Genomic DNA, 69,619 nt, shown 5'->3' with positions numbered 1-69,619 from the left:
CCAGGCACTGGGGCCCAGCAGAAGACAGTCAACTATCCCTGCCCTCTTGTGATTTTATAAACACCTGGAAGAACCGCGTCAGCAGGTCAGAAACGGGACCTATCAGTGCGTCTCAGCCTCAGCACCACTGGGTGTGGAGCACCCTCCCGTAGCTCGGCCCACCGCGTGCCAGCAGCACCCTCCAGCTGACAACTAAACACGCCTCCAGCTGCTGCCAGGTGTGCCCTGCGTGCTCAAGGGTGAGGCATGGGCAGTCTTGTCTAATCCTGGCATCACATAAAGGAGAGAAACTAACCCATGCAGGGCTTGTGATTGCCTAAACGTGCCAAACCCCAGCCCCCTCTGGGACCCTGCACAAGCCTTTGCCTCTACTCCCGTCTCCCCCCCTGCCCATGCTCCACCCTTCAGGCCACAGACCCAAGGCGCCGTCCGCCTTCTGCCCTGCGGGCAGAGGGACCCCCTGCTCCTGTCTCTCTCCCTGCCGTGCTCCACGTCCGGTTCCCCTCACCCTTCAGGCCACAGACCCGGGCGCCCGCCGCCTCCCCCCGCCCCGCCTCGCCCGGGGCGTGGGGCCCTCACCTTGCGCTGCTCCTTCCTCATGACGTGTTTGTCCTCGTCCCTCCAGTACGCATCTTCCAGCTCCTTCTGCTTCTTGGCATCCGCCGCCGCCTTGGCCTCAGCCCTCCGCGCCCGGGCCGCTGCCGACTTGGTGTTCTCGCCCTGGAACTTCTTGGGCATCCCTCAGCAGGCTGTGAGATGAGGGCAGGGAACAGTGAGTCAAGGGCATCCACCGTCCACAGCCTCACACTCACACCTGTGCAGCCGTGACCCCCTTGGGGCCTCAGTGGCTTCGTCTATAAAACCAGGGCTTCAGACTCACCAATCTCTCTTTCAAAAAAAAACATCTGAGGTGAAGTTCACATAATACACAAGGAACCATCTTAAAGTGCCCAAGTCAGTGGTATTTAGCACGTTCACAGTACTGTGAAACCGGCACCTCCATCTAGTTTCGGAACATTTCCACCATCCCCAGGAGACCTGGCCCCATTACCTATCAGTCCACATCCCCCCTCCCCAGCAACCACTAGTCTGCTCTCTGTGGATCTGCCTCTTCGCACGTCTTTCGCTTAGCACCGTGGTTTCGAGGCTCACCCACGTGTGAGCATATGCCAGTGCATCACTCCCTTCTTATGTCTGAGTAATATTCCACTATATGGAGGGACCACATTATGTTTATCCCTCTGTCCACGATGGTGGACCTGTGAGTGGTTTCTATGTTTCAGCTTTTACAAGTCATGTTGCTATAGATCCCCGTGGGCCAGTGTGAGAGGACCCTCCCATCCTGCCACCTCTGCGGCCGCACTCCTCTGACCCCACAGCTGAATGCCCCTCCCCCTGGGTAAGCAGTTCCCCCCTGGCTAAGCAGAGCCCAGGGACCCGGCCCATGCTCACACAGCCATGAGAAGTTATAACACCCATAAAGCTGCTGTCCAGTGCGGGCGCCTGCTCTGTGTGAGCCCCTCGCTGGGTGCTGGGGTGATCACGATACACTCAAATGGGAGGAGCCACCCTCCCCACACCCGGCCCCCTACTAAGCATTTTATATGGCCCAACTTCATTGAATGCTCCCAAAGCCTTAAACCGGCTTCCTAGGTGGCTCAGTGAATAAAGAATCTGTCTGCAATGCAGGAGATGTGGGTTCGATCCCTGGGTCAGGAAGATTCCCTAGGGGAGGGCATGGCAACCCACTCCAGTATTCTTGCCTGGAGAATCCCATGGACAGAGGAGCCTGGCGGGCTACAGTCCATTGAGTCACAAAGAATCAGACATGACTGAAGCGACTTAGCACACTGGCACACAGCACAAAGTCTTAAACACGGCAACTGTCCTTATTCCCTTTTGAGCATGGGGAAGTCAAGGTACCTAGCCAAGTTGCACAGGACTGAGCCTCAGGTCTCACCTCCAAAGCCTGCCTTTCAGGTGAGGAAGGGAAACCAAGAAATTAAGAGCACCCTCCCTCCAGAGTGCTGACACAAGCACTGTGAGGTCATGGCACGAGCCTTCAGCTCTCCAAGCCTCAATTTTCCTCATCTGGGAAATGGGCTGGTGTCCCTCATTCCTGAGTCATTTTCTCCCCACTGAGACTCTCCAGCTCAGTCCCTTACTGAACCTTGAAGAAGTAGGCCCAGCAACCAAGAAGGAAGGGGAGAGAATGTGGGGTCCATCCTGACTCAGGACCACCAGGCAACCCACCCCCACCAACTTCCTAGCTGTGTGGCTTATGGAGGAGGGGAAATCTACCTCTGAGCCCCTCTGGAAACTCTAACATCAGCTCCCATTTGCAGCAGTTGCAATGCTTTACACACAGTGTCTTAGTGAATTCTCACAACCCTGGCAGGTGATGGCCAAGCTGAGACCTGAAAGATGGACTGGAAGCAGCCCTGTGGAAATGAAGGGCTGAGACCCCTGGACAGAGGACCCAGGATGTGCAAAGACCCGGTGGCAGGAAAGTCATGCACTAGAGAAAGCATGAAGCCACTGAGGCCAGTGTGGGTGAGTGAGGAGTTAGAAGGGAAAGATGGGGAAGGGAGGTGGGGGAGGAGAGAGAAGAAGGGAAGGGGGAGAGAGAGACTGGGAGGGAGGAGGAGGCAGGGAGTGCTGGGGGGAGGGAGGGAGGGGAGGGGACAGGGAAGGTGAGAGGCTGATAGATCAGGATCTTAGGGGTAAGGAAGAAGAAGGATTTTATTCTCTGGGCACCAGAGAACTTTTAGGCAGCTCTGAGCAGGTCATGAACCCGTTCTGATTTATGGTGTCATGTGGGTGGGCGAGGGGCTGAGGGTGGCAGTCAAATGCTGAGCGAATTAGGATGGTGCTGTGGGCGGAGCCAGAAGTTTGGAGTCAGATGGAGCTGGGCAATAACTGGAACGCTGACTGACCAATGTTGCAGTCTAAATTATGTCATCCCCTGACAGCAGCAAGGCCAGGTACTTTTCTTCCATTTTACAGATGAAGAACCTGAGGCTTTGAGAGGGTGACATGCTCAAGGCCACCCCGTGGCTTAGTGGAGGGGCCCAGATTCCAACCCAGACCCAGCCCCAGTCCCAACTTGGTCCTAACCCTTGCCTCACCCTAGGCTGCTAGCTGGCCCTTCAGGGAACATCAAGGCAGATCGGGTCTCTGAGGCCACTTGTGCCCCTGACATAGGGAGGTAGTCCCACCAGGCTGAGATGGGGGACTGAGTTCCACAGGGAAGAGCAGGGCAAAGTTGGGGAGATCAGCAGACCCAGGAGACTCAGGGTTGAGTCCTGGCTCTGCAGTTGTGGCTGACATGCTCCCCTTGAGCCTCAGCTTCCTCATCTGAGAAGTAGGGTTGATTACCGTCCCTCTATGCACAGGGCTGAGCATGCCAGCCTGATCCCCATCCTGCTCCTGAGCCCCCTAACCCATTCATTACTGAGCATCTACAATGTACCCACCAGAAAACCTCTCTGGACTCCCCAGGAGAGCTCTAAGAAGTTGGTGGGGGTCACAGTTTCAGTTGAGGAAACTCCCCCATTTCCCCCTCTCGCTCTCAGCAGCAGCCACACCAGCTGCCTTGCCTTTTTCCAAACCTACCATGCAGGTTCCTACCTCAGGGCCTTTGCACTTGCTGTGCCATCCACATTTGTTTCTCTTTTTACCCAGTTAATTCCAACTGAAACTTAGGGGGCCCAACTCCAAAGTGTTGCCACCTTCAGGAACCCTTTCTGGAAACTCCCCTTGACTCTCAGATGATAAACTTTCTCTGAGGTACTTCTTTGGGTTACTATCTTATGTTCATTTACAGGATTATTGAACAAATGAAATTAAAAGATGCTTGCTCCTTGGAAGAAAAGCTATGACAAACCTAAATAGTGTATTATAAAGCAGAGACATCACTTTGCCAACAAAGGTCCATATAATCAAAGCTAAGGTTTTTCCAGTAGTCATGTATGGATGTGAGAGTTGGACCGTAAAGAAGGCTGAGCACCAAAGAATCGATGCTTTCGAACTGTGGTGTTGGAGAAGACTCTTGAGAGTCCCTTGGACAGGAAGGAAATCAAACCGGTAAATCCTAAAGGAAATCAACCCCGAATATTCGTTGGAAGGACTGATGCTGAAGCTCCAATACTTTGGCCTCCTGATGCGAAGAACTGACTCACTGTAAAAGACCCTAATGCTGGGAGACACTGAAGGCAAGGGGAAAAGAGGGTGGCAGAGGATGAGATGGTTAGATATCATCACTGACTCAATGGCCATGAATTTAAGCAAACTCCAGGGGACAGTGAATAGAGGAGCCTAGCCTGCTGCAGTCCATGGGGACTCAAAAAGAGTCAGACATGACTGAGTGACTGAACAACAACCATCTTCCCCACTAGGCTGAGAGCTCTGCAAGGGCAGGGCTGGGACTGCCTTGATTGTGTCCCGTATAATGGGAGCTCAAAAAATGTTTTGAGCAAATGAATAAACAAGCATTTATTTCCAGGGTGCCCTCAGTATTTACTTCACATGCTGTGTTGTGTCCAAACTCAGCTTCTCATTTCTCTTTCCACTCACTTTCCTCCCAGCCTCTGAGCCTTTTCTCTAGCTGTGCCTTCACCTGATACACCCGTCTCCCTCATCCTGCGAAAACCCTGTCTACTCACAGCAACTCAGATGGGGCATCCCCTCCCCTCCCCCTGTTGCTTAAGACTCTGATTCTATCCCAAAGCCTGAAAAGGGGCTTTTTTGACCCCCTCCTTCAGGCCAAGACTGAAATAGTTATGTCCCTCCAAAATTTACATGTTGATTTTGTGACTAACACTCAATGTGACTGTATTCAGAGACACGACATCTGAGGAGGTGATAACGGGTAAATGAGGTCGTAAGAGTGGGGTCCTAATCTAACAGAGCTGGTGTCCCTTTAAGAAGAAAAAGACCAGAATTTGCTCTCTTCACCATGTGAGAACACAGTGAGGTGGCCATCTGCAATTCAGGAAGAAGCCTGCACTAGGAACCAAACTGGTTGACAACTTGATCTTAGACTTCCTAGCCTCCACAACTGTGAGCAAATACATTTCTGCTGTTTAAGCCACCCAGTCAGTGGTATTTTGTTATAGTAGCCAGAGCTGATTAAAACAGCTTTTCTTTTGTTTAATAAACACACACTTTGTCATTCAGTAAACATGCACTGTTGGATGGACAGGGAGGCCTGACATGCTGCGGTTCACGGGGTTGCAAAGAGTCGGACACGACTGAGCGACTGAACCGAAATGAACTGAAACAATAGCAGCACCTACTATGAGTGGGATGCTGGGGAAAGAGGCAGTGCTGATGGGCTTCCAGACTAAATGGGATTCCCAGGCTGGGTGGGATATAGACAACAGGAGTGTTAATTCCAGATCAGAGCTGTGATGGGGCCATGCAGGTGCCAGGGGAAGTTGGGAGGGAGCTTCTGACCCAGGGGGTGTCAAAGTGCTTCCTGGAGGACACATCAAAGGAAAAACCTAAGGGTGTGGGGAGACCCAAGCCCCCAGTGGTCGGGGGGAGGCAAGCTGGGTAGAGCGGATTTCTATTCCAGGGTAATGGGAAGGTGCGGAGGACCTCAGAGCCCTCTGGGGCTGCTGAGGTGGTGAACGGAGGACTGAGACAGAAGCATGAAGCTCAAGCAGAAGGGGTCTAAGGAGTGGTTTTGGCTAAAGCAGGGAGTACACTTAGGAGGGAATCAAGACCCACGTGGTTGATTAGATGTGAAAGTAAGGTAGAATAAAACAGGAAACTCAACGCCGCCTCCTCCAAGATATCCTCCAGCTACCCCTTCTAGGCTCCTCCAGCCCGTCGTCCCTCTCTCCAGCTCCGATCCTACTGCATGAGGCCAGAGACGTCCGTACCCAGCTCTGTCACCCGCAAGCCTGTAAGCTGCTCAGGAGCACGACCAGAACTAAGTAGCTTCGAACACGACGTTGTCCCGCTGGATCTCAGTCGTTCGCTCCGGGAAATGGGGATAGCCCCCGCGGGAACCCGGGAGACTGGAGGTCGGAAGTGCGTTCGTCTCTGAGAACCCCACCTCCAGCCCTCCCGGGGAGGTGGTCTCAGGTCCTGCTACCCCGCGGGGCTCACCCGCACCCCGCCCCCCGGCTCCGCCCGCGCCGCTGCCGTTCCTACCTCCTTCCCCCGGCGCCGGCCCGGTCGCACCTCCGTGACGTCACCGCGGGGCTTGCGCATGGACACCCCCCACCAGGCGGCGCGTGCTGATTACGTCTGGGCTTCGTCGCCATCTTGGTAGAGGAAATACTGCTTTTGATCTCCAATCCAAATCAAGGGCGTTAGCTATTTGTTTTTGTCTGCAAGAAGCGACTATTTTATAAATCCTCATCTCTTCCGCTCACTTCATATACTAACTAGTCAGGAGAGGGGAGCAGAAACTACAAACTGGACCATTGTCCTTACCGAGATGGCCGTTGCCCAGAAGAAAAACGGCGTCCTTGGTTTCATACGTGGGTCTGGCGGCGTCAGTCCAGGGTTGCTTGGCCGGCAGGGAGCGCCAGAATCCGTGGTCCCCGCGTGGCCGGTATAAGCGTTTCGCTTGTGGAAGCCTCCTAGGCCCTTTGCCATCGTTTTGTGCTTTGAAGCCGCTCTCCTACTCTTGTCTGCCTCCCTACTGCGAAGCGTAAGCGGTAGGGAGCAGAAGAAAGGAACAAAGAAACTAAAACACTGCGCCATCCAGGTCGAGGAAACAGGCTTACAGAGCAGGAATGGAATTCGAGCAAAATGTAATCGAAGGACTCAAAATTTCTAGTGAACCTTCCTCTGGGATTGCTCTCCACCACCCCGCACAATAAAATACTCTTTTATTTTGTTCAGCAATTAGGTTTGGGGCGGGGCGCTGTTTGTCGTAGGCACCTATACTTAAAAGATTTTCTGCAGTGTCATCTATAAAAACGGTAGCACTAGGGGTCTGAAAATGATATACTGGGTCTAGCTATAGGGGGGAAGCAGGGCAGGGATTTAGGGATTTAGGACGATTTAGGCAGGACCACAGAGTTCATTCTTCAAAAAGCAACACCAGTGACATTGCTGGGACCTAAGTGGGATTGTATATCTCCCTTTTCTGTAACCTTAGATGGTTCCCTACCGCACTGCAGGACTCACCGCACCTTCCCATCTCATCTGCCCCCTCTTTATTCTCTCTCAGCTCCAGCCACACCAGGCTCCTTTCTCTAAGGGAATTCTCCAGTGCAGTTCCCTCTGCCTTCAGCTTTCCCCATGGACTACTCCCTCACTTCCTTCAGGCCTTGGCTCAGATATCCCTTTCTGAGAAAGACCTCGGACCTCTCCAAGTAGTTGGTGCCCCACCCCTAGCCCTCTTTTTATTTCCTGCATCGCATCAACTTGTTTTGTTGGTTTAAGTGTTTCTTTTCAGTTTCCCCTTTGGCTATGATGTCTGGAAAATGGAACCTGATATCACCTGATGTGATATTTGTCACCAACAAGAACGGGCTCAGCATAAACTTTTATCGTTGTTCAGTATTGGGTGGGGTGTTGAGGTGCCAAAGGCAATACCTAATTAAGCTTCTGCTGGTAAAGAGCCAGGTTTTAAAAAAAAAAAATAATCCATTTTTTTAATTCCAAAAAAAGAGCCAGACTTGTTACACCTTCCTGAGGACAAGGAGCCTCTTAGGTCTATTGATATAACTGAGGGGGTGCAGGTCAAGTGAATCATTCCAGAACAAGCTAAGTCTTCTGCAAGGTGACTTCTGCCACCTGCCAGGCTAGAGGTCATGTCTCCCAACCCTGAGGGCTCTTGACTTCTATTGTTCTGACATTATATAGCTCTTAGATGCTCACTGCTGCTGCTGCTGCTGCTAAGTCACTTCAGTCGTGTCCAACTCTGTGTGACCCCACAGACAGCAGCGCACCAGGCTCCCCCGTCCCTGGGATTCTCCAGGCAAGAACACAGGAGTGGGTTGCCATTTCCTTCTCCAATGCATGAAAGTGAAAAGTGAAAGTGAAGTAGCTCAGTCGTATCCAACTCTTTGCGACCCCATGGAATGCAGCCTACCAGGCTCCTCCATCCATGGGATTTTCCAAGCAACAGTATTGGAGTGGGTTGCCATTGCCTTCTCCCTTAGATGAACACATTTTCAAGTAAATATTGAGGATCTACTGTGGGCCTGTGTTGGGAACACAGCAGTGAATGAGATAGTCACCTTCCCTAGTCTCCTGGGACTCAGAGTCAGGAAGTCATACAAAAAATGATTCTAACCTTGGCTGGAAGTTGTGCCCCTTGTTGAGTGGGTTACAGAAGTCTGCAGGCAGATTCTTTATGACACACAAGGTTTTATTTGATACAATGATAAATTCTATTTCACTGTTATATATTTGTATTTTCATATATCCGTAGTGCCTACTGACATACAGAGATATATTAGCAAATCCTGCACTACAAATTGATATGTGAATAATGTACACAATGAGGAAAATTCGAATTTGGGTCTTGGTTTTCCTGTAGAATGACTGTTACTTGATGTGAAGATGAGCAGATGGTGTCTTTGGTCCCTCAATTTTTGTTAACTCTCATGCTTTTTGAAATGTTCCCAAATTGTTTTTTGAAAGGATCCTTTACTTTTTAAAAATTTGTTAAACAATTTTATTTAGTTAGCTGCATCAGGTCTTAGTTGGGGCAAGTGAGATCTATTTCCTTGACCGGGGATCAAACCTGAGCCCCCTGCATTCAGAGCTCAGAGTCTTGGCCACTGGACCACCAGAGAAGTCCCAGAAATCCATTACTTAAAAAAAAAAAAAAAAAAAAAAATCCCTAATAAGTGAAAGTGAAGTCGTTCAGTCAGACTGTAGCCTATCAGGCTCCTCCGTCCATGGGATTTTCCAGGCAAGAGTGCTGGAGTGGATTGCATTTCCTTCTCCAGGGGATCTTCCCAACCCAGGAATCGAGCCCAGGTCTCCCGCATCGCAGGCAGACGCTTTACCGTCTGAGCCACCAGAGACTGGGCTTTGTTTATTGCTGTGAAAATAGTTTCTTACCTATATGACTTAAATCTTTTCTCTAGCCAGTCATGGTTTTACCTTTCCCAAACTCAGAGTAACACTGATTTTGGACGTGGGTGCAGCAGTGAGCAGCAGCTGGAAGCAAGGTCTTAGTTTCCCAGGAGTTCTAGCCACTGGACCATTGCTGCTGCTAAGTCGCTTCAGTCGTGTCCGACTCTCTGTGACCCCGTAGATGGCAGCCCACCAGGCTACCCTATCCCTGGGATTCTCCAGGCAAGAATACTGGAGTGGGTTGCCATTTCCTCCTCCAATGCATGAAAGTGGAAAGTGAAAGTGAAGTCGCTCAGTCGTGTCAGACTCTTAGCAACCCCATGGACTGCAGCCCACCAGGCTCCTCAGTCCATGGGATTTTCCAGGCAAGAGTACTGGAGTGGGGTGCCATTGCCTTCTCCGAGCCACTGGACCACAGGAGACAGCAGTTAGAGCTAGAGTCCCTAGTCTTTTCCTGCCTAGCCAAGAATGAATTCAATCGAGGAGGCAGAACGCAAAGAATAATTTAACAAAGTTTATAGAAAAGAAAAGTACACGTGGAAAGGGGCATGGACAAGCTCACAGTGAGAGCTGTGCCTTTGGGAAGTTTAAATCCTTTATAAAGGGGCTGTTTTCTCTATCTGTGTCTTCCCTCAGGCCATCACCTTGTTTGTCCCTGCTGGTTAATTTGTCTCAGGACCCTCCCCTGGAGTGCGCATGTGCACCCTCGCCAAGATGGATCTTGAAATGAAGGCTTCTGGGAAGAGCAAGACTCATTACGGCCTGGAATTACCCTCTGACTTGTGACTCCAAGGAGCCTTTCTGCACAGGTGCAGCGTCTCCCTTATCAGGCAGGGTTTTTTCCTTTGTCCATGCCATGATTATTCCCTTAAGCTAAGAGACAAAGACTGGCTATTACCCTGTTTTTGTTGGCTGTAAATTCTTCAACTGGAGCCCACCCATATCTCATCTCAGGGAATGCCAAGGGGAAGATTGTAGATGGCCAACCTGGAGCCCATCTATGTCCTACCTGAACACAAGATGAAGATGTCTTTTATGCCTCAAATCCCTTTGGGCATCCTGAAATCGCCTTTAGGTAACACAGGTATGTATTCCTTCACCTAAAGAAGCAAGGACAAAAGGAATATCAAACTTGTCTAGAATTCTCCAAATTTTAATTAATTTCAAACTGTTAGGAGAGCTTTTTCATTTACCAAATTTAGGATTAGTTTAAAAAGTGACAAATCAAAAAGAAAGCCATATTCCTCCATTCATTGTATTCAAGTAAAATATGCTAAGATAAAGATCTTTCAATGTATGGTCATTGTATACTTCTCAGGTTAAAAGAAGCACAGCCACTTGGAAGCACAAAGATTACTTTTATTTTTTTATTTTTTTTTTTCTAAGATTAAAAAAAAATTGTTAGGTTTTTCATAGTTTAATTGGCAGCTATGTCTTGTAGTTTTTTCCCACAGATCTAACAGGTAGTTCTATGAGTAAAGGAAACTACATAGTTACTCTATGAGGCGTTTCCAACGACGTAGGTTTATAGAAAAAGCCCCATCGGGATAGACCTCAATCAAAGATTACTTTTAAAAAAGCAGTTTCAAAAGTTTTTGTTTTGGAGCCTGGTGGGCTACAGACGGCAAAAGAATCGACCACGACTCAGCAACTAAACAACAAACACACATTCCTGACAGAAACTCTTAGGAAACTAGAAATAGGTGAGAAAATTCTCAGCCTAAACAAAGCAAAACAAAAAGCCTAGACCCTAGAGCTGAATTATAAAAGGTTTTAGGCAATAAAATGTCCCCAACAGTAGTGTGAACAGTGAACACACAAGAGGAGTAATTTTTAATACTCACTCAATAGAACAACTTTCTGGTTACGTTCATAAATGAAAGGAAATAATAATGTCCAGAAAATAAATATAGTATAAAATCTATTGATCATTGTGTATCTAATTATGACTGTAAAAGTATAAAGGAATTTTTAAGAAACAACATCTGCAAAAGATACAGTTTAAGCAGCCCCAATTAACCTAACTTTTCTTTGTTCCATAGTCTCAAAATAACTGATGATTAATGAATTTCACTTTAAAACATACTTTTCAAATTCAGCAAGATATTTTATGTTCAAATATAAGAAGATTTTGTACTTTTCAAGCTAAAAAAGTTTGTACCTTGCAGTGAATACTTTGTTTCACTGATTTAGACATAAATAAAAACACATTGTGTGTCTTTACCAGATTTTTAAAAAAGTATTTGTTTCTTGCAGTATAGATCCACAAATTCTTTTGTTTTGTTTTTTGTTGTTGTTCAATGAAAGGGCTGGAGAGAACAGTGGGGTTCTTGACTCGGTCACATGGGAGTCGTCCCTCACCGTTGTTTATTTTCAATCGTTCATTGGATTCTGTAGCCCTGTGCAAGAGCCAGAGCAGCAACAGCAGAATTTGTGGGAGCTTCAGCGACTGGGTTCTGGGGTCTCCGCTCAACTTATTGGACCCCATACCTGCCGACTGCACTTCACACAGAAAGCAGCATGTCTCAGCTCTTGAGACATATTGACATATTCCTGCTTTCTCCTTCACGTGTGGCTCTCCATCACCATGACACTATAAACCCGGACCTCCTTCTCTCCTCCCCAGAGGAGGATTCACAATTGCCTCCCTGTATTAAAGACTTATCCCTGGGGGTCCAGTGGTTAAGAATCCACCTGCAAATGCAGGAGCCTTGGTTTCGATCTCTGGTCCAGGAAGATCCCACATGCTATGGAGCAACTAAGCCCAAGTGTCATAACTACTGAGCCTTGTCCGGCTCCACAAGAGAAGCCAGCCACTGCTCTGAGAAACCCGAGCAACCGCAATGAAGAGTGGCCCTCGCTCGCTGCAAGTAGACAAAGCCCTCACATAGCAACGAAGACCCCGTACAGGCAAAAATAAATAAATCTTAAAAAAAAAATATCTCGACTGAGGGACAATCTTATAAAGCTGTGCTGTCCATTAGAAATAAATGGACTTTGATGGTGGTTCAGTAGCGAAGATTCTGCGCTCCCAATGAAGGGGAATCAGTTCAATCCCTGGTCGGGGAACTAGGTCCCACATGCAGCAACTAAGAGGCATGCCACAAGATGCCATGTGCCACAGCTAAGACCCGGCATAGCCAACTACATTTAAAAAGAAAGAAAGAAATGTAAGGTAGGCCACTAATATGGCTTAAAACTTCCTAGGGGCTTCCCAGGTGGCTCAGTGGTAAAGAATCTGCCTGTGAAGCAGGAGATGTGGATTCAGTCCCTGGGTTGGGAAGATCCCCTGGAGAAGGAAATGGCAACCCGATCCAGTATTCTTGCCTGAGAAATCCCATGGACAGAGGAGCCTGATGGGCTACAATCCATGGGGTCACAAAGAGTTGGACACCACCGAGTGACTAAGCAGCAGCAGCAGGCAGGCACCACAAAAAGTAAAAAGGAACAGGTGGAATTCATTTCCTGATAGATTTCACTTAGCCTAAAATAGCCAGGATACTATGACTTCAACAACTAATGGAATTCTAAAAGAAAACACAGCAAAGATCTCAGAAATCTTCCAAATTCCAAGGTTTAAACTTGCCAGTAGCCTTTGTCAGGCATGAAAAATCAAACCCCTCAAGGACCTGAAAGTTATCTCATTGTGAGTAAACAGTAGACTGCCATGCATTTGATGGTTCCACTCCCAGGCCTGAAGTCTACCCTGTCGCAGGCTAATGTGACTAAATACTGCAGGAAGCTCAGAGGACATTCACACAGTATCACAGACACACGCAAGCTGCTCTTCCATAGTGACCATGCAAGTGGTCCAAGCATCACCTGAGACCTCAAGAGATAGTGTTCTGAAAAAGTCATTAGAGGAAATCTGCCCTTGAGCCTCGATGGAAATAGTTTCATCAGACTCTGTAAATAACAAGCACAAAAGTAAGACTCTGGTGCAGACGGGAGGATCTGTGTTTTCCAGTTAAAAAGCCTATGCCATCTTATCCTGACCAGTGGGTGTCCATTCCATTGGGAAACCTTAAATTGAGGATTCTTGAAATTTTCTTGGACTCCAAAATCACTGCAGGTGATGACTGCAGCCATGAAATTAGAAGATGCTTGCTCCTTGGAAGAAAAGCTATGACAAACCTAGACAGCATATTAAAAAGCTGAGACATCACTTTGCCTACAAAGGTCCGTTTAGTCGAAGCTATGGTTTTTCCAGTCGTCATGTATGATGTGAGAGTTGGACCATTAAGAAAGCTGAGCGCTAAAGAATTGGTGCTTTTGAACTGTGGTGTTGAAGAAAACTCTTGAGAGTCCCTTGGACTGCAAAGAGATCAAATCAGTCAATCCTAAAGGAAATGAGTCCTGAATATTTATTGGCAGGACTGGTGCTGAAGCTGAAACTCCAATACTTTGGCCACCTGATGCGAAGAACTGACTCATTGGAAAAGACCCTGATGCTGGGAAAGATTGAGGACAGGAGGAGAAGGGGACAACTGAGGATAAGATGGTTGGATGGCATCACCGACCTGATGGGCATGAGTCTGAGCAAGCTCCAGGAGTTGGTGATGGACAGGAAAGCCTAGCATGCTGCAGTCCATAGGGTCACAAAGAGTTGGAAACGACTGAGCGACTGAAGTCGTGTAACCAACTCTGTAACCATTGGATCAAGCTGATGACTGCGGCTTTGGACAGCTTCCACCCAAAAAGACAAGATTAATTTTCTGATTTCACGGCTTGTTTTTAGTCTTTACCCCATTCATCTTGCCTTTTATCATATTTTGACACCCTGTATTAAATGGCTGAAAGTTTTCTCAGTATGCTCTTCCTCATCATCCTGCACTACAGATCTCCACGGTTTTCTTCTGCCACGTAAGTAAGAAAACAACTCTCTCGTGTGTGTTTCACAGACCACAGCTACTCTTCTGGATAACAGCTGGGATTGTTGCACCTTCATTCCCCACCTGATTCTGCTGACAAAAATGTAATAACTATTCCTTTGAACAATTCAGAAGGTAGATGTTGAGGGTTGCATAGTTTCTCCCCAAAGAATCTGTTCAGATCCTCACCCCTGGCACCTGGAGATGTGACCTTATTTGGAAATAGGCTCTTTGCAGATAGAATCATATTGCATGGAGGTCATAGTTGATTTAGGATGGGCCCTAACGCAGTGATGGTGTGCATATGAGAAGAGGAAAGTATGGTCACAGACGCACAGAAGGAGACGGCCTTGTGAGGATGGAGGCAGAGATTGGAGCGATGCTGTTGGAAGCCAAGGAACTGCAAGGACTGCAAGCAGCCAGCTCAAAAGCTAGGAGAGAGGCCCAGAACAGTTTTCTCTCTCAGTCCCCAGAAGGATCCAGCCTGCTGACACTTTGATTTCAAACTGAGAAAGTCAGAATGTTGGGTTGGCCAGAAGGTTTTCTGGGGCTTTCCCATAGCATCTTAAGGAAAAAACCCAAATGAACTTCTTGCCCAACCCAATAAATAGCTGTAGGTTTAAGCCACCCAACTTGTGGACCTCTGTTACAGCATTCTGAGGAAATGAATCGAGTAGATTTCTTCATTTAGGCCCCTCCTACTAGGTACACTTTCCTCACCTACTTAATACCAAGTGTCATTTGGTTAAAAATTAGAACTTGATCTAAGATCAACAAAAGGCTTCTGCTGAGGTCATTTACCACTGTATCAGCAAACCCAGCCCATCAAGAACGGAGCCAAATATTTGGGTTATCTTCCCTACGATAATCAGTGCGTTCCTCTTAGAGACGCCTCGGCCAGCCAGTTCAGAAAAGCTTTCTCATTAAGAGACAGGTGTGTGACATGTCTGCTGTGGGAAACAGTACTTGTGTTCCCATTCAAGCCCCTCCTTTTCTGGATTACTGTTTCTTTCTTTTAAGAAATAATTCCTTATTTGTGGCTGTGCTAGGGTCTTCGTGGCTGTGCAGGCTTTCCCTAGTTGCGGCGAGCACGGGCTGCTCTCCCGTTGGGTGCCTGGGCTTCTCATTGCGGTGGCTGCTCCTGCTGTGGAGCACGGGCTGCAGGGCACGCGGGCTTCAGTAGTTGTGGCCCCCGGGCTCCAGAGCGCAGACTCACTAGTTATGTAGTTGCACCGCGGCAAGTGGGATCTTCCCGGACCAGGGACCAGACCTATGTCTCTGGTATCGGCAGGCGGATTCTTTACCACTGAGCCAGCAGAGAAACCCTCTCTGTATTACTGCTTCTTCAGAGGTCCAGCTTCTGCTCTGGAGGCCCCACATATACCCGTTTCAATTTAATTCCCCTGTCTTGACTTCCTCGTTGTAGCCGCCCCCGGGGAGTCTATGCTTTTGGCAAACACTTCTGCTGCACAAGATAATACTGCAGGTCAAGCAGAACAGTCTGACCAGAGGAAAGAAAAAAGCGGCTTAGATCTCTAGCACAGACCCCTAGCTGAGGTGGGACATGTTTTCTTTGCCTGGGTTTGGTCAGCTAGGCTCCTGGCTTTGGGGCCCATGAGGGCAAGTTCTCAAGATGGCTCCCATCGATCCCCCACCACTCAGTATTTTCCGCCATGTGCATAAATCCCTCCGTTTGGAGCGGGCTGGACGTATTGCTTTTTGTTGCTGTTTGTTTAGTTTTTCCCTGCTGCACCGTGCAGCTTGCAGGGTCTTAGTTCCCTGACCAAGTGTCAAACCTGAGCCGCCTGCAGGGGAAGCCCAGAGTCCTAATCACTAGACCACCGGGAATTCCCTTGACTTGCTTTTTTTTCCTTTTAATATTTTCATTCATTTATTTATTTGCTGCACCGGGTCTTAGTCGTGTCGTGTGAGATCTTTGGTTGTGGCGCAAGGACCCTCTAGTTATGGCAAGCTGGTTCCAGAGTGTGTAGGCTCAAGGGCCCAACCGCTTCTCCACACTGGGATCTTAGTTCTCCAACCAGGGACTGAACCTGTGTTCCCTGCACTGCAAGGTGGACCCTCAACCACTGGACCACCAAGGAAGTCCCTTGACTTGCTTTTAATAGATATCACACAACAAAAGTGATGAGATACCACCTCCAAAATTGGGTTTCTAAGACTATGAATACCTACACCCCAAATTCCTAGCCTCCTTTGCAGTAAAGGAGGCCATCTATGCTGTGGGGGTCTTGAGGAAAGCTTTTCTTATCCTGATACAAGGGAGATGCAGCTGGCATCTTCCCCATTCTTTTCGTCTTGAATGTAGATGTGATACCTGGACATGCAGCAGTCATTCTGCAATCAGAAGGCAACAAGCCTGGAGATAAAGAGGACCCACAAAAGATGGCAGAGCCAAAAAAGAAAAAGTCTGTGGTATTGTGGGGCAGGCGAAAAGACACCTGTATCTGCCTAGTTCTGGATTCTGGTGTTTTTGTTATGTAAAAAAATACATCCATGTGTTTAAGCGGAAAAAAAAAAAGGACGATGACTTCCATCTTGGGTGTCCTGTCTTGGAACACTTACCCTGGTGGAAGCCAACTGCTGTGTCATGAGGCAGCCTTGTGGAGTGAGTGAGCATGGAAGTAGATCTCTGACCCCAGTGGAGCCTTGAGCTGACCCTAGCCTGGGTTGCAGCCTCACAAGAGATCTTAAGCCCCAAATACCCTGCGTGAAACTAAGTAAAGGAAATTTCATTTAAAATGGACTCAGGAAGCCAGAGCGGGGGCTCTCATGCACTACCGCTTGATGTCAATTACCGATCCCAACAGGAAGAGACCTACCTTGCATTCCCAGCAGGAAATTGTCTCTACTTTACTACCCCAACAGGAGGAAGAAAGTTTTCTTCTTGCGCAGTCACAGCCCAGACCATGAGAATGGTCACAACTCAGCCAACCAGAAACCATCACTCCCCTGAACTCTTGCTGTCTTCCAATGGACTTTCCTTCAAACCCACCCCTCCCAAAGTCCCCCGTTTCTCTAAAAATAACATTCCTGTCCTTTGCTGGACTTGCCTTTAGTTTTTGTTATGGTAAGCTTGTCCAGAATTGCAGTTCTCTGCTATTCCTGAATAAACCCATTTTGTTGCTAAAATAACTGGTATTTTATGTTTAAGGTCAGTGCCAGATAAGCCACTCCCAGATTCCTGACTCACAGAAACTGTGAAATAAGTGTTATTTTCAGCTGCTAAGTTTTGGGGTCATTTGTTACACACCAGTAGATAGCTAATATAGGACTTGCATGCATGAATGCTTAGCTGCTTCAATTGTGTCCAGCTCTTTGAGACCTCATAAACTGCAGCCGACCAGGCTCCTCTGTCCATAGGATTCTCCAAACAAGAATACTGGAGTGGGTTGCCATTCACTTCTCCAGGGAATCTTCCCGACCCAGGGATCTAACCCACATCTCTTATGTCTCCCGCATTGGCAGGCAGGTTCTTTACCACTACCTCCACCTAGGAAGTCCTTTAGCTCCTTGAAGTCAAATATAAAAACAAGCCTGGTTTTGAACTCTGGCTGAGAAGCTCACAGGTCGCCATGGTGTGTGTCTTCCTGGTCATAAGGAGACAATAACCCAACTCACACAGCGTCATCCAACCAGAGCTCGTGGCAGGACCATGAGAGGGTGTCACAGACAACTGGTACTGCCTGCTGTGGTTCAGAGCAAAAGGTTTTTACCTCTAAAACCCCCAAATTCTAGGAATCTGACACTTGAAAACTCTAGATTCTTTTCTTAACTTGGGGTAAAAATATATATAACATGGGCTTCCCAGGTGGCGCTGGTGGTAAAGAACCCCCCTGCCAATGCAGGAGCTGCAGGAGACGTGGGTTCCATCCCTGGGTTGGGAAGATCCCCTGGGGGAGGGCATGGCAACCCACTCCAGTATTCTTGCCTGGAGAATCCCATGGACAGAGGAGCCTGGCGGGCTACAGACCATAGAATATTAAAGAGCTGGATGTGACTGAAGCGACTTCGCACGCATGCATGCATACATAACATGGAATTTATCACTTTAACCATTTTTCAGTGTACAGTTCAGTGACACATTAAGTACATTCATATCATTGTGCAAAACTATCACCGCCATCCATCCATAGATATTTTTAATCATCCCAGACTAAAACTCTGTCCCCATTAAACATGGACTCCCTATTTCTTCCCTCATAGCCCCTGGCAACCCTCATTCTACTTTCTGTCTCTATCAAATTACTTTATTTTTCTTTATTGAGGTGAAACATGACATCAACTTCACCAATTACAGTGTAAAACTCAGTGGCACTTCATACATTCATGATGTTACGTGACCCCCACCCCTATCTGATTCCAGCATATTTTCATCAGCTTGAAGAGACCCAGGCTCTAATAGCAGTCTTTCCCCTCTTTTGCAGTCCCTGGCAACCCCCAACCTACTCTCTGTCTCTATGGATTTGCCTGTTCTGGACATTCCGTATGAATGGGAGGCGAGAATTCTACCATTGAAACCCCAATGCCTTGCAAATGGATGAGCCACACACCCTGTGACTCTCTGTGGTTGGCTTCTTTCACAGAGCATGATGCGTAAAGGTTCATCCACTTCTTGTGTCTCTTACTACTTCATCCTTTTTTATGGTAAGCGCTGGAGTTGCTGAGTCCGTAGCTCCAAGCGATGCATGTTCACTCACCGCAGGAGTCCTGGCCCCAAGTCTCAGGCCTGGAGAGAAGCCTATGGGGCCAGTCACATGCAGTCTTGGGCAGCCCTGGCCGGGTGCTTCACTCCTCCTCCAGTCCAGCTGTGGGATCCAACCCTGGCTAAAGGGCATGCAAGGCCTCTCCAGGCATCTGGTCTTGAAAACAAATGTTTGAACAAGCGCTGAGTTCAGCAAATATGCTGCACCTCTGTGTGGATGTCAGTGACCGAACGGGCTGGGGTGGGGATCAGGCGTTAACCCGTGACCAGCCCCCTCGAGGACACAAAGCCACTGTTTGCTTTCTGGGGTTGACCCTTCTCCCCAGTAGATGCGATCTGTGGGCTCCCCGCTGTCCTTGCACAGCCCGGGTGTGTTTTCACTCGGCCCCGATAGCAGTCAACCTGGTGCCTCTTTCCCTACATCAAACATGGGCGTCTACCAGCAGCCATGGGCTGGGGTCCCCTCAGACCCTGTGGTCTCCCTGGCAATGCCTCCAGTAAAGGGCAGTGCTTTCACACAATCTTTGGAACTCGCACCCACATTTGTGGACTGGAAAGCTGTAGCTTCCAGGAAATGGGAGCTGCCCAGTCACTTTAGCTGGTAAACACCAAAGTCAAGATTTGAACATAGAGTCCTCCTTGTCTCTCTAGGAGCAGAGATGAAGAGGGGAAGAAGGAGGGAGAGCAGGGGGTCAGATGGATTTCGTCACCAGATGGATTTTGTTCCGAGGCAATAGGGAGCTATGGGGGGTGTGTGACCTGGGGAGAGAGGTGGGTGTTAGACTCTTCTGGGGTGGGGGACGCAGGGCAGATGACAGAGCCCTTGAAGGAGAGACAGAGGCACTGGCTGGTTCAGAGTCTGAATGACAGGAAGCAGGGTACCAGTGGATGCTGGGAGTAGGTGAGAGAGAGGTTCGTATTTCTCATTGTGTTCTGTTTTTTGATTTCATCAAGCATGGGAACTGTGTGTGTGTGTGTTGGGGGGGGGGGGGGTGCTTCAGATTGTCATAACAAGACTTCCAGAACAACTTGGCTTTTTATCCTTAATATGATGTGATAAAAAGTAACCAAAAAATTCAAATTTTTTTAAAATCAAAAGATGAATAAGATTTATAATTACTTCCCAGGAAATATTTCTATGCTTTACTTGTGAAGGAAAATAGTAAATTTCATGGTAGTATGAATAACGTGGTCCAGTACTCGGGTTTATTTTAAAGGGAAAGAAAACCTTTCCCTCTTTAAATCTTTTCTCCATCATGTAGGGGTTCTGTGTGGCTGGGGCTACTGTCGGTCAGACTTGTTCTTTGAGTGATTCCGTGTCAGGTCAGAACTTGGAGAAAGTAACGTCTGCGACTCAGAGAGGGGCAGCAGACTGCACAGGCAGATGTCTTCACGACTGTGCCCTGGCGGGTAGTGGGGTGTGAGGTGAGCCGTCTCCTGAGGAGCTGCTGGCTGGGGGTGGCATCCCGGGTCCCACTCGCAGCCCGAGAGCTGGCCCAGGGGAGGACGGGTTTAAGGGTGGATCCCACATCCTTTCACTTTTATGCCCCAGGTGCACCTGGAACCAGCTGAACCTGAAGGTGCAGTGGGCCCGGGGAGAGGCAGGTGGGACCATGCCAGTGGAGACTTACCCACTTCCTGTCCCAGGTCCTGTCTTCTGCGAAGGCTGGCTTCTTGACAGCTCTCCCACTGAACCAAAACAAGAATTTGGGACCTCTGTCTTGGCCTCAGTGGCAGATGCCAAGATCAGCAGGGAAGACTGAGACACACCTTCAGCCCTCTGGGGTGTGTGTGTGTGTGTGTGTGTGTGTGTGTAGGGGACGCAGGGTGCTGTGTGACCTGCCCCTTCCCCCATTTAGGAGAATGAGTCAATAAGACTGGGGGATGGGGTATAGACAGTGAGGAAGAGCAGAAATCTAGGATGCTTCCTAGGGTTGCAGAGTGCATCAGGATCCCTGGGAGGAGGGGTAGTTCTCCAAGGGAGGCTAGGGAGCTGCTGGCTTGAAGTCACCCGGTTGAACTCATGCAGATGTTCTTAGCATGTACCCTGTACCTCCGCCCCTATACCCTGTGGGAATCAGCTCAACTGCAAGCAATGGAGATGCCAGGAAGGGGTCAGGAGCCTGGGTGCATGTAAAAATGCTAAATAAAATATTAGCAAATTGAGTTCAGCTGCTCTTTAAAGGACAACATACCAGGAGTGTGCAGGGTTTTGCTCCAAGGAAGTAAGGAAAGTTCAGCCTCAGGAAGCTTCGTGTGGAGAGATGAAAAGAGAAAAATACCAAATGATCATCTAACCGTGCTGGAAAAACACTGGATAACATTCAGCAACCCCTTCCCATCTTTTAAAAATTTTTTAGTAAATGGGGAATAGGAAGAAATTAGTCTGATCCAAGGTCATTACTAGAAAGAAAACACCTGCATTGTGTTGGGTGGTGAAACAGAAGAGGTAACATATTCTCAAATGAGGCATGGCTGCAGTCATGGCTAATACTTAACACTGATGCAGAGGTGCTGGTCAATGAAAAGAAAGATAAGAAAAAAAACTGAAACCAGATGACACAATCATCTATAGAAAATCAAAAAGAATAAGCAAACGAAAATGGATAGAACCTAATGAAGGTGCTGACAGCAAGTCCAACGTATTAATGGACGGAACGCAGAGGGTTTTTTAGGGCAGTAAAGCTATTCTGTGGGATACTGTGATGAGCGAGACATGACATGATGCATTTATCAAATGCATGAAATAAATGCACAGCATAGAGCGAACCTTAATGTAAACTGTGGACTTCAGAGTTAGTAATAATACATCAATATTCACTCAGCGATTGTAATGTTGGCACAATCATTGTTTTAATGAAAGTTCAATATGGGGGAAACTGTTGGTGGGGGAAGAGGGACATATGGAAGCTCTCTGAACTTTCTGCTCAAATTTTCCCTAAACCTAAAACTTCTCTAAAATATAGTTTATTGATTTATAAAATTTATAAAATGAATCAGTAAAACAATTACAAAAAATGTGCTTACTACTGAGTCACTGTCAAATAAACATAAAATACTTTAAAATTTTATTTATTTATTTGGCTGCATCAGGTCTCAGCTGCTTCTCTCTAGTTGTGGAGCACAGACTTAGTTGCCCTGTGGCATGTGGGAGCTTGATTCCCCTACCAGGGATCAAACCCATGTCTCTCACATTGGAAGGTGGATTCTTAATCACTGGACCACCAGAGAAGTCCCAAACATCAATATTTCTAACATAACTGCTTTGCCCATAGTGTATGCTCAAACATGAAGCGTTTCAAAATATTCTTCTGATTATAAAAATGAATCGCTTTTGGAACTTCCCTGGTGGTACAGTAGATAAGAATCCTCCTGTCAATGCAGGGGACTCAGGTTCGATCCCTGGTCAGGAAGGTTCCACATGTCATGGGCAACTAAAGTCCAGGAGCTGCAACCACTGAAGCGTGTGTGCCTAGAGCCCATGCTCTGCAATAAAAGAAGCCACCACAGTGCGAAGTCTGTGCACTACAAGAAAGAGTAGCCCCTGCTCACCGATGAGAAAAAGAAAAAGCCCTCAGGAAGCAAAGCAGAGTACATCATGAGAAACGCTGGGCTGGAAGAAGCACAAGCTGGATTCAAGATTGCTGGGAGAAATGGCAATAACCTCAGATGTGCAGATGACACCACCCTTATGGCAGAAAGTGAAGAGGAACTAAAGAGCCTCTTGATGAAAGTGAAAGAGGAGAGTGGAAAAGTTGGCTTAAAGCTCAACATTCAGAAAACTAAGATCATGGCATCTAGTCCCATCACTTCATAGCAAATAGATGGGGAAACAGAGGAAACAGTGATAGACTTTATTTTTGGGGGCTCCAAAATCACCGCAGATGGTGACTGCAGCCATGAAATTAAAAGACGCTTACTCCTTGGAAGGAAAGTTATGACCAACATAGATAGCATATTCAAAAGCAGAGATATTACTTTGACAACAAAGGTCCATCTAGTCAAGGCTATGGTTTTTCCAGTGGTCATGTATGGATGTGAGAGTTGGACTGTGAAGAAAGCTGAGTGCCGAAGATGCTTTTGAACTGTGGTGTTGGACTCTTGAGAGTCCCTTGGACTGCAAGGAGATCCAACCAGTCCATCCTAAAGGAGACCAGTCCTGGGTGTTCATTGGAAGGACTGATGTTGAAGCTGAAACTCCAATACTTTGGCCACCTCATGCAAAGAGTTGACTCATTGGAAAAGACCCTGATGCTGGGAGGGATTGGGGGCAGGAGGAGAAGGGGACAACAGAGGATGAAATGGCTGGATGGCATCACTGACTCAATGCACATGAGTTTGAGTGAACTCCAGGAGTTGGTGATGGACAGGAAGGCCTGGCGTGCTGCGATTCATGGGGTAGCAAAGAGTTGGACATGACTGAGTAACTGAGCAAAGAAGACCAAGAGCAACCAAAAAAATAATAATCACTTTAAAAATCAAATATATGATATGGAAAAGGAAATCCTTACATTGCAGGACATAAATCAACACCCCCAAATCAGAAAAAGGAGGTTTTTTAAAAGTTGCATTACTTCCTTTTTTCTTATTGAGGTATGGTTGGTTTATAGTATTATATTGGTTTCAGCTGTACAACACGGTGATTCAAACTTTTTATTGATTATACTCCATTTAGAGTTGCTATAAAATATTGGTTATATGCCTGTGGTATATCCTTGTAGCTTATTTATTTTATACATATTAGTTTGTACCTCTTACTACTCCACTCCTATCTTATCCTTCCTGCCTTCCCTCTCCCCACTGGTAATCACTAGTGTGTTTTCTATATACATGAGTCTCTTTCTGTTTTTTATATTCATTCACTTGCTTTATTTTTTAGATTCCACATATCTAAAGGCCTATTTTTCTTATTAATTTTCTACATGGATGACATGTCAGGTGATGTAAGTGGGGTGTTAAAATTCCTTACTATTATTGTGTTACTGGCATTTTCTCCTTTTATGTCTGTTAATATTTGATAGGAATGTAAACAGTATTTAAAATAGGAATGAAAACTGTATTTAAAAAATTAAACAGAACTACAAAATGATCCAGTTTTCTGGTGGTGGTGGTGGTGGTTTAGTTGCTAAGTCATGTGTGACTCTTCTGACCCCATGGACTGCAGCCCAACAGGCTCCTCCATCCATGGGATTTCCCAGGCAAGAGTATCAGAATGGGCTGCCGTTTCCTTCTCCAGGGGATCTTCCCAACCCGAGGATTGAACTAGGGTTTCCTGCATTGCAAGCAGATTCTTTACCAATGAGCCACCAGGGAAGCCCTAGTTCTCTACTTCTGGGTAAAAAACCCAAAAGAAATGAAAGCAAATATTGACAAGATATTTTGCTATTAACGTCACAGCAGTATTATCCACAATAGCTAAAAGATGGAAACAAGCCAGATGTCTACTGATGGATGAATGGATGAATAAAATATGGTATATGGTGTGTATATATAAAGGAAATGTATATATCTATACCATTGAATATTAATCAGCCTTTAAATGGAAGGAAATTCTGATGCTTGCTACAGAATGAATGAACCTTGAAGACATTATTATAAATAAAATAAGCCAGACACAAAAGGCCAAATAACATATGATTCCACTTAAATGAACTCCTAGAATAGTCAAACTCATAGACAGAGAAAATATACTGGTGGCTACCAGGTGCTGGACAGAGAGGAGAATGGGGAATTGGTATCCATGGCCAGAGAGTTTCACTTTCAGATCAGTAGAGTTCTAGAGATGGATGGTGGTGATCGTACATGATGTGAAGGTACTTAATGCCACTGAACTATACCCTTAAAAATGGTTAAAATCACGACTTTTATGTAAACTTTGCCACAAAGAGAAAAAGGGGGAGAAAAAGATAATTTTTGGTCAAGCAAAGCTACAATTCTTAGCTTTCAAAGGCAATCTTAAGCAACTGAAGAGGCAAGACACAAGTTGGAAGAAAATATAACCAGTGAAGAACTTGTATTCAGAATATAAAAATGATTTTTGCAGCAATAAGAAAATAAAAAATCGAACTGAAAGTTGGGCAAAAGAAAAAAAAATTGGGCAAAAGTTTGAACAACACTTGGCCAAAACTACATGGATGAGTAACAAGCATGTGAAAAGATGTTCAACATCTCCGGTTATCAGGGAATATGAATCAACACCGCCGTGAGATACTACCTCACAGCCACTGGAAAGGGAAACATTAAAAGGGTGGACCAGAGTAAGTTCTGTCAAGTATTTTGAGCAGTTGAAACTCATACATTTGTTTGTGACGTAAATGAATCAGCAACTTTGGAAAACAGTTTGACAGTTTAAAAAATGGATTACTTTGTTGGCTGTGCTGGGTCTTTGTTGCTGCGCTTGGGCTTCCTCTAGTTGTGGCGAGCAGCGGCTACTCTTTGTTGCTTCCCATTGCAGTGGCTTCTCTTGTCGCAGAGCTCCGGCTCTAGGATGGCCGGCTTCACTAGCTGTGGGGCATGGGCTTAGTCACCCCATGGCATGTGGAATCTTCCCGGGCCAGGGATCGAACTCGTGTCTCCTGCTTTGGCAGCTGATTCTTTACCACTGAGCCACCAAGGAAGTCCCAACAGTTTCTTAAATAAACATACACCTACCATTGGACCCCCAGAGAAGGCAATGGCACCCCACTCCAGTACTCTTGCCTGGAACATCCCATGGACGGAGGAGCCTGGTGGGCTGCAGTCCATGGGGTCGCTAAGAGTCGGACACGACTGAGCGACTTCACTTTCACTTTTTACTTTTATGCATTGGAGAAGGAAATGGCAACCCACTCCAGTGTTCTTGCCTGAAGAATCCCAGGGATGGGGGAGCCTGGTGGGCTGCCATCTCTGGGGTCGCACAGAGTCAGACACGACTGAAGCGATTTAGCAGCAGCAGCAGCAACCACTGGACCCAGCCATTTCATTCTTAGGAATTGACCCAAGAGAAATTCAAATGTATGTTAGAAAACTTGTACACTAATGTTCTTAGCAGCAACTTTATTTGCAATAGCTAAAAGCTGGAAATAATATGAATGTGAGTGAATGAATGAACAAACTGTGGTCCATCCATACAGTGAAGTATTATTCGGCAATATTAAGGGATGAACTACCCAGGAAAACATGGCTGGATGTCTAAAACAGCAGCCAGATCAGCTTGTTCTGCCTGCATCAGGCAGCCTTAGCCCCAACCACTGCCCCTCCCCAAATCTAGGCTCTGCTTTGAGGAAGGACCATCAGTGAGCCCAAAGTCTGTCCCACTTTATTCAGTCATGGATTCAAAATTTGTGATGGTCACTTTTAAGTCCAAATCTAAAGGTATCCATAAAACAGCCTGCAGAGAGTTTCAGGCTGCTGAGAGATCAGGAGGGATGTATTCATTTCCTGAGGCTGCCACAACTTAAAACAATAGAAACTAATCTTTTTTTAAGCAGTACTGGAAGCCTGAAGTGTGAAATCACGATGTTGGCAGGGCCATGCTTCTTCTGAAGGCTCTAAGAGAGAATCCCTCCTGTACCCCTCTCCCAGCTTCCGGTGGCTCCAGGAATCCTTGGCATCCTTTGGCTTATAGGTACATTAATCTCTGCCTCTGTGTCCTCATGATTTTCTCCCTGTGTGTCTGTGTCTTTTCTCCTCTTCTAATAAGGACACAGTCATTGGATTTAGGGCCCATCCCAATCCAGTATGACCTTATCTTAATTCGATTAAGGATACCTGCCAAGACCCTATTTTTAATGGAGTTCACATTCTGAATTTCCAGGTAGACATGAATTTTGAGGGTACCATACTGAACCTGGTACAGGGGCCCCAACTTCTAAGTGAGTAGAGCATAGTTCCCTGGAGGCCATGGGAACCATGTCAGCTGCATGGATAGAGGTGTGTACAGACAGCTCTCAGAAACCCTAGCAGCTGATGCGTGGATGGAGTGAAAAGGGCTGATGCATGGATGGGGTGAGGAGGGGAGGCTTCAGGAGTGAGTGAGGAGGGGAGAGGGAGCTATGTGTCTGGAAGGACAGTATAAGGCACCCTGGTACAGGAGTGATCACCTTGCTCTGATGCTTTTAAATACTCAGGATTATTCTTTGCAGGCTCGAGGCAAGAGATACAGAGATTTGCACTCAGATCTGACTGTGGAGATTTAAGGTAACAGCCAGAATGATTTTTCAGAGAGGACAGAACATCAAGAGTCCATTTATTTGATGTGTGTGGATGAAGACTCCAACCACGGGCCAGACAGTCAGACGCGTCTCTGGTATGTGAGCTCACCTGGCCCATCTTACTCTGTACACCAGTGACATGTCATTGATGGAGCCTCAGTATCATGCAGCACCCAGGCCTGTCCCTTCCCTGACTGGACTTGCTGAGCCTCGGTTTCTTCCTCTGTAAAGTTGGTCCATGGTCCTTAATGGATGAGATGGGTAAAAGTGTCCAGGCACAGCAGGAAGGCTGACAACCTTATTTCTCCTTTCTCCTGTCTTTCTGCTCCCAAGATCAGAGGCCAAAGGGAGGAAAACAAGGAGGAGATGAAGGAGGGAGAGTTGACCTCCAGCTCTCAATGAGTCTGTTTTGTTCTGTGACCTTGGCCAAGTCAGTGGCCCTTTGTGGGCCTCAATTGCCCTATCTGTGAAGTGAGTTACAGGAATTTGGGCCTGAGGACCTCCAAAATCATTGTTAAGGTTCAGATATCTCCCAGGAAGACCTGGGGTCTTTCTCAGACTCCAATGTTGGGCCTGGGGGTTTCCTATGTTGTCCAGAGGGGACTCCAACCTCTTTCTCTTATAGGTAGAGAAAACTCTGGCTGTTTGGGGAGAATGGGCAGGGGTATAGCATCTAAGACTTGGGGCTGGTTGGAAGCAGGAGGCAGGATCAGATGATCTTCTGGAAGCAGGGCTTCACCTCTTCCCATAGGGCGGGGTTGTGCAGCCCCAAGTTTATTTGCATATGATGTGACCTAACCAATCAGAGCCCAAGGCCATTGGCCCATGGTCTGGGATGGGCCCCCTGAGGTCCCATCCCAGGTGGTCAGTCCCCAACTAGTTCAGAGGTCTGTCTCCTTCAAGTCAAGACCTTTGTCGTGTTCACTGCCTGGTGGCCTGGAACCAGCTCCATTCACCTCCTTCTGACCCAGGTAAAGCAGATGGTCCTCATCGGTGGGCAGAAAGTCAGAAGGCCTCTTGGTTCCAGCGGGCAACTCCTCAGCACCCTGGGGGAAGGAGAGAAGAAAGTCCCTGTCAGAGCCTCCACTTCTGCCGTGTCAGCTCAGATATTCTCCAGATGGGGACAGAAGCTCTGGGAGGACAGAGCCTGGGAAGAGTGGCACAATATCACCTTGGCAAGTCCTGTCCCTTCTGCCTCCAAAACCTCCACCCACTTCTCTCCCCCATGGCTGTGTCACCTATGGTCCAGCCCGTCCATGCGTCCATGGATGCCTGTACCTCTCCTTTCTCTGACTCCACCTATTCTTCAAGAAAACAAATTATTTCCCCACAGCAGCTGGAGGAAGCTTTAAAACACTTCAAATCCCAAATCCCTGCCCTCACCATTGAGTCTGCTCTGACCTCAGGACCTTTGCACCTGCTGTGCCCTCCTCCTTCACTCAGATTTCCCAGTAGTTGTCTCCTTCTCATTCTGGACATTAATAATGTCACCTCATCCAAGAGGCCACCCCCATCACCATATCCTGTTTTATTTTCTTCCTAATACTCACCACCTGCTTAGACCCTATTCCTTTCTTGCTTTAGCTTCCTTCTGCCCCTGCCAGAGCATGTCTGGGTACACAGCTAGTGCTTAATGAATAAAGGAATGAAATGGGGAATCCAAAGCAGGAGCAGACCTGGGTCAGACCCCCCAGGGACAGTGTTTCCTAAACTCAGGGCATTCCCATAGCAACCACACAGCTCTGGTCAATGTTGGTCTACCCCCTATCATGTTTCTTATGTAAGATTTTTTCTAAGTTGACTCACTTTTGAATTAAGCAATTTTATTTTCAGGAGAGACTTTATGTCAATAACTGAAAGGCAAGCCAGCTTCACTTGTCATAGACTGGAGGCATTTGTAAAAACAGATACAATGAAAATGAAGAGTATGAAAGTCTGCTCAGTCCTTGTTAAAGTGAGTAATAGAAAGCGTTGAAGACGTACTAGCTCCCAGCTGCACCTTTCCACTGGCGGTAAGAAGTTGAGAAAGACGAAGACGGTGACTCACCATGTCACTTCCCTGAGTTAACGTCACAAACAGAGCACCTGAAGCCACTTCACTGCCCCTCCCCCTGCTCTGGGATCCCAGCCCTGAGACTGACCTTCATCAAACCATCATCCAGGGTGGCCACCTCTTCCTTGGGGGCCACTGATGCTGTCTGCCGCATGAGGTCCCACCAGAGCAGACCGGGACCCAGGGCACTGCGCTTGGTGGGGCCTAAGGGGGCAGAGAGAAAATGGAGTTATTTAGGGAGGGTGGCAGGGAAACTGGAGACCAAGCCCTGGGGAGGAAAAGGGGGATCTCTGATGGCTTCCAAACCCAGATCCGACAGTGACTCACTGGGAACACTGGCAAGTCTCTGCCCCTCTCTGGGCCTCACTTTCTCATCTACACAGTGAGAGGTTGTAATAGACAAGAGTGGGTGGCCAGGAGGGTCCGGCACATGGCTCCATTTGCTGCTGTGTCCCCAGTGTCTAGAATATTGCCGAACTTGGAGAAGGACCCAGTAGAGCCCTGGTGAATGGAAAGTCTGAGACTCAGGAAGAGAGAATAGGTATTCTTATCACTATTGATTTCTTTTAATCTCTTTCCACTTCTTGACAGGATTCAGAGTTTCCAGAAGGGCACGGAGTTGCCAAGACTTCGGGGAAAAGATATTTCAGCACCAAGGACAGCGTCTTGTGGACCCACCCACCCCCCTCCCCCACCATCCCACATCCTCCAGCAAAGACATTATCTTTGGAGCTGAAGAGAGAATAGAGGTGGAAAGGGGATGCCTCAGTTTCTGCCTTTGCAAAATAGGACAAATCCCACAAGGTGGAGGGTGTCATGAAGGCGATGCAGCAAAAGGGTGCAGATGCGGCTAGTATACAGTGGCCGCTTGACTGACAGAACGGTCCTCCTCCCCCTCCCTGCGGGTCCTAGAGGCAGAAGGTGGACAGGGTGACCTCTAAGGATGCCATATGCCCTCCTTACCCGTCAGGCAGCTGACAAGGGCTCCACATAGCACAGTGCACAGTGTGCCCAAGGCACCGTAATAGAGATAGGAAATGGCATAGAAGTTGTCAGCTAAGGTTTGCTGATCAGGGTCCATTTCCAAGCTAAGAGAGAGAGAGAGATGAGCATGAATCTAAAATCCATTTCATTTGCTTCCTCCTGTCTACACTCTCACAACCCAGCCCAGTCCTTCATGATTGCTTGTCTGGATGTATGCCAATTCTCCTTCCTTCTTGCTATCCCACCAACACCTTCAGGCAATGTCTACACACAAGCAGAGGAACATTACTAAAACATAACTCAGGGCTTCCTAGGTGGCTCAGTAAAGAATCTGCCTGCCAGTGCAGGAGGTGCAAGAGACGTGGGTTTCATCCCTAGGTCAGGATCCCCTGGAGGAGAAAATGGCAACCCATTCCAGTATTCCTGCCTGGAAAATTCCATGGCACACTACAGTCCACTACAGTTGCAAAGAGTTGGACATGACTGAGCACATACAAATAAAATGTAACTCAGGTTGCCTCCTGCTTCTGCTTATCACCCTCAGAATCAAACCAAATTAAGCTCTAAGAAGAAAACAGGTATGAATCTTTATGACCATGGGTTTGGCAATACTTTCTTAGATATGAAACCAAAAGCTCAAGCAACCAAAGAAAACGGAGGTAATTCCCTGATGGTCTAGTGGTTAGGATTCCATGCTTTAACTACTGAGGGCTTGTGTCTAACCCCTAGTCAGGGAACTAAGATCTCACAAGCAGCACAACACGGCCAAACAAAACAAACACAGAGGGACTTCTCAGGTGGCTCAGTGGTAAAGAACCCGCCTGCCAATGCAGGAGGCGCAGGTTTGATCCCTGGGTCAGGAAGATCCCCTGGAGCAGGAAATGGAAACCGACTCCAGTAAAAAAAAAAAAAAAAGGATAAATTGGACTTTATCCAAATGGAAAACTTTTGTGTATCAAAGGATACTGTCAACAGAATGAAAAGATAACCCAGAGAATGGGAGAAGACATTTGCAAATCATACATCTGATAAAGATCTAATATCAAGAATAAAGATATAAAGAACATATAAATTAGAACTCAATATGAAAAGACAAATAACCCAATTTAAAAATGAGCAAGGGATTTGAGAAGACATTTGTCCGAAGAAGATATAAGTATGGCCAATAAGCACATGAAAAGACTGTCAACATCATTAGTCATTGCTGCGGCTGCTAAGTCACTTCAGTCGTGTCCGACTCTGTGCGACCCCATAGACAGCAGCCCACTAGGTTCCTCTGTCCCTGGGATTCTCCAGGCAAGAACACTGTAGTGGGTTGCCATTTCCTTCTCCAATGCATGAAAGTGAAATCGCTCAATCATGCCCGACTCTTAGCGACCCCCATGGACTGCAGCCCACCAGGCTCCTCCATCCATGGGATTTTCCAGGCAAGAGTACTGGAGTGGGTCACCGTTGGGAAATGCAAATCAAAACTACAATGAGTATTATTTCATACCCAGTAGGATGGTTAGAATTCAGAAAAAAAGAAGGGGATAATAATAAGTATTGGCAGGATGTGGAGAAGTTGGAATCTTTATATATTTCTGGTAGGGATGTAAAATGATGCAGTGGCTATGCAAAATAATCTGGTGGTTTCTTAAATGCTAAATATAGAATTACCATATGACCCAGCAATTCTACTCCTAGGTATATACCAAGAAAAAAGAAAATATATGTCCACACCAGCATCTGTACACAAACATTCATAACAGCACTAGTCACACTCACCAAAAAGTAGAAACTACCCAAATGTCCATCGACTGATGAAGGATAAACCAAACTGGTCCATCCCTACAGTGAAATACTCTGAGGTCATAAAAGAATGAAGCAGTGGGACACACTCCAGTGTGGACAACCCTTAAAAACATCATTCTGAGTGAAGGAAGCTGGGCACAACTGGCCAAATGGTGCACAATTCCATTTATACCAAACGTGCTCAGCAGGCAAGGCCATAGCGACAAAAAGTAGATTAGTGGTTGCCTGGGACTAGAAGTGAAAGTCGCTCAGTCCTTTCCCACCATTTGTGACCCCATGGATTTTACAGTCCATAGAATTCTCCAGGCCAGAATACTGGACTAGGTATCCATTCGCTTCTCCAGGGGATCTTCCCGACCCAGGGACTGAACCCATGTCTTCCGCATTGCAGGTGGATTCTTTACCGTCTGAGCCTCCAGGGAAGTCAGGTGCTAGAGGGAGGTGGAAATGGGCAGTGACTGCTAAATTGTACAGGGTTTGGGGCTTTTGTCTTTTTTGTTTTTGAGGTAATGGAAATGTTCTTGAGATAGTGGTGATGATTGGATAACCTGGTGAATATACCAGAAACCGCTGTTAAATGGCTACTTTGGTCTGTAAATGATATCACAGTTTAAAAAGAATCCAATTTCTCTGGTTGAACCTCATCTCCTATCCTTTCTTCTGCCATTAAATCCACTCTAACCTCACCATAGTTGGAAAGCATACACTGAACCCTGACCTCAGAGACTTCGCACTTTCTCTTCCTTCTGCGGGGAATGCCCTACTCCCCGATTCCCAAGCCCCGCCCCGCACCTTCTCCTTCCCAATAGGGACTCCTCTTCAGGATCCCTCCGCAACCACACTCTCTCTGGCCACGCTTCCCCGCTCAGAGTTTACCTGGAGACCCTGCTGGAGGCGTTGGCAGTGAGAAGAGGGTCCAGGAGACCAGAGGCGTTGGCTGAGGGCACAGCACAGCCGGACGCTGACGATGGAAGGACCCCCATGGACTGCGCGCTAGGCGGGTAGAGAGTGGCGCCCACGGCCACCCACAGCGACAGCGCCAAGCCCACTGCCAGCCCGGACAGGACGCCCTGGTGAGGGACCCAGTGTCAGCGGGGGTCGATGTTGACCCACTGGCACTCCTTGTCCGTCACCCGCCTATTAATACTCACCGGTGTGTTGCAGGTGGGGACGAACATCCCCAGGATGAAGGCTCCGAGGAGAGGGCCGCTGATGACTCCCATGACGGTGAAGGAGCCCTGGGAGAGTGGGTGGGAGGGCGACTGAAGGCAGAGTCGTCCCACCTTTCCTAGCCTCAGTTTACCCGCTGGGAAAGGAAGACCTGGGGAACTCTACTGGCGGTCTTGAGACTCCTCTATGCCTCCGTTTCTCTAAAGGGGAAGGGATCCCCTATTCTTATCTCTCTCCCAAAGATGCAGATTCGCTCTCTTGACAAATCTGGTTCCATGACCATGCCAGGAGAAGGCTCTTCTTGCTCCCAGGTCACTACTCCCATCTCCCAGCATCCCTGTTTCAGGCCAGGCGGTGGCCATCCTGCTGGTGGCGTGTCAGAACTCAGTTCTGCCATCGACATGTATAACCTTCTCTGAGTCTCAAAGAGATGATGCCTCACCTCTTGGGAAGATTGGACGGGGTGGGGTACTTACCTGGAGGACACCGCCCCCCAGCAGGGACGACAGAGCCGCCACGGTGAGACAAGCTGAGCCGTAGATGAGCGCTGTAGCGGATGCGGATGGCTCTGTCAGTGGGGAGAGGCTGCCCCGGCCCCCCACCCAGGTCCCCCCAACTCACAGAGCCCCTTGGAGATGATGACCAGTCTCCGAGGGGCCAGGCTCGGCAGCCGAGGTTTGATGAGATCTTCCACAGTGACGGCAGCCATGGCATTGATGCTGGTGGACGCAGTGCTGGAAGAGGGGAGTAGGAAGGAGGGGGTGTCCTCAGGGACTGGCCGCCTCTTGCCCCCAGGGCTTACCTGCTGGAGGAGGCCCCCAGCTACCCACACCAACTGGCCTGCCAGGACCCAGCCCAGCCCAAGGGCAGAGGCCTGGGCAACAGAATCCTTCAAGAGCAGAGGAGAGGTCCGCCTCCCCACTCTCCCTGCAGACCTGAGATACCCTCACGGGAGCAAGGACACCCATGACCGAGGACATGAATGACACGTCTCATTACAAAGCAGTGATGGGGTGCAGAGAAGAGCCACATAGACTGTGGTCACAGCAGGAGCAGCGATGCGACCAGAAGTCAGGGGAGATCTGAAACTGCCAGAGCGTGAGGCCTAAGGGCAGGAGTGGGGGACCTCTCCGTCACAGCTGTGCCCCAGTATTCAGAACAGCAGTACCTGCCCCGTAGGTGCTCGACAAACATTTGTTTGAGGGAGGGAGGACAGAAAGAAGGAAAGGAAAGGAATTGAGTGTAACCCTGCTGCGCAATAGGGGTAAAGATCCCGGATCTGGGCTCCTTGTGCCCAGGGTATGCCTTCTACTGGACCCCACTTACTGGGGACTGAGCAGTAAACTCTGGACGTGCTCAGAACATTACAACGAGGCCCCAGGGGCTCAGATGTGGCCAAGTGAGAGGGCAGGGTCACTCACCTGAGGGTGCCGCTGTAGGCACAGGCCAGAAAGAGCCCAGGGACTCCAGGCAGGTCCTCAAAGATGTCCAGCACCAGCAGGGGCATGTACTGAAGGGAGTCAGGGGTCAACCTCCAGGACAGCAATGCCCCAAGGGTGAGGGCATCTATCTGTCCTCACACTGCACATTCCCAACACCCAGTGCAGACCAGACTCACAGTGGGCACTCAGCGCATGTTTGTTGACTGACTCTGCGATCCTGAGTCATTCCCACTTTACTGATGAAGCCAGTGAGGCCAAAGGGGGTCACTCCTTGCTTGAGGTTACACAGGCAGTCTGGGATCCAACCCCATGGACTCTGAACCCCATGGTCAGAGCTCCTCCCAGAGTGAGCACGTCTGGGTCCTGGCCTTGGTGCTACCCCGACTTGCCTGTGGACCTCAGGCAATTGCTTTACTTCTGATCTCCCGCCTCAGTTTCCTCATCTGTAAATCAAGGGCCATGGCAGTCTTGGCCTCATCACATGTTGAAAGATTTTGATGGGAAACTAACTGCTCGTGACGGGGCGTGAGGCACAGTGTAGGTACTTGGGACGTGAGAGCTGGTCGTTATGGGTAGTGTCATCATTTCATGCTGAACTGTGGTCCCATGGCCTCCTTGATATCCCTCAGGGAGTCTGAAATGCCCCTCCCCTCCGCCATAACATTGCCTTACCTCCCAGATCCTCCTCTGTGTTGAGTTCTTTCCTGCCTCTGGACATTTGCACAGACTATCTCTCCACTAGGAATACTTTTCCAGCTTCACCCCCAGAGACTCACCCAGAGGCTCACAGTGAGGGTGGGTGGATAGGAGTGGCCTAGGAGCCTGGACCAGACTCACCTGGTCTGGGGCAGAGATGCGCCCCGCCAGGAGAGGGTCACAGTCGAGGTAGAACGTGAACATGACAACACCACAGGCGGCAGCGCTGGACACGATCAGGAACAGGCCCAGCTGGTTGATGAGCACGGCCCTGGAGGGGCGAGGTGGTCTCAGGGTTGCAGGCAGGGGCCGGCACAGCCCAGAGGCACCCTGCCAAATACTCACAGCTTGGCTTGCTTCTCCGTGCGACAGGCCACGTAGCGCTGCACCTGTGCTTGGTTCACCCCGTACATGGAGAGCCACACCAACGTGCCACCCACAACAAAAGTCCAGAATGTGTAGCGGCTCCTCGGGTCCAGGTCAAAGCTGGATGAGGACGGGGCAAGTCAGCCATGTGGGAATGCTACGCTGACTTCTCCCTCCCAAGTTGCCCCAGATGCCTATTCTGGACCTGATGGGTCTTAAAGGGACATTTGGGGCTAGGTTTTGAAGTGTGAACAGGAGTTTGCCAGACTAAAAGTTCATGGGTTTATTGAGTCATCCACATGTATCCAAAAAACATTTTTTTTCTGTGCTTAACTGGGATCTCAGAGAGCCTTCAATTCCCAGAGAGCAGGAGCCAGGGTGTTGTCTAGGTTTTCTGTTTGGGGAGGGGAGCAAGAAGGGCTTCCTGGGGGAGGCGCCATTGGCTGGCTTCTCCCAGGGCAGAGATGCCAGCTCCATCACTCTGCCATATCTTCCTCTACATTTTCACGTACTCCATCAGGTTGATCCGGGAGTGGTTCTTGGCAAGCTCGAGTACTTGCCCAGGTCCACCCACGAGCGCAGTTCCACGAGCCAGGACAACCCAGAAACCACTCAGCATCACTAAGACCTGAAATACGTCGGTCCAGATCACAGCCTTCATGCCGCCCTGCAAGGTGTGACAGAGAGGGAGATAGGGGGTCAGATGGGGATCTGTCTGCGGCCTGTAGGGCAGAGCAGAGGTGGGAGGGAGGAGGAGTCAGGCGGGGGACCTGGCGGGGATTTGGCCTGGCCTCCAGTAGTGGCTGGGACCAATGGTCTTTCTCTGCCTCAGTTTTCTCATCTGTAAAATGGGGTTAATAATAGTACCTTCTTCAGGGTATCATTGCAAGGAATAAATTAATTAATACAAGAAAAATATTTGGAAGAGCATCTGGCACATACAAGTGTTCAGTGAGTGATGGCTGCCACTATTATTATAATTATTGCTACTACTGTTATTATTAGCTGCTGTTTTTACCCATCCAGCCTTCACATCTTTGCCTTCCCTTGGCAGCTCCTTGGTTTCCTTTGGAGAAGCCCCTTCCGCACTTCCAGGTCATTCAGGTGAGGCTAATCTTGCTCCCAACTCCAGGAATAGCCAACAGAACATCCTAGCTCCCCAAACCTCTGCGAATGGCTCATCCTTAACTGAATACCAGTGCCAGACAGACAGAACCCTCCTGGGACTTCAGTCAGTCCATCCTGAAACAGGAACTCACTTTCTGCTAGAATAAAGCCCAAAGGGATGGAAGCCCAGAGCTAATGAGGTTCTTAACAGATGGGAGAGAACACAGAGGGCTCTGTTGTAGCCCCTGGATCCAGCCAAGCCTTATCCTTGGACTTTCAGCAATAAGCCTTTCAAATCACCTTTCATAATAAAGATGAGGAAGTAGGCCCAGTTGGGACACAGTCTTCCTCTGGAGAAAGGGAAGGGAGGGAAGTGAATGGGCCTGCCCAGGGGCTCTCCCACTCAGTGGGCATGCAGCCCCACGTGGGGTGGGGGTAGAGGGACATTCACCACAGTAGTGTAGAAGGTGCAGATGACTCCGGTAGACAGGAGCGATGCCCAGATGTCCAGCCCTGTCACTGCAAGGAAACCCTCCTGTTAGGTCAATTTGCAGGCCAAAAGCTTGGCTTTCACTGTCCTGGGGCCTTTTGGGGAGTCAGGTAGGATTCTTCTCTCCTAGAGCTGTCCCTCACCCCGGCAAGTCTCTAAGCCTTTGTTCCTTCCCGCCACCACCCCTCCCCACCCCCGCCCATTCAAACCTTGGTTCAGGATGAGCGCGGGGGCGTAGATCACTATGCCGGTGTACAGCATCTGCAGATAGAGGGCAAGGGCAGGGAGGTTGGGGGGCACCTGTGCGAAGAGGGTATTAGGAAGGAGCTAGGGGGAGGAGGCCGGTTGGGGTACTTGACTGAGGGCAGATGGGCCGGGCCACGCGGGATCGGGGTGGGGTCAGGTAGGAGGTCTGCGAGAGGCCGGTGGGCCAGACTTGCAAATAGAGCCTCCTGGGGCGGGGCCAGAAGGATTGTGGGCGGGGCCTGGACAAGGCTTTGCAGAGTGGGAGTGGGGTCGTGAGGGGTGGGAGCGGGGTTGTGGGCGGGACCATCAGATATTTGACCCGAGCTGGACCCTGGGGGCGAGCGCGGGGCCGAGGCCACTCACTGTAGCCACCAGGTACTGCAGAGTCCCGCAGAGCCGCACAGCCCGGCTGAAGCGCATCTCCAGGTACTACAAGGAGAAGCCGAGGGTTCGTGGTCACCTGGAGAGTCCCCATTCAGGGACCCGAGGCTTCTGGGTCGGTCCTTCACCCGCCCTCTTGGCTTCTGCCCGCCCCCCGGAGGACAACTCCACACTCTTGCCCACGGGGGAGAGGGGGGCGGAGGGCTCCCGCCAAGCATCCTTTCCAATCTATCTGCACACACTTGTGCACACTCGCCATCCCCGCGCCTGTGCATAAGGCGTGTGCCCGTAGGACTGCACCATCAAGCGTGCACACATTGGTCCCACACGCTCCCACTCATGTCTGATCGTTCCCCTGGGGCTGCCGCCGCTCTGAGTCAACTTTCGCAAGATACAGACAGTGCCTGTGACTGGCTGTCTACTGTACGACCGGTCAAGATTGTAATCTTCGTGCTCACTGCCCCGGAGCGAAGTCTTGGGCAAGCCGAGCGGAGAGGCAACCCCTCGAGGAAGGTAGGAAGCAAGCTGCGGGGAAGCGGGATTGCGAATCCGGAGCCTGCCTCCAGGCAGTCACTCGGGTGGACGCAAGCCCAGGCTTGCGGGGCGAGGGGGCAGGGGTGTGCCTGTTCACGTGTGAGCGCGCCCCTGGCCGAGCCTGGCTCCGCCCTGAGCGAGTTTCCACCAAAGAGAACCCGGACGCCGGTTCCTCTTCCTCCTTCCTGCCCCGGCCTCACTGCCTGAGGCTTCTTCCCAGAACCCTCCCCACCTGTCCATCTTGGAGGCGCCCCAGTTACAGCACCCGGGGCGGGCAGGTGCGGCCCCCTGCACCACGGTTCAGAGCCTTAGGGCCTCCCCTGCCGCGTCCCCGCGTTCACAGTCAGGCAGGTCCTCAGGCCCTCCGGGTCCCTGCCCAGTACCTCGTAGGTGCTGGTGAGGCCCAGGCGGTAGAAGACCGGCAGGAAGAGCAGGGCAGTGAGCAGAGAGTTGAGCAGCTGTCCCAGGCACATCCAGAGGAACTTGAGGCCATAGCGGTAGGCCTCGGCTGGCACCCCCAGCACCTGGACCGCCGACATGAAGCTGGCGGCCAGAGAGAGGCCCACCGGCAGGGCGGACAGGCGCCGACCCCCGGTGAAGAAGTCCTCGGCGCTGCGCTGCCCGCCTCGCGCTACCCCGACCCACAGCCCGATGCCGGTAGACACCAGTAGCATAAGGGCGAAGACCCCGTAGTCCCAGGCTCCGAACGTGGCCCTCTCCTTTGCCTCGACGGTGGCCATGAGGTGCGCGGGAGGGGACAGGCGCGTCCTTGGCCTCTTCCAGCCACCCCGCGTGTCTCGGCTGAGGGAAGTTGGCAGCGGCCGAGGAGGCAAGACAGCGCTCAGGTAGCAGGATGCTCAGCGGCGGCAGCGACACCGCGCGCCTGTCCCCTTTGGGCCCCCGCGGCCCGGGGCTCCCTGGGCGAGAAAACTGGCTCCTCGCCGCAGCTCCTCTGCCTCCCTGTCACCCCTCTTCGTCTTCGCGTCTGTCTGTCCGTCCACCTGGTCTCTCGCTCCGTCCAGGCGCCCGGTGCAAGCGGTACGTCCCCCCGCCCGGACGTCTGTCCCCGTCCTTGGGAGCTGTGCTCAGGGCTGACAGCAGGAGGTCTCGGTGGGGCTTAAAGGGGCAGCTCCCGCCGGCGGCGGGCGGCGGATTTATTGGGCTCCGGGTCGGCGAGACTCCGCCCCCAGACCTGGGGAGGGCAGGACCCGCACCCTTTCCGCCCTGTGGACAGGACACTTAGGTGGCTGCTGGGGGCTGGGGGGAGGCTCCCAAATGCCCCCTTTCCCCCTGCTTTGTGGGGCACTTTCCGCTGACCATAAACTGTTAATGTCTCCCTTGGACAGGTGGGGAAACTGAGGCCATACAGCTGGGAGCAGTGGCCCAGCTTTCAGATCCCTGTTGTGCTTTTGTACCCTGAGCTAAGGGGAGCTCACTCACCCACAGAACTGGGGTTACTTTCAAGGTTGCAGGGTCCCATAGGGAAAATTTGCTCTGCTTGAACCCCTCCCTCAATTGGTACTTTGACCCTCTCCATTTCTCTAGAGCCTAGCAGGAGGGCATCACCGAACCCGGCCCTCAGGCTAAGTTGAGTGGAAGGCAACAGGTTCCTTCAAGTCCTGAATGCCATCCATATTTGAGAGAGACTTTGCGTCTCTCTGGGCCTCAGTTTCCCCATCTGTAAATGGGCATAAAATAGCCCTTGCCTCAGAGGAACAAACTGAACCTGTGTAACACAAGCCTGGCACAGAACAAGTACCTCATTCATTCATTTCTTCATGTATTCATTGGTTCCTTCACCAAACATGTATTGAGAGTCTACTCTGTGCCAGACATTAAGTGTAAAATGGCGGTCATGGCAGAGGGGCTGTCTATGACCATGTTCCCAAAAAATGGAAGGACATGACTACCTGGGGAAGTAGTGTCTGGCATGTCTCACAAATGAGACCAGAGGTACAGAGGAAGGGGGAGTCCCTTGTCTTGGGTCATGCCCTCAAGAAACCCACACTTTGTCATCTGGAGGTTCTGGCCCCTGGGTTTGAGTCCTAGCTGGACCTCCAAAAGCTGGATTCTCTCCTCCATAAGCGGGAGGGATCTGAGAATCTGTCCTCCTAGGGCACTGGGACCCTCCTCGGCCTCTGCCGCCCCCTGGTGGCCTCCTCTGGCCTACACACATCACCCAAGCTGGGTCCAGTGACCGCCAGGCAGCCTCTCCTTTGACCCAGGACTGTCTTATTCTGTCTCCGTGCAGGGCTGCAGAGCCGACCTACTCCTCCCTGGAGATGTGATGCCACGGCTCCACACGGGCATCTATTGTCTGCTGGGATGCACCCTTCGCTTTATGGCAGAAAGCGAAGAAGAACTAAAGAGCCTCTTGATGAAAGTGAAAGAGAAGAGTGAAAAAGTTGGCTTAAAGCTCAACATTCAGAAAACTAAGATCATGGTATCTGGTCCCATCACTTCATAGCAAATAGATGGGGACACAGTGGAAACAGTGATAGACTTTATTTTGGGGGCTCCAAAATCACTGCAGATGGTGACTGCAGCCATGAAATTAAAAGACGTTTACTCCTTGGAAGGAAAGTTATGACCAACATAGATAGCATATTCAAAAGCAGAGACATTACTTTGCCAACAAAGGTCCGTCTAGTCAAGGCTATGGTTTTTCCAGTAGTCATGTATGGATGTGAGAGTTGGACTATAAAGAAAGCTGAGCACCAAATTGATGCTTTTGAACTGTGGTGTTGGAGAAGACTCTTGAGAGTCCCTTGGACTGCAAGGAGATCCAACCAGTCCATCCTAAAGGAAATCAGTCCTGAATATTCATTGGAAGGACTGATGTTGAAGCTGAAACTCCAATACTTTGGCCACCTGATGCAGAGCTGACTCATTGGAAAAGACCCTGATGCTGGGAAAGATTGAAGGCGGGAGAAGAAGGGGATGACAGATGATGAGATGGTTGGATGGCATCACCAACTTAATGGACATGGGTTTGAGTAAACTCCAGCAGTTGATGATGGACAGGGAGGCCTGGCGTGCTGTGGTTCATGGGGTCACAAAGAGTCGGACAGGACTAAGCAACTGAACTGAACTGAACACCATTTGCCTTTGCCAGAAGGGTGCGGAGGATACCGCGTTCCTCCTCCCTTCCCTTCTCTGCTGCATCCTCCTCAAAAACCTGTTGGGAAAGGGAAATGCTGGAAGATTCCCCACAAAGCCAAGCAATAACATGCAAATATATGCAGATTGATGCAAGTTCGGGCAAAAGCTGTCCTGTCTTCCCAAGGGGTTTGGGGTAGGGAATTGTCCCTTGCCAGCTCCTCTCTTCTCCTACCCTGGTGGAAGGAGGGTCCAGGCTGCAGACAACACTTGGGCTGAGTCCCTTTCATTAAGCACCTACTGTGTGCAGGGCCCTGCACCAGCCACTGGGCACACAACAGGATCCAGGTGGACATGCCCTGCTCATGGCCGCAGGGCTCTGATCAAGCCAGCAGACGAATACCCATTTCAGAAGCTAACAGATGACAAGAGTGAAGCAAGGTCAGAGATGGAGACAGCCTGGGGGAGGGAGGTGGGGGACACTTAATATGAGGTCTCAGAGAGGGACCCTGCAGGCAGAGAATGAGCCAGGTTTGAAGAGAGCTGGGGATAGGGCTCTGAGGTTGGAAAGAGCAGGACAGGGAGGATCACTGTAGACCTTGAGCCTTGGAAAGAGTCTGGATTTTATTCTGAGGGAACTGGGTGGGAGCAATTGGAGAGTCTGGAGCAAATGAGGGACCTAGTTTCCCTGATGGGTCAGTTGATGAAGAGTCCAGCTGCAAAGGAGACCCGGGTTCGATCCCTGGGTCGGGAAGACCCCTGGAGAAGGAACTGGCAACCCACCCCGGCATGCTTGCTTGCTTGGGAAATCCCATGGACAGAAGAGCCTGGCAGGCCATTGGGTCATAAGATTTGGGCACGACTTAGCGACTAAATCACCACAGGTTCTGAAAAACCCACCAGGTCCATGGCAGGGGTTGAGGGTGGGGAAAAATGGGTAGATTCAGAACATGTTGTGGATTTCCTGGAGGATAGGCTCAGAATTAGAAGCCCTGCTGGGTGGTTGGTGGCGGGTGGGGGGAAGTGTGGAGGAGGGCAGGGAGGGAGGGGAAGCAGTTATGCCTTCCCTGACTGTGATTCCAATTATGGGATGGGAGGAGGGCAGGTAGGACCCGAGGACTCCCCCTGGATAGGGGAGAGGAGCAGGGCAGTCCCCAAGAGCCCAGCAGCAGTGGTCTAAGCAAAAGGGGCAAGGATGTCGGGGTGCTGAGATTTCTGCTGCCACCACTCCTGGCTGCTGACTGGGCATCCCCAGTGTTCTCATGTCTCCTTGGAGACAGGGCAGGGGTCAGAGATGAGAGGTTGTGAGCTGTTCCAGCATGGCCTGCTGGGTATGTCCTTGAACATCCCATCCTGCATTCAGTAAAAGCAAACAATTATTACCACCAGTGGCTGTCATTTCCTGTACGATTCCCTGATTCCAAGCCCTGAGGATTCTGATCCTGTGGTTCCCAGAGTCTCTCTGGGTTTCAGGATCTACCACGGGTCACCCGGGGCCCCCAGTTGCCTTGCCTGACTCAGAAGTGAGGTGCGGGGTGGGTCAGGGAGGTGTGGCTCTCCTCCAGGGCTCCCAGCCCTGTCCAGTCTGGGACACCCGGCACCTGGAGAAGCCCGGGGGCGGGACCTGGAAGTGCCTCAGCACCTAAGGGCCTGTGGGGTGCAGATTCCTGCCCACCTTTGGGTTGGCCGCGTGAGCCGGAGAAAAGTCTTGTCCCTAGGCCCAAGCTGACCGCTGAGGGGAGCCAGCAATCCAAGTGGCCTGTCTTGCTCCACAGGCCCACACAGAAGGGCCCATTTCTCCCTGGCTCCGGGCCTTTGTGCTTGGTTGGTCCTGGCACTACTACTGGAGACTTGAGGGTTCGCCTCAGTGGTCCTCACCTCTAGCCAGCTTCTGGACGACTGCGCTATGCACGCTTTGTGGGGTAGTTGCCAGGGGTGGTTACGTGGTAGGGGTGTGAATGGACAAGGTTATGTGACGATGAGTAGACTGCAGGATGGGGGTATGAATAGGTGTGTTAGCAAGCTGAGGGCCTCCTATGAGATTGACCCCATTCCCCAGCTGTAATGTGGATCAAATTTTGGCAGAGCTTTAAGGCGGGGATGGGTGTGCATGAGGGGCCTTTGTGGGGCCCTCCCTGGCCTTCCACTTTCCTGGTGGTATATTCTCCCACCTGACATTTCTGGCCTCTCAACCTCTAGCTCATCTGAAGCCCCCCACCTGAGACCTAAGGGATCACCATTTCCAGTTTATACAAGAAAAAACTAAGGCTGAGTGGGCTGTGACCTGCCCCAGGAACAGAGATCAGGAGTTTCATGGCCAAACAACTGCTGGAGAACCAGCCAGATTATTTCCTGGAAATGCATGCATCGCTACTGCCAGTTCACATGCCCATCCTTTAATGGAAAGGAAGCTGCCAAACTTTTCCTGGGTGGCATCTAGATATGGAGACACCTATTAATGAGAAAGGAGAGAAGAAATCTTTAGGGTAACCAGGAATTTCTGCCAGAAATCACAGGGTTAATGAAATCATCTAGACAAATATTCAAGAAAAATTTGGCCGGACAAATATATCTTAAACATCAGGAGGAACTGCCCTGAGGAAAAAGCATTTATAATGTATATGGGGAAATTTCTTCAGCCTTTTGCTCCACATACCTGAGCTTTTTTTTTTTGGCCACATCACAAGGCTTGCAGGATCTTTAGTTCCCGACCGGGGACCGAACCCAGGCCCCAGCAGTTAGTCATGGAGTCCCAACCACTGCGCCACTAAGGAATGCCCGTATCATACCAACCCAGCAGCCCCTGAGAGGAACGATTCAAGTTCCTGAGATTTTTTTCTATGAGCGATTTGTCTCAGGGCAGAATGCTTTCCAGGTAAGGGAAAGCAAATCCTAAGGTTTCTTTTCAGCCACCAGCTTGTTCACCCGTGGTGTTGGCAAGGTTGAAGGAAAATAGTCCTCTTATTCAGAGTTAATTAGTATGTTAGTGGTAGGCATTTTGGCATTAATACACAAAATCTGGCCCAGCACTGCCAGATCAGGGCTTACCCACGTGGTGCAGATGGGGGTAGAAGAGTGTTCATTGGCCACCACGACCCTCAGATTATTTTTAACTCCTCCTGGGGTCACAGTGACACATGTGGTCTGTGCCCTCAGTCTGGTGTGGGACAGTCCTGTGCCTCAATCACGGTATGGTCTACAATCTCCAGTGAGGCAGTGTCTGTGGAGTCTAGGCAGAGGGCTCAGCAATGGAGGGAGGTAGGAAGAGCCGCTGGTGCTGCCTGTGTGAGCTCGGTCACCTCAGTTGTGACTCTTAGTGACCATGGACTGTAGCCCAGCAGGCTCCTCTGTCCATGGATCCTCCAGGCAAGAATACTCAAGTGGGCTGCCACGCCCTCCTCCAGGGGGCCGACCGACCCAGGGATTGAACACGTGTCTCTTACGTTCCCGCGTGTGCAGGCAGGTTCTTCACCACTGGCAAGCCCCAGGGGCTGGAACGGGCAAAGCAGTCACCGAGGACCCAGGGCCTGTCTTTCCCGTGAGAATGGCTAGCCATGCCTGAGACCTGCCCTGGGAACCTCTCCAAGAACAGGTGGGATTTGAAGTGAGCTGATTTTCTGGAAACCACCCAAGATCATCATGCCAACTAAACCCCTCCTTGGACAGGTGGGGGAGGGGAGGCTGTGCCCTTGTCCAGGACCATGCTTCTCCCCGCCCCCACTCCACACTACCTCTTTGTGCCACAGCTTCTTCCCCATCCATGGTTCTCTGGAAGACAAGGCAGGCCCTCACTGACCTGTGTATCCACTGCCTGCAGAACAGTGACTCCTCAAGGCAGCTGAGCAAATCTAGTCAGTGCCCTGATCTTCTGAAGATGACACCAAGGACAAAGTGCCTGGACTGTCCAAGGTGACACCACCAAGAACTGAATTCTTAGCTGTGCCTCAGCCTCCTGGTTGAGGAGCTCAGGGTGGGATTAGCTTCATGCCTGGAATTCCCCAGGCCTCAAGTAGACAGATGCCCACTGAGAGACCGTGGCCTCCTAGGTGGGATTAGGACAGCTTCATTCAAGGGGCCCCCAGCTGGCGGAGGAGACAAGCTAGCACAGCAGGCGCACAGCGCTCTTGGGCGCCCCCTTGTGCCTGCTCTGAGGCTCTACAACAGGACTGGAGGCCAGGTAGGGAAGATCACACCTGGAACAGAACCAAACCCACAGGCGCAGCTGTCCTTTTACCACCAAGAAATGATGGCGGGTGGCACAGAGCTGAGAAATATGTATAACATGGCAGGCAAACCAGATCTGCGGCCAAAGCTGGGGCCTGCAGCACACCCCGAAGCTCACAGCAGAGCTGCCTGACGGCACTGAATGAAGAGAGCTGAGTGGGGAGGAGCTCGCTCTTCCTAGACCACCTCCCCTTCGGGAGAATCCAGTGCCGGTGCCCTACTCAAGGAGAGGAGGACTCCTCCCAGAGCACTCACAGCTTGGCTGCACCCTTTTGAGTTCTGCAGGGTGTGTAAAGAAAACAAGACGTGTATCTGGGCACTCAGTTTTCCCACTAAGTTTTATTTGTGCAGCCCCAGGGACAGAGGGCCTGAACCTAAAAGAAGGTGTTGGGCCTCTTGGTGGTGAAGCGTGGCTTGTGCTGGCGACGGAGGACCCTGTGGGGCAGTGGGAACTTGATCTTGGAGTCCTGAGACAAGAAGAGGCAGGTAAGGAAGGGTGGCGGTGGTGGAAGGCTCTTAACCTTGTCTCCCAGGGACCACTGAGGTGTGGCCACCCCCCACTGGGCTCCTGCGTCAAACCCGCTGCCTTATTGCATCTCCCAAGGCTGGGGGAGCTGCCAGACCACTCTGGTGTTCCAAGAGAGCCCCCTCAGCCCAGCCCGCCCTGCAGGACCTGGAGGGCACTCACGTGGAACTGCTTGACTGCAGGTCGGCGGCACTTGCTGGCTGCGATCTCCTCCACCTTCATGATCTGGATTGAGTGGGCCCGGGCTCGGTGCCGGGCGCCCATGTCTCGATCTGCAGAGACCAGAAGGGGGCAGGGTGAATGTGCACACTTTCCCATCATGGGTGGGGAAGGAGGGCACTCGGGGACCAAATAGCCACAGCATCTGGCCCCAGCAGGCTCCGGCTACCAAGTGTGTAGAACCTCCAAATTCACTTTGAGGGGCACAGCTGCAGCCCCACAAAGGCGACGAGGTAACATTTGCTGTTAGCACCTCTGTTTAAACCACTGCTACAAGAAACAGCAGTTCTTGGGTTTAGGTGCTTGGATTCTGGTCCCAGCAGGTGACACATGCTGGGAGCACCCAGGGTTGCTAATGCCAGGTCCCATTCCCAGACAGGGGCTGGACTAGGTTTCTGGGAGGCAGCTGCATCTATACAGGGCTGACCTTAAACCTCAAGAGGAGGTTCCAGATGCAGTTGGTGCTGGTGAACCAGACCCCCTCCTCTCCACCCACCCCCGGCCCGAGTCCACTTACTGCCAGGTTCCAGAAAAAGGCACACTTGGGGCATCCTCTCCACTGCTAACCCCAAAGCGAATACGTCCCCTGCCTCCATCCCTGAGGACTGCCCCCTAGCCCAGGAAGCCTCTTGCATTTCCTGTGCATCTGTCTGACAGGGAAGTGTCAGACTGAGCTGCAGGTGTCTGCCCTGTTGAGTCTAAAGCAGAGGCCTGGCAGCTTACAGCACTGGGTGACGGCGCCGGCGGTGGTCAGATCCCGGTACTCCCGGTACATGTTGTGGGTGCCGCTGCGGGAGTCATAGCGCAGCCAGATGCCAAAGTTCTTCACTCGCAGGGGGGATTTCTCGAACACCTGTCAAGGAGAGGAGACCGGCTGAAGCTAGAGCAAGTGGGCCTCGACCAGGGCCCCCCACCATTCCTGAACCTCTGCCTCCAAAGCTACGAAGGATGGTCCAGCCCCTGGACCTCTCTTGCCCGTCTCCCAGTCCCTGCACCTTCAGGCACCTAAGGGGAAATCTGCTGTCGGAGGGAAATCTCCATGGTAACCGCAGGGATGCAGGGCAGTCCAGGCTGGGATGCTCCCCCTACAGGGACCAACACAGCTTCCGAATCCCCCTAACCAACCAACAGTTCTCTTGGGACCATCTGGGCCATAAAACCATCAGTTACCCAATGCAGCCTCACTGTGCAGAGTCCAGCACCCACCCCCCTACTTTACAGATGAGGCCCAGGTTTTCTCATTAGGAAAAGGGCACCAAGCCACCTATCCCATCCTAATGTAGGGCATGAAGACCACAAAGGAACAGGATCAGAGGCTGTAAAGTCTGCTAACTCTGAAGGGTGACAGATGCCCCATGGCAAAGTGTAAATTCACCCCGATCCCACCCAGCTTCAGACACCCCATACCTGTCCACAGTAGACGATTTCCCCCGAGGATTTCTTCATCTTCTTCAACTGAGACACAAAGTACCAGAAGCGGGACTTGGCAACAACATGATTAGGCGCAAAAATTCTCATGCGATAGAGGGGTGGCGTGTGGCATTTGGGGGTTGGCAGGCAGCGCCCCACCACCTTATACTCTCGAAGCTAAAAAAGAAACAGTGGTTGAGGTGGGGACCAGCACCCAAAGTCTAGAGGCGACTGCAGAGACTCACTCTGCTCCCTTTCCCAAGCCTGTTGACAACCGGATCAGGGGATGGAGAAGGTCAAGTCCCACCACAGCACCTTCCTGGGATATCTGGGTGACTGTGGGTCATTCCACTGTCCGAGCCTTCCACATAAAAAGGAGTGAGAGTGGGGAGGATTAACCCAGGTGCCTGAATGCCCTTTGTCCTGGCTCAGGAAAGCTGGGTGAGGCTCTCAGCCCCTCTCTCCCTTCACGTTAGCTAGGCACAGACCAGGGGGGCTGCCTCCTTCCTCCAGCACCTCATCTATCCAGCTCACAACAACTTGTCAAAATGAAAATTCGGGACTCCAGAGACAGTGACCAGCCGGGAATCTCACAGCCAACTCCAGGCAGAATCAGGACAAGAATCCAGTTCCCTGCCCAGCTCTGCGTTTCCCGGACTTAGGTCATGACTTGCAGCTGCCTCAGTTTCCCAGCTGCAGTCCAAGAGGTTTGGACTCCCAAGCAGAAGCTCCCTGTTTGTACAGATGCAACAGGGATGATATCTGTCACGTTCAAACCCTGGGATACAGTAGAAAGGAGCCACCTCCACAAAATGGCTCATCACCATTTTACTAATTAATGCCAGTAGAAAATAACCCCAAACATCACAAACTCCATTCTTACTTTAACCTCTCAATCTGACTCATCGGCCTCCCAGACCACCCATTCAGGAAGGGACCGATGCGGTCGGACCCCTTTCCAGTGTGCAAACTGGAGCTGGAAAGCTGAGAATGACCCACCCAAAATGCTTCTCCGCAGGGTCTACTCTTCCATCTCTGAGCCCTAACGTTGATTTTGCCCAGCACCTGCCGCAGCGATTAAAACTCCCACTCCCCATGTCAGCCCCGAGTTATAATAATTTTCTTCTACTTCTCTTACAGCCATACCAAGAAAACCCAACACTACTGCCCGCCAACTCCCACCCTTGGCACCATATTCGCTTCGCAAACGGAGAAACTGAGGCTCGGAAGGTCGATGAGGTCCCGTGGCACGTGTTTCCACGCCGCTCAATTTGTTTCTTCCTGTGTAAAGGAGACTCGGACTCCCCGGCCCCCGCGGTTCCCGAGCCGGCCCGGGCCACGCTCTGGCCTCCCCACGCGGCTCCGCAGTGGCCGCCATGTTGGCCGCAACTGGGGACCTCGGCGCACTGGTCCTAACCGGAACGCGCACTCCCCACGTGTCCCATGCCTCCTCCCGCAGCCCCCGATTCAGTCCGCGTCGCGTTCTCTGACTCCTTGCCCCACCGCGCCAGGCTTACCGTCCCTGAGGCCTTCATAGCGATCTACCCACGACCGCCGCCACCCTCGGAAAGGAAGTGGCCGCCCTCGCGCAGCCGCTCTCCTTGATTTCGCGGCCGGAAGTCCCTCCCTTTCGATGTCGCAAGCCCATTGGCTCCTCAGCCCCGAGCTCAATAAGATTTGCTTGTTCGTTAACTCCAGATCCACCAACCTCTCACAGCCCGGCCTCTCTTTGCGGCGAGACTACAACTCCCGAGACGCAGCGCGACTAGACCTCCTGTTCTAGCGAGGCGTAAGGGAGCGTCGGTGCGCGCGGCACGCCGGGAGTTGTAGGTACAATGGGCGGTCTCGGAGGCCGGTTCCAGGTTCCTGCCTTTACGTCTATACTGTGTGCATCATCGTCCCGGTGATGAGGCTCCAGGACCTGAGCCTTCTCTTCTGTAAAATGGTAATGTGTGCTTAGTCGCTCAGTCGTGTTGACTCTTTGCGACCCCATGGAAGAATACTTGCCTGGAGAATCCCATGGACGGAGGAGCCTGGTACCCATGGTAGGACCCCATGGGTAGCCTGAAGCCCATGGGGTCTCCAAGAGTCGGACACAACTGAGCGACTTCCCTTTCACTTTTCACTTTCATGCATTGGAGAAGGAAATGGCAACCCACTCCAATGTTCTTGCCTGGAGAATCCCAGGGACGGGGAAGCCTGGTGGGCTGCCGTCTATGGGGTCACACAGAGTCGGACACGACTGAAGCGACTTAGCAGCAGCAGGAAGAATACTGGAGTGGATTTGCCATGCCCTCCTCCGGGGGGTCTTCCCAGTTCAGGGATCGAACCCAGGTGTCCCGCATTGCAGGCGGATTCTTTACCGTTTGAGCCACCAGGGAAGCCCAAAATGGAAATAGTACTGGTGTGTTTTTTTTTTTTTTTCCTAGTAATGTTACCATACTGGCTTCCCAGGTGGCGCAGTGGTCGAGTATCCACCCGCCAAGAGACACAGGTTAGATCCCTGGGTCGGAAAGATCCCTTGGAGCAGGAAATGGCAACCCACTGCAGTGTCCTTGCCTGGAAAATTCCGTAAACAGTGGAGCCTGACTGGCTACGGTCCATGAAGTCGCAAAGAGTTGGATGGGACTGAGCACGTAACACTCATTCACACTCAACTTGTGTGAAAGGCCAGGTACAGAGCAGTTAACAAGTGCTAATGTTCATTAAAGATTTTCCTGGTGGCTCAGTGGTAAAGAATCTGTGCCTGCCAAGAGATGCAGATTCCATCCCTGGGCCAGGAAGATCCCCTGGAGAAGGAAATGGCAACCCACTCTAGTATTCTTGCCTGGTAAGTCCCATGGACAGAGGAGCCTGATGGGCTACAGTCCATGGAATCGCAGAGTCAAACACACTTAGCAAACACACTAAACATTCATTAAGCAATGGAATAGTAATTGTTATTATGGGAGGTTCTGATCTGTGTTTCATAGTAGCAAATATTCAAACCCCATCTGCTTGTTTCCAGTACAGATCCTGAGGCGGAGTAGGGCTTGAGGCTTGGGGGGTGGGGGTTTATGGGGCTGCTAAAAATGATCAAGGGGCAGCCCCACCTTTGGAAGCTCTGGGCTTAGCAATTTGTTTAGGCAAAAAAGTGGCTCCTCTGGAGGGGAGACCCAGGATGGAAAAGGAAAGAACTCACGAAGTCAGGCTGTAAAGATATAGATATCCTGAAAGAGGATAAACTGGAGGGTTTATATTAGGAGAGAGAGCTCTTGGAGGAGGTGACAGTTGAGCGCAATTAGAATTTTTATTTTGCTAATTAAAATTAATAAGTTTAATTAAAATATGGTTCACTTCCCTGGTGGTCCAGTGGTTGAGAATCTGCCTTCCAATGCAAGGGAGGTGGGTTTGATCTCTGGTCAAAGAACTGAGATCCCACATGGGGTGGGACACATAAACCCACATCCCCACTTGCTCTGGAGCCCTGTGCTCTGCAACAGGAAGAAACCCTGAGGGCCACAACAAAGACCAAGCACAGCCACAGTTTTTTTTATAAAGGGGAATGTCAGTTAAAAAAACAAAACAAAACGATATAGCTCACATGCCATACAATTCACACATGTAAGTTGTACAGTTCAATGTTTATTTTAAACTACATTTACATACATACATATATATATACAATAGAGAAGGAAATGGCAACCCACTCCAGTATTCTTGCCTAGAGAATCCTGTGGATGGAGGAGCCTGGTGGGCTGCTGTCCATAGGGTCACACAGAGTTGGACACGACTGAAGCGACTTAGCATGCATGCATGCATTGGAGAAGGAAATGTCAACCCACTCCAGTGTTCTTGCCTGGAGAATCCCAGGGACAGAGAAGCCTGGTGGGCTGCCATCTATGGGGTCACACAGAGTCGGACACAACTGAAGTGACTTAGCAGCAGGAGCAGCATATATACACAGTTGTGCAACATCACCATAAAATTGAGAACTTTCCCATCTTCCCCGCTGAAAGAAGCCCCTTACTCTTAGGAGTCACTTGCCATTCCCTCCCCATCCCCCAGCCCTAGGCTACAGGAATCTACTTTATACCACTATGGATTTCCCTATTCTAGACATTTTACATAATTGCATGCGTGTTCAGTCTCTCAGTCATGTCCAACTCTTTAGGGCCCCATGGACTGTAGTCCACCAGGCTCCTCTGTCCCTAAAATTTCCCAGTCCAGAATATTGTGGTGGGTTGCCATTTCCTCCTCCAGGGGATCTTCCTGACCCAGGGACTGAACCTGTGTATCTCCGTCTCCAGTATGTCCTGCATTGGCAGGCGAATTCTTTTCCACTGCACCACCTGGGGAATTGGACTCACACGAAATAAGATCTTTTGCGTTTGGCTTTTTTCAGTTAGCATAATGTTTTCAAGGTTCATTGACATTATATCATGGATCAATACTTCGTTTCTTTTTACAGCCAAGTAATATTCTATCACGTAGATACATTTTGTTCATCCATTCTTCAGCTGATGAACACTTGTGTGGTTTCTACTTTTTGGCTATTGTAGATAAGGAAGTAATGACATTTCCATGCAAATCTTTGTGTCAATGTATGTTTTCATTTCTCTTGGATATTTCCAGGGGGTGGAATTGCCAAGTCCCTTGGTAATTCTCTGTTTAACTGCCAGAGTGGTTTATAAAATGCCTGTATCATTTTACATTCCCATCAGCAATGTGTGAGAGTTTCAAATTCTCCACCTCCTCACTGACGCTTTTTATTATTTTTCTGTTATTATAACCATCCTAGTGGTGTGAAGTGGTATTTCATTGTAGTTTTGATTTGCTTTTCACTGAAAAGCAATTTTCATTGCTTTCGGGCGTCTTTTCCTGTGCTTATTGACCCTACCTGTATCTTCTTTGGAGAAATGTCTATTCAGTTTCATTGCCCATTTTTAAAGCATTTATTTTATTTATATATTTTTGACTGTGCTGGGTCTTCCTTGCTGTGTGTGGGCTTTCTCTGGTTGCAGCGAGTGGGGGGCTAGTCTCTAGGTGTGGTGCACAGGCTTCTCAGTGTGGTGGCTTCTCTTTTTTTCGAAGCCTGGGCTCTGGGGCACTCGGGCTTCACTAGTTACAGCGTGTGGGCTTAGTATTGCGTGGGTTTACCTGCTCTACAGCATATGGAATCTTCCAGGAGCAGGTATCGAACCTGTGTTCCCTGCACTGGCAGGTGGACTGTTAATCACTGGACTACCAGGGAACTCCTGCCCATTTTTTCCCCCAGAAAAGGCCTCACATATTTATTACTAAGGCAAAGCATTAGCTTACAACAGAGAACCAACCATTCCATCCGTCCTATAGAACACATGTGGGCTGTTCCAATGGTAGTTTAGCGGTTAAGTGATATGGCAGGATGCCAGCGACCTTGATACAGCATGCTGCTGCTGCTGCTGCTGCTGCTAAGTCGCTTCAGTCGTGTCCGACTCTGTGCGATCCCATAGATGGAAGCCAACCAGGCTCCCCCATCCCTGGGATTCTCCAGGCAATAGTACTGGAGTGGGCTGCCATTTCCTTCTCCAATGCGTGAAAGTGAAGTCTCTCAGCCGTGTCCGACTCTCAGCAACCCCATAGACGGCAGCCCACCAGGCTCCCCCGTTCCCAGGATTCTCAAGGCAAGAACACTGGAGTGGGTTGCCATTTCCCTCTCTAATGCATGAAAGTGAAAAGTGAAAGTGAAGTCGCTCAGTCCTGTCAGACTCTTAGCGACCCCATGGACTGCAGCCCACCAGGCTCCTCCATCCATGGGATTTTCCAGGCAAGAGTACTGGAGTGGGGTGCCATTGCCTTCTCCCTTGATACAGCATAGATGTCTGCTACTTCGTATGTAGTGAATATGAGAGTGAGTGTTATTGTTTCCTTCAGATAAATATACAGAGGTGGAATTGCTGGATCATGTGGGGCTTCCCAGGCGGTGCTAGTGGTAAAGTACCCGCCTGCCAATGCAGAAGCTGGTAAGACACATGGGTTGGTTGGATTCCTGGGTCGGGAAGATCCCTGGAGGAGGGCATGGCAGCCCATTCCAGTTTTCTTGCCTGAAGAATCCCATGGACAGAGGAGCCTGGTGGGCTATGGTCCACAGGGTTGCAGACTCGAACATGACTGAAGCGACTTAGCACACATAGTAGTTCTAATTTTAATTTTTTAAGGGAACCTCCAAACTGTTCTTCATAGGTGGCTTCATCAATTTACATTTCTGCCAACAGTGTGACAGGGTTCTTTTTTCCTCCATTTTCGGAACAGCAACTGTTCTCTCTTTTTCTTTCTTTACTCAATGCAGGGCATGAGGGAGGCTTCCCTCATAGCTCAGTCAGTGAAGAATCTGCCTGCAATGCAGGAGACCTGGGTTCAATTCCTGGGTCAGGAAGATCCCCTGGAGAAGGAAACGGCAATCCACTCCAATCTTCTTGCCTGGAGAATCCCAGGGACAGAGGAGCCTGGCCGGCTCCATAGACTGCAGTCTATGGGGTTGCAAGAGTCGGACAAGACTGAGTGACTAAGCACACACACAGGGCGTAAGGGATCTTAGTTCCTGTACCAGGGATGAAAGCTTCAGCCCCCGCAGTAGAAGCTCAGAATCAACTGCTGGACCACTAGGGAAGTCCCACTCTTGTCTTTTTGATGGCATTTTAACAGGTGTGAAGTGATATTTCATTGTGGTTTTGATTTGCATTTGTCTGATGACTAGTGACTTTAAACATCTTTTCATGCTCTGTACTTGATGGCCATTTGGATGTCGTCTTTGAAAAACATTTCAATTTGGTTCTTCTGCCCATTTAAAAAAATCGCATTGTTTGGGTTTTGAGTTCTTTATGTATTTTGGATATTAACCCCTTATCAGATATAGAGTTTGCAAATATTTTCTCCCATTCTGGACTTTGTCTTTTCATTTTGTTGATGGTTTCTTTTGCTATGCAGAAGCTTTTCAGTTTGATGTAGTCCCACTTGTTTATTTCTTTACTCCTTACTGTTGCATGAAGCGACTATTTTCTAACATAACATTTTACTTCCTTTAATGATTTTTTTCAGTATATATTTTGAGTTATTTCCTCAGTGACTGTTCTAGGGCTTACCATATGCATTTCAATTTAGAATCTCCTTGGATTTTTGTTGTCTTAAATTAAAAATATATATATTGATTTATTTTGGCTGCACTGGGTCTTAGTTGCATTATGCTAACTCCTAGTTGCATCATGCATGTAGGATATAGTTCCTCATCTGGGGATCAAAGCTGGGCCCCTGCATTTGGAGCACGAAGCCTTACCCACTAGACCATCTGGGAAGTCTCTATGCTGCCTAAATTTTAAGGACATATATGGAAATGTTGATCTTACATATCTCATTTCTTCTTCCCCATTTTGTCCTATTATTATGTGTGAAAGTCGCTCAGGTCTGACACTTTGCGACCCCCTAGACTGTGTAGCCCACCAGGCCCTTCTGTCCATAAAATTCTCTAGGCAAGAATACTGGAGTTTGTATTCCCTTCTCCAGGGGATCTTCCTGACCCAGGGATGGAACCTGGCCAGGTCTCCTGCATTGCAGGCAGATTCTTTACCATCTGAGCCACCAGGGAAGCCCATGCTATTATTGTTATTATTATGCTATAATTGTTCTACATATTGCATCCACCTGTGTTGCAGAACAAGTAATACGTTGTTATAATGATTACTCCATGCAGTTATGTGTTTGATAAAGAATCCAAGAAAATAAAGGAGGGCAAATATCTAGAGTTGTTACATTGGTTTTCTCTTTTTGAATTTCTGGTTCGATTCCTCTGTTTTTGTCACTTAGAATTACCAGAATGGAGCAGGACCCTATGCTCTTCTGCCTGCCTTTTGTCTGTGACAAAAAAACTTTAGCCAAAGAATAAGTTTAATCAGAGAAGTGAGAAAATGCAGAAACAAAGGGAAACAGTTCAACAAGACTAAACAGTAACAGTTTAGTCATTAAACACAGTCAAGGACTTTTAGTTCCTCTTCATAGGTTGTAAATAATATTCTGAGCAGTATGCTGTGTGCTGTCTTTAAGATACTGAAATCCCTACCAGGTGGAAGACGTGAACTACGTGATAACCAGACCGTAGCCATGACATAAGCTAAGCTGTTACGATTTCGAGAACTGGCCTCAAGGACTTGGGAACAAACTGACCCTGGAACTGAAGATTAACTGTACAGAAACAGTCAGGGTGACGCTGCAGACCACTGAGCGACCAATTTGAAGATGACTGTCGGAGCTGGCTGTGCTCTTTCTGCATGCAGCCCCCTCCCTCTGTCTATAAAGCCTCTCGCCCACTGATTGTCATTGGGTGGGGGGTGTCAGCCTTTGGAAGGAATCCACCTCTCCTTCACCCCAGTTGCCAGCATCCAAAATAAAGCAAACTTGCTTTTCCACCAACTTGCCTTTTTATTGGCTTTTGAGCAGCCAACAGCCAGACCCCACTTTGGGTCTACCTGGTGTTATTTCCTGATTTCAATACAGCTTTGTTCCTCTCATCTCCTTTGTGCTAGTATTGACAAATATATTACTTTTCTACATGTTATAAGCCCCCAAATAAAACTAATAATTTTTATACAACTGCTTTTTAAAATCAGTTGAGACAAAAGGAGAACCATGCATGCATGCTGTTTTTTTATAATTGCAGAATTACCTTTATTTGTGGTCTTTAATTTTTTGTATGCATCGAATTAATGTCATCCCCCTCCCCTGCCCACCTTTTGGGGTCTTTCTCTGCTGAAGGGCCCAGGAGGGAGACTAGTCAGTTGATGCCTTTCAGGCGGACACTTAGGGTGTGAAAATTTGAACGCTTGGAGGGAGAAGAACATGACAGAGAAAGGGTGGTCAGGGCCTTAGGCTTGCACCTTCCTGACTCTGGCCCCTCGCCAACACCCCCCCCCCCCCGCCCCGCCCCCGCCCATGGCCCACTGGCCCACTGGCCCGTGAGAGGTGACTGCATTCGAACGGTGCTGCCGTGAGTGTCCACTAGATGGCAGAAGAACCTTTGCCTGTCTTTGCCAGGCTGAGGCCAAGTAGCCTAGGGCATTGATGTGGTGGGGTAAGCAAGTTTCCTGGGCATTACTACTCTGGCCTCAGTTTCCCCATCTGCAAGATGAGGCTAATTATAGTCCCCAGCTTGTAGGGTTGTTGGGAAGTCTGGTGCGTGCGTCCTCAGTCGTATCCAACTCTTTTGTGACCCCATGGACTGTAGCCCGCCAGGCTCTTCTGCCCATGGGATTTTCCAGGCAAGAACTCTGGAGTGGGTTGCCATTTTCTCCTCCAGGGGGTCTTTCTGACTCAGGGATCAAACCCACATCTCCTGCATCTCCGGCATTGGCAGGTGTATTCTTTGTAACTGGGCCATCAGGGAAACCATTGGGCAGTTTAAAAGGTGTATAATTGTCTGTACTGGGGTGGTAGGGGCTGTCTGTCTTTGCTGGTTGTACCCCTCCTGTTGTGTGTGAACTCAATGCTCTGGGTCTCAGTTTCTCCAGGCTTCGGGGAGGGAACAGGCAGTGGAAAGAAGTCTTAGAGCCTGGTGCACAAAATGAATCCTTCGAGGGCAGGAGAGGATCCAGAGGAGGGGCAGTAGGAAGGACGGGGAACAGAAGGGAGAGGAGAGGAGGGCGAAGTGGAGAGGGAGAGTGATAGGAAGCGCCCTGGCCTTGGGGCCTGGTGCTAGTGTCGCCAAAGCCTGGGTCAGGATGACCCTTGCAGCTAAGAAGAGGGACGGACACTTGGGGGGGGGGGGGTGTGTGTGTGTTCTGTCTAAAAATGTTTTTTTGTTTGTGTTTTTGTGTTTTGGTCCTACCTGGCTTCTCTGCTAGCTCAGCTGGCAAAGAATCCGCCTGCAAAGCAGGAGACTCTGGTTCGACTACTGGGTCTGAAAGATCCCCTGGAGAAGGGATAGGCTACCCACTCCAGTATTCTTGGGCTTCCCTGGTGACTCAGATGGTAAAGAATCTACCTGCAATGCAGGAAACCTAGGTTTGATCCCTGGGATGGGAAGAGGCCCTGCAGGAGGGCATGGCAACCCACTCCACTATTCTTGCCTGGAGAAACCCCATGGACAGAGGAGCCTGGCGGGCTGCAGTCCATGGGGTTGCAAAGAGTTGGACACAACTGAGCGACTAAGCACAGCACAGCACAGCACGTGCCTGGCAAGTGCTGTCATGGTTCCCGCTGCGCCCTTGACCCACCCTCTTGCCCCTGCTCACCCCTCCTGGCTGCCCACCCCCCCGGGGCCAAGCAGGAATCTGACCCGATAAGCTGGTTCTGGACCAGAGATCTCAAGCCAGGTGGCGCTCCTTTTCTGTTACATCATTCAATTAGGTGCAGCCAAGTTCCTGATTCAAGAGGCCGCCCCTGAGTGCCCTGGACCAGTTTGTTAATCCAGGCTTCTCATGCAATCCTCTGCTTGCATATCAGGTTGCCCCTCCTGGGCTGTCCTGGCTGTCACATTTGGAGCTCCGCCATCCTGACCACTCCCTTCTCCATCTTGGCACCTCCATGCCTCCAGGGCTCTGCTGGCAAGAGTTCTGCCCCTGTCCTTTTGTCCCCCAGATGTCTACAAGCCACCTGCTCCCCCGTACCCCAGGTGCCACCCCATCCTTGCGCTAGCCTCGTTCCCCCCTCCTCTCCTGTCCCCAATTGTCCCTGCTCTCAACCTTCCTAAGGTTCCTCCTCTGAATTCATTCATTCATCAGTACCTACTGTGTGTCGGGAACCGGGGACACAGCTGTGACCACGACAACCAAAAGCTCCAGCTAGGAGGGAGCTGACATAGCAATGGCGGAAATGGCCAAAAACAAGATAAAGAAGAAAAATATGTGCCACAGCCAAGTGTGGCGTGCAGATTAGGGAGAAAAATTAAGAAAGGAAGGTTGGTCTCTGTGGGCTCTGTGCCGCTATCTGCCCTCCCCCCGACACACACCCAGGGGCCAGACCCCTATTTTCATTTCTCAGTCTATCTGGGGGGCATCCTAGGGCATTGTGAGAAGGAGAAGCAAAGCAAGCTAGAGGCTCTTTCTTCCTGTCACTCAACCGCCCCCAGCCTCAATTTTCCCTTCTGTAGATGGGTATCGCAGTTCACACCTCTGAGTTTGTTTCAAGGATTAACTGAATTACCCCCAGTGGGCACCTGATGTACTGGTGATCGCTTGATTAGTGTTGTTCTTATCACCAATGATTGGTTTGGTTCACGGTCAAGTTCTGAACAGCAGCTACAGGAATTCCCGTTCCCCTCCCCCCACAATCTATGTAATTAAATATACTTCCTTTTTTGATCAACACTTGAATTTTTAATCATTTTATTTACTTTTGGCTGTGCTGGGTCTTCATTGCTCTGCGGGCTTTTCTTTAGCAGTGGCGAGCGGGAGCCACTCTAGCTGCCGTGCTCCCGCTTCTCATTGTGGTGGCTTCTCTTGTGCGGCACAGGCTCTAGGGCGAGTGCGGCCCATGGGCTCAGTAGTTATGGCTCCCGGGCTCTAGAGCACAGGCTTAACAGTTGTGGCGCATGGGCTTAGTCGCTCTGTGGCATGTGGGATCTTCGCAAATCAGGGATTGAACCCCTGTCTCCTTACCATTGAGCCATCGGAGAAGCCCTTAACTTTTAAACACTATTAACAAATACGAGCTTCCCAGGTGGCACTAGTGGTAAAGAATCTGCCTGCCAATGCAAGTAACACAAGAGATGAGGGTTGATCCCTGGGTCAGGAAGACACCCTGGAGGAGGAAATGGCAACCCACTCTGGTAATTTTGCTGGGAGAATTTCATGGACAGAGGAGCCTAGGGGACTACAGTCTATGGGATTGCAAAGAGTTGAACACGACTGAGCGTCTGAGCACAACAGATACAAAATCCAACAGGTACAAAAAGATAAACAGCATAAACTGTCTCCCTCTTTCACTTATCATGGCTCTCCAGTTCCCCTCCTCAGCAGACACCACGTGAAAAAGTTTTTTTTGTCTCTCTGCAGAGAGTCTTTGCCAGTATGAGGAAATCCTCAGTCTCTTCTCTTTCTATACAAACAGAAGCCTCCTGCCCAGACCTTCTGCACCTTGCTTTTTCCTCCACAGAGTACCGGAGTGCAGGGGTTAATAATGAGCCTTCTGTTGCTCTGGCTAAGCCATGAGAAAATCACCATAATTTTTACGGAAATTGGAATAGAATTCCAAGCAAAGTATAGCAATACAGTAGAATCTAAACAAAAGTACATCGGGTTGATTAGTTGGGGTCATCATGCCCTGCTAAGCCAAGGATAAGCATAGTGTGGACCTTGGAACACTGGGTCAGCGCAAATTCAGAACGCTGCTTGTGCACACACCAAGATGTTTTCCCAAAGCATATGTGGGTCTATGACCTCCAGCTGGGTGATACCCCTTGTACAAGAAATTAGCAAAGATAGTTCAAAGTAATCAATAAAATGGGAGACGTGACTGGGGACACAGGAGGCTGATTTTATTGTAACACAACAGATACTTTCTGCTTGCCAAGACACTAAATAAATAAAAGTGATTTCGCTCCAAGGAGCAGGGCTCTTGATCCTAGAGGTCTTGAGTCTCCCGGTCCCATCTTTAAGACTTTAATTCTGTCTCTAGTTTCTTTTTCCAAACTGTGCGTGGATTACTTTCGATCCCTACCTGTTGCGCCGGCTGCAGCAAGTGACACCCAAGGTGGGGCTCAAAAGCGAAGGATCGCTGAGAGCGAAGCTAAAGTTGAAATATCAGCACAGGGTCCTGAGGAAGAATGGGGTGAGGCCTCTGAAAATCTCCTTTTGGGTAAGTAACACTCTCTCAGGCATTGAAACCAGTGTTAAGCATGGGAAATTCAGGAAGTCAGAACAATACCAGCCATATATATGCCTCTTAAGGCAGCTTTTCAAAGCAGAGGGAACAAAATTAAGTGAGGGCAGGCTATTGGAGCTTTTACAAACCATTGAGAAACACTGCTCAAGGTTCCCTTCTTTTGGTACTTTAGATTTAGGAACAGGGGAGAAGATAGGTAGTGAACTAGAGAAACTTCTTTGCAGGGGAGTGAGTGCCCTTGCCTGTATCCATCTGGTCAACCTGGGCACTGACAAAACCCATTTTAGAACCTTTTCAGACCCCAGAGAACTCAGAAGGGAGTGAGGATGAATGTGAAACCCCATCAAAGAGACGATCTGAATATGCTAGAGCCCGAGAGGGTAGAGCAAAAAACTCAGGAGGCTCTTAAAGCTGCAGTTCCTTCTTCGCCTTTGTTTAGAGAAGTTCTCGGCCTCCTCTTCCTTCCTCTCCTGTCTTAACTGCTGAAGTGTCTCAAGCTTTTCCTTTCTTACCACAGACGGCAGTTCTGTCACCCTCCAGAAAGGTATTTGGTGGGCTTGACAGGAGAGTGACTTGAAGGCTATGGTGACTTGAAGCTGACTATGGCATTTCCAGTGACCATACATGAACGGATAGCTCCTGGGGCAGATCTTAATAATCCTAATGGGGTGTATGAGGCTGTACATAGATTCCCTTCAAAAGACTAAAGGAACTTAAGCAAGCTGTTCAGAACTATGAAGTTCTCCTTTTACCTTGTGAATAGTGCAGGGACTAGCTGAGGGTTCCTGTTTGATTATGGTGGCTCATAACCAAGCCAGGCAGATCCCCGTCTCTTTAGACAATGGAAATTGGGGGAGAAGTCAAGATCAAGAATTTATGGAAGATCAGGTTATAGAACAGGTGAGGTGATACTGCTTAAGAGCCTGGGAGAAAATAGAAGTTAAAGGACAGGCTTTCTTTACTTTAAGAGAAGACCTCACTTCCCCAGAGAGACAGTCCCTGCTGGAACATCTTATCAGTCAGGCTATCCCGTCATCAGAGCCAATTTGAACATTCTCTGATTTAATTTTTAGCTATGAAACTATGATTAACAAAAAAGAGATGACATTTTTGACACTGAATAGCCGTGATATTCTTTAGACTCCGGAGAAAACTGGTTAAAATAAAATCTTTTTTGAAATTACAAAACCAGTTCTTTTTGCACATGCAATTAGGAAAAAGTTGGCTTATTAAAATACTTTTTTGGAGCTCCAATTCTGCCTGAGAAACAAAAATAGGCCTGGGTAAAAACCTGACGTTAACTCTTATGTCCTTGGGATACACAGCCCACTCTATCTGGGACTCCAGCCATAAACAAATTGGTAGAACTAAAACCAAGAAAAAAAGAAGAGGCAAAGAGACATTTTAAATTTCAAGTGGAAAACTATGAGATCTCTGTCTGTCTGTTTGTCTCTCTAAATTTATCTGTGTCTCAGTGTGTGTCTTCATTTTTGGATAATATGAGGTTAATTTATAAATGAACTCTATTTAAATTCAGGTTCATGTGAACTGAAAAATATTCAATATTAAATATCTAACATTAATGTTTTGTCTGCTAATCTAATTAAGACATGTCTCGAGTCATCAACATTATGTAATACTTTTAGTGTCCCTAGGTTTAACATAAGCTAAATTTGTCAGCAGTTCATGGTTGCTTGAAGAAAATGATTTATGTTTTTAATAAAAAAGGTATTAAAAATGAAATTACAGTCTATTAAAAAAAAAGTAAGTCTTAAAAAAAAAAGTAAGTCTAAATTTACAGGTGGCTAAGAAGGTAATGGCACCCCACTCCAGTACTCTTGCCTGGAAAATCCCGTGGACGGAGGAGCCTGGTGGGCTGCAGTCCATGGGGTAGCTAAGAGTCGGACACGACTGAGCAACTTCACTTTCACTTTTCACTTTCATGCATTGGAGAAGGAAATGGCAACCCACTCCAGTGTTCTTGCCTGGAGAATCCCAGGGACGGGGGAGCCTGGTGGGCTGCCGTCTATGGGGTCGCATAGAGTCGGACATGACTGAAGCGACTTAGCAGCAGCAGCATTCGCTAAAGAAATAAATGAAGCAATGAATACAAAAAGTGTAAAAAAAGGTTTGTGGCAAATGAAAGAAGAGTTTTGTGCATGGTACAAGTTTCTTAAGACATTAAACTGCTTTTGAAGTCTTATCGTTGCTTTGACTAAGTAAATAATTATTTTTTCACAGTGAATATAAGCTGGGACCAATGTGGAATTTGGTTTTCTCTTCCTGTTAAAAGAACAAAGTTTTTTTGGAATACGGCTTTTGATAACAGACTATATAAAATTCTTTGTCTTTAAGTGATTCATACTTGCGTTTAAAATCTTTTGTTACTTTGATAAAATGAATGAGTGTTATTTCACAATGATCTATGGAGACTATGGCACACATAGACAAAGCTCGTTCTGCTTCTACAAAATTAACCCCTCGTCAGGAGATTTAAAGTGGATAAACAACGGCTGTAAACCAGTCAGGGCTATGGGAGGCCCAAGACTGCTGGGCTTTCCCCGGCTCCCTGACAAACCTCGATTTTATTTGATAGGATAAAGCCTTTCCTGACTTCAGGGTTAATATCTCACAATAGAGGCAAAATGGTTAAAATGTGTTTTCTACAATCTCCAGTTGATTGGGGCACCCACTTTGCTGGACAGGTCTTACAGACATTGACAAAAAGCTTCACAAACTTCTCAGAGCCTATCGTTTTTACCGACTTCCTCCATTGTCGGGCAAGGACCACAAAACAAAGGGACTGGTTACGTGAGATTGAACAGACTGCTAAATATGACTACAATTTTCATGACTTTTTGTCTGACATATTACTGGCTTCTAATCTTTGTTTTCAAATATAAAAAAGCTCTTCTTCTCAAGTCACTGATGGTTTAAAACAATTTAGTGATTTATACCTGTGGGTAAAAGTAAAACATTTTTCTTTTCTCTCTGCCTCATCCCTCCAGAAATTGGAGACATTTGGGTTCTGACCAGCCTCATCCGGGTAAAAAAGACTATTTCCAGACATATACAAAAATCTCAAGAGTATACTGGGGAGCTCTAAAAGAAAAATCCACCCAACTGTTGTCAGGCCTATGGTATCTATTATGTTTCACTGAATATTAAGTTCTAACTTTGTTAATTAAGGTCTGTATTTATAGACTCACTTCTAATATAGTTCCTTGTGGTTATGTAACATTGCTAGGAGGTTTAATTAAGTTATTAAAAAGGACACTCTTAAGTTTGTTTCTAAAGCTTATCTCAGTAAGCAGTCTTTAAATAAAGATCAGATGCTCCAGGATCTACAACCAGGAAATTAACAACAAGCTATAGTCCTTTAACAAACTAAGTCAGATGACGTAAAGATGTCACTGGACTATATCTAATGAAAGTTCTTGACTTAAGTTCTTATGATTTTACTATTACTGCTAACTATATTGTATTCTATATTGCCTGTTTCAAAAGGTGTTGTCCCCTACATTATGTGTGTGTAGTCACAAATGTGTGACTGAGACACTGATATAATGATGGTATCAGTTCAGTTCAGTTCAGTCGCTCAGTCGTGTCCAACTCTTTGCGACCCCATGAACTGCAGCATGCCAGGCTTCCCTGTCCATCACCAACTCCAGGAGTTCACCCAGACTCACGTCCATCGAGTCAGTGATGCCATCCAGCCATCTCATCCTCTGTCGTCCCCTTCTCATCCTGCCCCCAATCCCTCCCAGCGTCAGAATCTTTTCCAATGAGTCAACTCTTCGCATGAGGTGGCCAAAGTACTGGAGTTGCAGCTTTAGCATCATTCCTTCCAAAGAAATCCCAGGGCTGATCTCCTTCAGAATGGACTGGTTGGATCATACCGTTCCATATAAAATCCATAGTTATAATGGATAAAGCTCATATATCTTCCTTTGGTAAGCTCTCTTCTGTACATGTGGCTATTAATATACGGACTACTACTCAATCCGGTGAGACTACGAAACATGTACAAAGACATTAATATGCTTGTTTTGCTGTTATAAAACTACCAAAAACTATAAAAACTGATAATGGCCCTGCTTATACCAGTAGAGAACTCCAACAATTTCTTAAAATTTGGTCTATAAAACAGTCTACAGGCATTCCCTATAATCCACAAGGGCAGGCTATAGTGGAGAGGGCTAATCAATCACTTAAACATATGATACAAAAAAAAGGGGGAGATGCCAAAGGACAACAAACAATATTGAATAAAGCTTTATTTACCCTCGATTTTTTTGAATATTTCGGCACAAACTATGGAAACTGCAGCTGAGTGACATTTTCAGGCTACATCCACACATACAACTAAGCCTGTGATTTGGTAGCAAGATCCACTAGCAAATGCTTGGTCACCGGGGAAGTTAATTAATTCCATGGGGAAGAAGGCTTGCCTGTATTTCCCCAGGAGAAGGTCTAGAACCTGTGTGGATTCCAGCTCATGGAGTAAAACTGAGCAGAAACAGCCAGTGACTCCAGGCAACCTGACCATGGCTACGCTTGCCCTGATATCACAGTGAGTATAGCCCTGGCTTTGGCAGAAGCAAAGAATTACACCTATTGGGCCTATCTATGTACCAAACCCCCCATTGCTAACGCCTGTTAATTGGGGTGAAGGATCTATCCCTGTTTTTGTTAATGACTCTTCCTGGATCCCTGGTCCAGAAGACAAGCATTTGTCCATTCGTAAAAGGGAAGAGGAGACCCCCTTTAATAGTACTTTGGGTTTTGACACTTGGCCTGTTTGCTTGGGTGTTGGCCAGGGCTGTTTTAATCTACCAACACAGGCTTGGCTTTCTGTAAATTCTTTAAACAGAAATCACACTAAGGTTCAACTGCATTTACTTTCTGGGTTGAGCTTTGGCTATCAAGAGACTAATAAGATAATCTAACCAAGCCAGATAGACCCCTGTGTGAGAACAGCGCATATGGGCCAACAGACAAGGTCAAATACGCAGGGATAATTGTCGCGGGACTGAGGGGGTGATCTTACTTAATGGCTCCTATGGAATTGTCTGGGATTGGTCCCCTAAGGGGTATGCAGTCTTTAACTGCTCACACCAAAACTCACCCTGCAATCCTTACAAGAAGTTGCGTTGGCCTGTATCTGAATACAATCACACTAATATTACTGCACATTCAGAATATCCCATTATCTGGCATGTCTCCTCCATAGCCACAGCTCAAATTAGGTAGGGCTCAAGCAGAAATATGGAAGTTGGCCATATGCCTGAAAAATATCGAATTTGGGATGGAAATTATTCTCATTCCATGAATTATACTCTGTCATTCAATACATCAACAAATTGGACATTTTATACTCAAGCTGGTGTTAGGAACCCATATGTAATTATGATTGGCACTATAACTATTAATCAGAAAGGAATCTGACCTGCCAGGATCGTAAGCCATATACCTGCTTGAACAGTTCATTATTTAACTCTAATCATTCTATGTGATTTTACACAGACGTTTAGGAGTTTGGCTGCCAGTAACTCAAAGTAGGCCTTGGGAACTCTCCCCTGCCATGCAGTACTAAATACCATCCTGAAAAGATCTAAGCATTTCATTGGGTTCCTTGTTGCTGCCATAATGGGCATTATTGCTATATCACCGCCACAGCGGCAGTGGGAGGAGTAGCTCTCCATCAGACGGTACAAACAACCACTTTTGCACAGGAGCGGCATAAAAATGCCAGTTCCACTTGGGGAGCCCAAATTCGTGTAGACGAGGAGATTAACAACAAGTTGGTGGATTTAGAAAACGCAGTACTACTCTTAGGAAAAGTACAAAATCTTAAATTGAAAATACATTTAAAGGGTCACTGGAACATTACTACTTTCTGCGTAACCCCTCAGGAATATAAACGATCTGAACACACCTGGGAAAATGTTAGACGGCACTTGCAGGGCCATACAGCCGACAACCTTACTCTAGATGTTAAAAAGCTACAAGCAAGAATTACTGGCATACAGCATGCTTCTCTTAGACTATTACCAGGTACAGATACACTTCAAGGGGTAGCAGAAGGCCTTAACTCATTAAATCCTCTTGGGTGGATCAAAGGTATTGGAGGTGTTCTCATTGGAACACTAGCTATGTTTTGCTGTTTCACTATAATCTTCTGTTTAGTCCTCAGATGCACACAAAAAGCCCTCCAAAAACTAATGAAGAAAGAAGTTGCGAGATCGACGTATTTTCTGCCACAAAAACAAAAAGAGGGAAATGCAGGGGTTAACAGTCAGCCTGTTGCTCTGGCTAAGCCATGAGAAAATCACCATGGGAAAAGAATAAAAGCAAAATATAGCAATACAGTACAATCTAAACAAAGTACATCAGGTTGATTAGTTGGGGTTGTCATGCCCTGCTGCTGCTGCTGCTGCTAAGTCGCTTCAGTCGTGTCCGACTCTGTGACCCCATAGATGGCAGCCTACCAGGCTCCCCCGTCCCTGGGATTCTCCAGGCAAGAACACTGGAGTGGGTTGCCATTTCCTTCTCCAATGCATGAAAGTGAAAAGTGAAAGTGAAGTCGCTCAGTCGTGTCCAACTCTTAGCGACCCCATGGACTGCATCCCACCAGGCTCCTCCATCTATGGGATTTTCCAGGCAAGAGTACTGGAGTGGGGTGCCACTGCCTTCTCCGCATGCCCTGCTAAGTTAAGGATAAACATAGTGTGGACCTTGGAACACCGGGTCAGCACAAATTCAGAACGCTGCTTGTGCACACACTAAGATGTTTTCCCAAGCCATATATGGGTCTATGACCTCCAGCTGGGTGATACCCCTTGTACAAGAAAATAACAAAGATTGTTCAAAGTAATCAATAAAATGGGAGACGTGACCGGGGACACAGGAGGCTGATTTTATCGTAGCACAACAGATACTTTCTGCTTGCCAAGACACTAAATAAAAGTGTTGTCACTCCGAGGAACAGGGCTTTTGATCCTAGAGGTCTTGAGTCTCCTGGTCCCATCTTTAAAACTTTAATTCTGTCTCTAGTTTCTTTTTTCCAAACTGTGTGTCGACCAGTTTAGATCCCTACCTGCTGCACTGGGTGCAGAATCTGGGAGGTCTTTCCACACAGTCAGCATTAAGCTACCTTATTCTTTTGCATAGCTGCATAATATTCAGTGCTGAGAATGGCAAATAGGTTATTCAATGAATGCCCTGTGGCTGGACATCTAGGCTGTTTCCAACGGATTGCTGTTACAAGAGTGCTTTCATGACTAAATAATACTGTAAAGGTATCATTCTCGGAAGTCTCATTTGCTAGAAGGAGACTTGCTGGGTTTCAGGGCAATTTCTTCACCTTTGTCTGCTCCCTTCCATAGGGCTGGGTCATTTCCACTTTTTCTTTTTTGGCCACACCACGTGGCTTGTGGGATCTTAGTTCCCAACAAAGGAAATGAGGGAGGTTCAGTGGTTAGGATGCCACAATTTCATTGCCAAGAGCGTGAGTTTGATCCCTGAATATATAACCTAAAACTATAGAACATCTAGAAAAAAAAGAAGAAAAATTTTTGCAAAGTTGTCTTAGCTAGAAAACATCGATAAATTAGACTTCTTCATTTTGCTCTTCAGAAGACACCACTGAGAAAACAGAAAGGCAAGACATAGATTGAGAGAAAATACTTGCAACGCCAGGCTTTCATTCCCAGGTAACCCTGATCTGCTTTCCGTCATAAGATGAGTTTGCAAGGTTCAGAATTTTATATGGAAGCTTCGTGCTCGACTTCTTTCACTCAGCATGATAATTCAGTGACTGTTCCATGATGTGGTGTTTATCAACAGTTTATTCCCTTTTATTGCTGAGTCGTATTGCCCTGGATGGCTGGACCAGCTTGTTCACTCATTCACCTGCTGATGAAGTTTTCGGTTGTTTTCAGTTTAGGACTATGACAAATAAAGTTGCAATGAATGCTGGTATACAAGGCCTTGCAGGGACATCCATTCTATTTTGCTAAATACCTAGGCGTGGAGTGACTGGGTCAGATTGTAATTCTATGTTTAGCTTTAAGGAACTGCCAAACGGTTTTCCAGGGCGGCTGCATCACTTCCCGTTTTCACCAGAAGTGCACTGCCAGCACTTGTTATTGTCTTTTTAATTTTTCCCATTTTGTGGGTGTGAGATGGTATCTTCATGTGGTTTGGATTTGCACTTCCCAGGCTAGCGACGTTGAGCATCTTTTCACGTGTTCGTTGGTCACTCATATATCCTCTTTGGTGAAGTGTCTACTCAAATCTGTTGCCCAATTTCTTATTGTTTATTACTGAGTTGTAAAAATTATTTCTATATTCTGTATGCAGGTATTTTGTTTACTTAATACATACATTGCAAATATTTTCTCCTGATCTATGCATTGCCTTTCTGTTTTCTTGATGGTGTCTTTTGAAGAGCAAAATGATGAACTCTAACTTAGAAATTTTCTAGCTAAAACAACTTTGCTTACCAGTTTGCAAAATTTTTTTCTTCTGTTTTTTTTTTCTGGATGTCTTAGAGTTTTAGGTTACGCATTCAAGTCTCTGCGATCCATACTGAGTTAATTTTGTGTATGATATAAGAGTTAATGTTATTTTTCATATGATGTCTAGTTGTCCTGATACTATTTGTTGAAAAGAATTTCCCTTTCTCCTTTAATTGCCTTAGTATCTGTTTCAACAGTCAACTGGCTATATTCATATGGGTCTGTTGCTCTGGTATGTTCTGTTTTATTGACCTACCTGTCTATCTTTTCACCAATACCAAACTGTCTTATTATTCTAGCTCTATAATAAGCCTAGAAATTATATAGAATAATTACTCTGATTTTATCTTCTTTTAAAAAATCAGCTTGGCCCTTTGTAATTCTATATGAATTTTAAAGTCAGTGCCAGTTTCTAAAAAAAAAAAAAAAAAATTCTACTGAATTTAGATTGGAATTACATTGACTCTATAGACCAGTTTCCCCGATAGCTCAGTTGGTAAAGAATCTGCCTGCAATGCAGGAGTCCCTGGTTTGATTCCTGGGTCGGGAAGACCCCCTGGAGAAGGCATAGGCTACCCACTCCAGTATTCTTGGGCTTGCCTTGTGGCTCAGCTGGTAAAGAATCCACCTGCAATGAGGGAGACCTGGGTTCAATCCCTGGGTTGGGAAGATACCCTGGAGAAGG

The 69,619-nt window shown here is 48.7% G+C and overlaps 3 protein-coding genes, 2 long non-coding RNA genes and 2 other non-coding genes across 8 annotated transcripts in view; 2 read left to right on the top strand and 5 right to left on the bottom strand.

The window, feature by feature from the left end:
• CCDC124 (coiled-coil domain containing 124) overlaps positions 1–6,304 on the bottom strand; it is a 10,779-nt gene extending 4,475 nt beyond the window's left edge. The window contains exons 1-2 of one of the 2 annotated variants that reach the window (XM_006057921.4): positions 6,163–6,304; positions 580–749 (exon numbers count right to left, since the gene is read on the bottom strand). In XM_006057921.4, coding sequence (XP_006057983.1) covers positions 580–738 — 159 coding nt within the window. In that variant the 5' untranslated portion in view covers positions 739–749; positions 6,163–6,304. Of the gene's footprint in view, positions 1–579; positions 750–5,888; positions 6,040–6,162 lie in introns of those variants that run through there. The other variant, XM_025293833.3, reaches the window with a different exon arrangement.
• Positions 6,305–10,482: 4,178 nt separating this feature from the next.
• LOC123335302 lies at positions 10,483–10,613 on the bottom strand. Its single transcript, XR_006553669.1, has one exon. It is a non-coding gene; the product is annotated as a small nucleolar RNA SNORA18 (small nucleolar RNA).
• Positions 10,614–25,668: 15,055 nt separating this feature from the next.
• On the bottom strand, positions 25,669–40,560 carry SLC5A5 (solute carrier family 5 member 5). The gene is made up of 15 exons (XM_006057919.4): positions 38,487–40,560; positions 37,552–37,617; positions 37,152–37,203; positions 36,904–36,971; positions 35,858–36,012; positions 35,325–35,465; positions 35,121–35,250; positions 34,263–34,351; positions 33,463–33,575; positions 33,318–33,388; positions 32,823–32,909; positions 32,548–32,741; positions 29,857–29,981; positions 28,982–29,097; positions 25,669–27,886 (listed from the first exon to the last, which is right to left on the bottom strand). Exons 1-15 carry the CDS (start codon positions 38,841–38,843, stop codon positions 27,722–27,724), a joined length of 1,929 nt encoding a protein of 642 aa, XP_006057981.3. The 5' UTR covers positions 38,844–40,560; the 3' UTR covers positions 25,669–27,721.
• Positions 40,561–45,746: 5,186 nt separating this feature from the next.
• RPL18A (ribosomal protein L18a) lies at positions 45,747–49,256 on the bottom strand. Its single transcript, XM_006057918.4, has 5 exons — positions 49,099–49,256; positions 47,579–47,758; positions 46,895–47,024; positions 46,115–46,224; positions 45,747–45,893 (listed from the first exon to the last, which is right to left on the bottom strand). Exons 1-5 carry the CDS (start codon positions 49,114–49,116, stop codon positions 45,801–45,803), a joined length of 531 nt encoding a protein of 176 aa, XP_006057980.3. The 5' UTR covers positions 49,117–49,256; the 3' UTR covers positions 45,747–45,800.
• Positions 46,344–46,477, bottom strand: LOC112587165. Its single transcript, XR_003111692.2, has one exon. It is a non-coding gene; the product is annotated as a small nucleolar RNA SNORA68 (small nucleolar RNA).
• A 114-nt stretch (positions 49,257–49,370) lies between the features above and the next one.
• LOC112587008 lies at positions 49,371–56,005 on the top strand. Its single transcript, XR_003111584.3, has 2 exons — positions 49,371–49,526; positions 55,659–56,005. It is a non-coding gene; the product is annotated as an uncharacterized LOC112587008 (long non-coding RNA).
• A 3,117-nt stretch (positions 56,006–59,122) lies between these two features.
• Positions 59,123–66,952, top strand: LOC123335186. Its single transcript, XR_006553566.2, has 3 exons — positions 59,123–60,385; positions 64,878–64,985; positions 66,328–66,952. It is a non-coding gene; the product is annotated as an uncharacterized LOC123335186 (long non-coding RNA).
• The last annotated feature ends 2,667 nt before the right edge of the window (positions 66,953–69,619 follow it).

This window comes from Bubalus bubalis, chromosome 9 (assembly GCF_019923935.1).
Source record: "Bubalus bubalis isolate 160015118507 breed Murrah chromosome 9, NDDB_SH_1, whole genome shotgun sequence".
In the NCBI taxonomy this organism is placed as follows: Eukaryota; Metazoa; Chordata; class Mammalia; order Artiodactyla; family Bovidae; genus Bubalus; species Bubalus bubalis.
Note: the sequence above shows the minus strand (reverse complement) of the source record. Positions and strands in the feature narration are given on the sequence as shown.

What these genes read in the sequence shown, in the direction of transcription:
- SLC5A5 (XM_006057919.4), bottom strand. Translation starts at nt 38,843, where the DNA reads ATGGCCACCGTCGAGGCAAAGGAGAGGGCCACGTTCGGAGCCTGGGAC. An exon ending in GCACCTTCTACACTACTGTG is followed by an intron (nt 36,013 to 36,903) that starts GTGAATGTCCCT and finishes CACACCTTGCAG; the next exon opens with GGCGGCATGAAGGCTGTGAT. An exon ending in TCCCGGATCAACCTGATGGA is followed by an intron (nt 35,466 to 35,857) that starts GTACGTGAAAAT and finishes GTCCTCATCCAG; the next exon opens with CTTTGACCTGGACCCGAGGA.
- RPL18A (XM_006057918.4), bottom strand. An exon ending in CGGCGCCGTCACCCAGTGCT is followed by an intron (nt 46,225 to 46,894) that starts GTAAGCTGCCAG and finishes TGGTCTCTGCAG; the next exon opens with ATCGAGACATGGGCGCCCGG. An exon ending in CTGCAGTCAAGCAGTTCCAC is followed by an intron (nt 45,894 to 46,114) that starts GTGAGTGCCCTC and finishes TTCTTGTCTCAG; the next exon opens with GACTCCAAGATCAAGTTCCC.